The sequence below is a fragment of the Centruroides sculpturatus genome, unplaced genomic scaffold, assembly GCF_000671375.1.
Source record: "Centruroides sculpturatus isolate CEXI.00-Female unplaced genomic scaffold, Cexi_2.0 scaffold1660, whole genome shotgun sequence".
Taxonomy (NCBI): Eukaryota; Metazoa; Arthropoda; class Arachnida; order Scorpiones; family Buthidae; genus Centruroides; species Centruroides sculpturatus.
In genome coordinates, this window is record NW_019385752.1 from 1 (window position 1) to 72,089 (window position 72,089).

General features: G+C 30.6%; 1 protein-coding gene across 4 annotated transcripts; it reads right to left on the reverse strand.

Annotated features, from left to right (window-relative positions):
* Window positions 1-5,447: 5,447 nt before the first annotated feature.
* Window positions 5,448-43,836, reverse strand: LOC111641787 (nucleolar protein 11-like). Of its 4 annotated transcripts, none has more exons than XM_023388007.1 (15): window positions 43,654-43,836; window positions 38,189-38,302; window positions 36,827-36,883; window positions 31,904-32,113; window positions 29,680-29,830; window positions 29,404-29,559; window positions 27,179-27,261; window positions 25,296-25,517; window positions 14,662-14,756; window positions 14,471-14,590; window positions 12,333-12,428; window positions 9,996-10,074; window positions 9,581-9,661; window positions 7,771-7,884; window positions 5,448-6,928 (listed from the first exon to the last, which is right to left on the reverse strand). In XM_023388007.1, exons 1-15 carry the CDS (start codon window positions 43,786-43,788, stop codon window positions 6,803-6,805), a joined length of 1,839 nt encoding a protein of 612 aa, XP_023243775.1. In that variant the 5' UTR covers window positions 43,789-43,836; the 3' UTR covers window positions 5,448-6,802. The 4 variants fall into 4 exon arrangements, with proteins under 4 accessions (XP_023243775.1, XP_023243778.1, XP_023243777.1 ...); XM_023388010.1 differs by lacking the exon at window positions 43,654-43,836 and adding an exon at window positions 43,253-43,304; XM_023388009.1 differs by lacking the exon at window positions 43,654-43,836 and adding an exon at window positions 42,490-42,531.
* Between the last annotated feature and the right edge of the window lie 28,253 nt (window positions 43,837-72,089).

Consider the following 72,089-nt stretch of genomic DNA (forward strand, 5'->3'; position numbering starts at 1 on the left):
TTTTGGTTTGCAGTAGATTTCGGGCCGCAATCTTTTAATAAACTCATTTTTATTTACAATGTTTAATCGGTATCTGTAAGTTACACAAAATTATAACTTCTGTACAGGATAGTAGCCTAAAGTTGATTTAAAATCGGGCATAATTTTACAGCGCTTATAGAAACCGTTTAATTTACAAACGTTTACGGTATGCCTCCAGTTTTATTAAACTACGAACATCCGAAATTCCTATAGTTTGTAGTATCAAACCCGAGGCAGCTACGACCAACAATTCCGCGGCACGACGGTAACCCACAGAATGCTTTCAATATACTGTTAGTGCGATCGTTACAAAAAAGTTTAATTTGCATAAATTTGAGCTTTTTATAACTTATTCTGAAAAACATTTCGAATGAAAATCATTCGTTCGGTTGCAATTTTATTTTAAGAAGCAATAAAAGCAAGAGATCGGACCCCGCCAAGTTTTACCTATCTACCCGCAGTTTTGCGGGTAGATAGTTTTGCCATCACCTCACTGATATCGAGAGTGGCGTAAATTTAAAATTTGAGCTCTCTAGACCCAGTGCTGTTCTTTCTCTAGGAGCATCTGCACCGCCAAATGAATAAGAAAGATACAGCTTTTATGGAGTTCTTTGAACTTTTCAACTGCTTATATTTCGGCAACCCCTTTATAGAAAAACCTGAAATTTTGCACGCTACCTATAAAAACAAGAGTCTTTCGAACGAGATATTCACATTCAGACAAGCGACGATTAAGAAGGAATCAGATCAGCGGCGGGGCAAGACGTAAATTTGATGTGGGCAAGGCAAGGTCTTAGATTTATAAATCAACAAAGAGAACAAAAAGCAACTTAGAACAAAAAGCATTGAAATGAAACAGCTGAAGCACGCAAAACAATTGTAAATAACAATGACTTGGTCCTAACACGAGCTGACAAAAGAAAACACCTAGTCATCATGATAAGCCAAATTACAGTAGAGCGTCGATTATCCGACCCCCGATTAACCGACTGTCCTAGTCGGCAAATTTCAAATGTTCGCTAGTGATGTGGCGCTACAATATTTGGCTATGTCTTGGCTACTTTAATATTATTTTTACGTGTTTTAGCTGGCAACACTCATTCGACCATGAAAGGGAGCCAGTATTTAAACGAGGCTTAATTTTCTAATTTTTAACGATACAATAGCGACGATTATTATTTTAAAAAATTTTTGTTAGGCTTAACATCGATGAAAATTCAACGCAAAGTAGGTTAATAGCTATATACTAATATACTAATTACATGGGATATAATAATATACTACCCTAATAATAGATTTTTTCATACTTTTCGGTTATCCGCCCTTTCAATTATCCGACCAACTCCAGTTTCCAATTAGGTCGGATAATCGAGGCTCTACTGTATAGGTGTTTCAACGAGATGTGTCAGCAGCAGGGGACAACTTGAGTTAGAAGTCGCACTTGTTGCTCTCTTTTTTCTAATACATGGCAAGGGTTAATAAATATATAAATATATCGGTTAGATGCATCAGCCTACCAGTCTGGAATCCGGTCAGGATCAAGACCGAACTTATAAAATGGTCACGAAAATGAAGGAATCAGTGGTTTTTAAAATCGGAACTATAATAGATTTTTTAAAATTAATTTATTTATTACGTCAACTAGTCGGATAAATCCATCTGCAGGAGAAAAAAAAAAGTTCGAAAAAAGCATATTCGAATAGCAGTTCAGTATCTAAGTCACATGCGTACTCGCCGCCAGTTACACGATTATTCGAAAAATGAATGTTAATTATTTTATTTCAATTAAAGTTTCGGAAAGTTTATGAAAAAACTGTATCAAAATCCTGTATGTTTGATTTAATGCGTAAATTCGTATTCTGGATGATTGGGAAAGGAAGATGACTTCGAGTTAACCAAATTTCACTGTAAATCGAAAGGATTATTAAAACAGACAGATGATAAACCGAAATAGTATGATAGGTTATGTGTTACTTTGTGAGTACACATCATAGGTTCCCATCCCTGATCTAGTTGAATAGAAAAAACCGAAACCATTGATGTATACATTTTACTACATTTACATATCTAAAAGGAAGTCTTTCTAAGGGATATTGACTGCTATTTAAGTGTTAGACATATAAAGAAAACCTTCAAACTCCACATTGGTTAGACACGAATCCATGACTAGTGTTCAATGGTTATGAGTTTGTGCCTCACCAACATAGTTTCCAGGTTTTCCATGGGCCTAAATCTGGTTTGGCAGGAAGATTATTAAAAATGTCATATTTAAGTGAATAAAACACACAAAAAACTCAGAAATTCCACATAGCCAGCCTTGAACCCACAACCAGTGTTCAGTAGTGTTATCCTTTCGGGCACTGGTAGGCTCTGGAGCAGCATTTCTCAAAGTGGGCAATAACGCCCTCTTGTGTGATGAGTAAATCTAGGGGGTGCTGGAGGCAGGGTATTGTATGGTAACCAAAGGCAAAATTGGGGTACCTGAAAGCCGTTCCCTTTCCTCTGTTAAACTGATAAGAGGAAACATTGCATTTAATGATTTCCAGATGTTGAGAACAATGTACGGTAAGGGCACAAAGTGTGAGATTCATAGAAAAGTTTTCCTAAGAATATTTCCGATCCTTTCTCTCACAAGAGAAATGGTTAGGGGGCGTTGGGTATAACTTTATGGAACAAAGAGGTCGGTGGATCGAAAAAGTTTGGGAATCACTGCTCTGGATGCATGTGGCTCATGTGCTTATGGAGTAATCCAACAAATGAATTTGTTAGAGACCCACCAGTGGCCAAGCGGTTCTGTTCCCTGAACACTGGAAGTTCGATTGTGGGTTCATGCCTCGCCAGGACAAGATGCCACGTGTTTTCTGAGTTTTCTCTGCATCTATAATGCCTGAATAGGGGCCAGTTACCCTTAAAAGACCTCCGCCTAGAAGGTATTATTCCCTGCGTATAAACAAATATGTATAATTAATAACCACATCATGTCTTTTTTTCTTAATCAGGAAAGACTTTTAATCGTCTCAGAGATGAAATTTCTGGGTATAATGTTCACATCTACTTTGTCGTTCGAAAAGCAATTCAAGAGAGTAAAAACTAAAGCTTCTACTTTGATCAGCAATTTAGTTAAACTATTTGTTAAATTAAAAATTCGTAATATAAAAGTTCAATTCAGATTATTCTCTTCCATTGTTTTAAATTCATGTGGATACGCTGCACCTATTTGGAGTCCTTTGTACTTTAAAAAATTTGAAATTATTCAAAATAAATTTATATGAAAAGTCTTTTCGTTAGACTTTAATATCTCTGGAGCGGTATTGCGTCTTGAATTGAATAGATTCAAATTGGGCCCTTTTTTCATGAGAAGATATGTTAAATTTTTGAGTCGATTGAGAGACAATGGATCGTTACTTTTTTTACTGTTGGAATTGTTATATAATAAATCGCTTAATGATAAGTCTAAACCAAATTGGGTCTATCAAGTGTCTACTGTATTTAATATGTATGGGTTCTCAATAACTCTGTTTATATATAACACAGACTTAAATGAAATATATAATGTTCAACTGATTAAGAGTGCTTTTGAAATATCTTTGTCTCAAGATATACATGACGTTAAAACTCATAATAACTCTATTTGTTATAATATTATTCTGAATTATCCAGACATCAATAATTATACTGGTTCTGATTTATCCTTCAATGTCAAAAAGTTCTTTATTCAATTAAGATTAAATAGAGAAATTATTCTGATTAATAAAACTATCTATCAATTCTCTAAACTTTTTTGTATAAGTTGTAATGTTGCCATGTCTAAACTCCATTTGTTTTGTACTTGTTCTTGTAATAGAACTCAAGAGTTACGGAAAAGATATAATATTGAGACTTTATTTTTAAAACATAGCGAGGATTCTATGTATTTGTTCTTTCATAAAGCTAAAAAGACTACTATATATAATCTATATAATTATGCTCAGAGATTTTTTATTGTTAATCAATTTAATATATTAATTCTGTAATTCTTTTTAATACTATTAATTAATTATGAGAATGTATAGACTGTAATTGTATTGCTTATGAGATTATGTAATGTTATGTATCACATTATCCCAAATTTTGTAACAGGCAAAAGCCTATTATAAATAAAGTTATGATTGATTGATAACCACATCATAACTTACCATAGGACCTCATAGCCTAGTAGCTCTCACCCAACATAAAAAAAGACAAGAAAACTTGTTTAGAATTTGTTTTCTCTACTTTAATTTTATTTGTTCATATTAAACACAAGAATACAGAAGTATAAAATGACAATTTATATTATTATAATTTTCTATTTAAATTATTAAATATTCTCAAAATATATGTTAAAATAATTGCAATGTAATTGTGTAATGTGTAACATTTTATAATAATAATTGTGCAAGTTGTTGATGTTTAAGCTTCCTTGACATTTCATAATCTAACATATTTTACTGTATAAAATGCTACTTAATTTTAATACAGTATTAACCAATTGATATTTTCTAAACAGTAGATTTTGAAATTCCATATATACACATATTCAAACAATACCATATATTAATCTTGATTTATATCGTGTTAAGAATATAATAAATACCACTTATACAGAAAATTTTGGAGTTCTTTTTGACCCTCCACCCTATAGGCATAAGATGGCCTTTTAATACCATTGTGGATAAGCCTGCATTGGGGACAGTCTGGTGGTGAGGAACAAGGCCCAATGTATGGGACAGATTAACCTCCAAAAATAATTTCAAGGTTATTTATTATTGCTATATTTGTTGGGTTTTTGGGATTTAACCTCTCCCCAAAAACACAATAATTGGAAAGAATTATAAAAATACATAAAAATAGTGTTTTGTATATAACTTGCATTTATTTTGTATCCATTCAATTCCTCCTTAGTCAACTGTATTATGTTACTCTATATACTTCTATAATAAAAGTTAGTAAACTCCTAGATATATCTAGGAGTTTATTAGCTTTATCTATATTATACAGGGTGATTCAAAAGGTCAGGCAAACTGTAAAGGTAGGTCAGGAATACAAAAAAAACTATTTTTACCCAGGAACGTGTAGTCACAAATACCACCTGGAGTTGTTAGAAGTACAAGATCAGGCAGAAATATGTTATACAACATGTATAATAGAACACTTTGATGATGTTTGCAGCTATATGTTCCTAGGTAAAAATGGTTTGTTTTTGTATTCCTGTAAGAATCTTTAAATTTTGTCTAACAAATAAGACCATTTGACTCACCCTGTATTTGTGGCAATCTTATGATGATCCTTAATTGTAACATTGCTTGAAAAAGATATAAAAATATCTATATTCGTTAAATATCAAACAAGAATTATAACAAAATATATATATGTGTTAACTTTAATTACAGAAGAGAAAAACATTTCCTTTCTTTAATTAAGTAAACTGTAAAAACATAAATTCAATTTAACTGTAAAACCTGTAATTTTAAACTGTAAAAACATAAATTCAATTTAACATATTTAAATATACATTTTTTAAACTCTGCCCTGTGGGAAGTAATTAGGCCTTGTTTGCAAGTCCATTATGACAGGGGTGGCAAACCTTTTTGAGTCTGCATGTCATGTAGTAAGCATACTTAGCTTTAATCTAAAGATGTTTATGCATGTCAAAGTTTCAGACTTCGAATAATGATATTTAAATAAAATAAATTAATACACTTTAATTAGAATAAATGCAAAAAGCTGATTGAAAAAAGGATGATCATATGATAAACCAAATGGATGATTGAAAAAGAGAGATGATAAATCGAAATCATGATACACTATGTACCAGATGATTTCTCCTTACATGTCGTAGGTTCACTACCACTGCATTGAGTTCAGTCAGGACTACAAGGCAGCCAAGTAGTGAGAGACAGGTTCCGATGAATTGTTTTCCAAAAAATTCATGGGATTTTTTATTCATTTAAATATACTGTAAAACTTACATGTAATTTTTTTAAGTTAGAGAAATATTTGGCATTTTCTACAAGAAATTATTTATAAAATTATTCTTGCTTAACAATAATTTTTTTTCCTTTTACTTCTCTGTTCTGTAAGTATTAAAAGGTCTCCACTTGTTCCTAAATCATGGATTCAGTTAGGCCCACAACACTTAACAGCTAGTGAGATACAAGGACTAACAAATCTGGATTGAATCAATTATAAACATTTCTGAGGACTTGACTTAGAAACAAGTTCTGTGGAACCAGTAGGATCTTTACTGTCATGTATGGCCATTTTAAGATACTAGTTCTATCATTCTAAAGGATATCTGATAACATTACTGTGTAGTGAAAAAGGTTTAAGTAAAATTTTAATAAAAGTTTTATAAATGATATGCCAAAAATGTCCCTAGTAGGTCCCAAAATCCAAGGTAGCAAGGTCTGGAGATCTACAGGGGCCAGTTATGGAATTGGCAAAGAAGTCTTCCAAAACTGAAATGTTCATGAGAAGCAGTAATGTCATCTACCACAGAGTGGAAACAAGGAACATACGACTTACAGTTCTTGTATACATATAACTTTAATGTCATTACAAATTTCTCTTTGAACAGTAACTTTTCAGACACCCTGTATTTATACAGATGTTTACATAACAATTTTACTTCTGAAATATGGAAACTTGGATATTTTTACCAGAAAAATCAGAATTTACTTAAACCAGAACCAAACTAAACAAGAATTTTTTTTAAAAATTAAATATTTTATTAACATTTATCAACTAACACACATTTCTGTTATATATACAGAATTTCTATACAATATTTACAGCTCGTATTCATTTCTTCACTATATTCTTCTTCTGGAGTACATGCCATTTTCAATAATAATTCCAAGTTATCCATATCCTTAAAATCATCAATCTGATAAGAATAAAAATAATTATAAAACTTATTAATCAATTATTTATATTTATGTAAACAATTTAAATTTATTTAATTAATTTGTTTAGTAAATTTAAAATCACATATAAAAAATATCCTTATTACTTTTCTAAAAGTATTAAAATTAGAATATAAAGCAAAATTTGTAAGTAATGGAATCTTTTAAAATATAATATCTGATAAAACCTGCAAATGCCATAAACTTTCCAGTTCAAGCAGATTTTTCTCTTAGGCATGCAGAAACAAGAAAATGGTGTACTATTTCAAAATCTGGACATACTTTTTTACCAAGTTACAATTACAACATAGTATTTGCTATACTTATTGAATTGAACCTGAAATATAAGGAACAGAGCAGAAAATAAAATATATATCCATGTATATATTCTCAACCCAAAAAGAAAAAGACTGGATGGCCAAGTTGGTTAAGTCATCAGACTACTGGTTTTAGGGGATCCAGAAACGAATCCGGGTAGGTTAAAAACCATGGAATCTGGGGATATTCTGTCCTGGATATGTTGGGACTCATTCCAGCAAGGTGAAATGCATTTGGAGCTAGCATATCTCCAAATGCATTTCACCTTGGTTATTCTGTCAAGACTCTTCCGTATAGTCTGACACCGCAAAATACTTTAGACTCCAAATCACCATTTAAAAATTCAAGTTGCACGAAGACTTGTTATAAATGAGTCTTAATGATCAAGATCACATAAAAAGAGGGATAGCTGTGTTATTAATAAAAAAACATAACCAATCTCTTGACAGATAAAATAGATTACATTAAATTCTTTTTATAATTAGAAATAGAAAAAAATACTTACAGCAACTTTAATCATGTCCGAAATATCTGAAAGAACTTTATAGGTTTGAGGATCCTTGCATAATATAAAATTTGTGAAGTGAGTATCAATTAATAGAGATAACCATTGAAGAATCTATAAAATAATTAAATTAATTAAACTTTTGTAAAATTATGAAAAATATATTTATGTAGGATATTAAATAAGTCAAATAATACTGAATTTTTTTCCCTATAGTTTTTAAATTTTTCAATAGTTTACTAATGTTATTCAAAAATGTTATTGAAAAATCATAGAATTATAGTCCAAGAAATATGCCATTATTCAGATTGTTTAGATATGATTGAAGTATTGATCAGTGCATGAAGGTTGGAGCATTGCAGATTCACAAGAGTGACAATAATTATGGACAGTATTGACCCATAATAGAATTGGTCAGCAATGAGTAAGAATTAAGGAATGATGCCCTAGCAACACTAATTATGATAAATTTTGAGAACATGGATCAAGTTCAAATCCAGATCAATAAAGTAGTAGACTGATACTTTATCACTTAATCAACTTATGTTTAGTTATATAACAAGTTCTCAAATATAAACATCTTCTAAAACCCAATTCATTACTAAAAAGTCTACCAACTGCCATATAATATTGCCTTCCTCTAGGGACAAATTAATCAGTAATTCAAATTATTATCACCAGAATATAGCCCAATATTATATGGCAGTTGGTGTGGCTTTATGGCAAGTTCTCATTTAACATTGTTGAGAGGTTCTTGGAAATGTGATGTTAAGTGAAAATGACATGACAAAACCAATTCTACCATAGACTAATAGACTAATTGATCTAAATAAGATACAAGGTCTGACAATTAAGTTTGCAAAGTCATCACAATCACAGTAAAGGTGCTCCATACTTCATTGTTGAAGTTTATTGTAGTTGCCTTCAAAGTAACCAGTGCTAGCATCTCTTCAATGCTTTGAAGAAATTTTTGAACTGGTTTTGTGGAATGACCTTCAGTTCTGAGTCTTTACAGACAAAAACAGAAAAAACTTTTTACTGTTTCAAAGATAAAGAAAATATTGAAAGGAAGGCATTTTGATGACATTATGACATCAAAGGTAATACGACAGTAGCACTGAAGGCCATTCCGCAAAACTAGTTCCACATTGCTTCAAAGAATAAATGATATGCTATCTGGCACTGATGCATAGCTTTCCAAGGGAACTACTTTGATGGCAACCACAGTAAAATTCAACAATGAGGTTACTGCAGAAGATTCTGTAAAATATAAGGATCTCTTTATATATTTGTAGTGTAGTGCTTTTTACTGTGATGACTTCACAAAATTGTCAAACCTCTTATAATTCAGTTAATATTATTCTCCTTGAATCATGTTTGCAACTTCCAATCTTTACTTCCCACCTCATAGAACAGATTTTACTGTTTATAAAGAAAATTTGACAGTGATAATTGTAAATGATTACAAATATACTTGAATCTTTCTTAAACAAGGATATAAGAAAACAATGTTAATAAAAACTTACTGTACTTTTGTCTATTGTGTATTTATAGTAACCATAAAATAATGATAATTAAAGCTCATATTTCACGTAACAGACATTATACAATTTTACGTGCACTTTATTTATGTATACCAGAAATTTTTCAAATAAAATCATTTTTAATTTTATTAATATTTTATTAAATTTAATACTTTTAAACAATAGGATTGAGAAAATTCATTATTTTAGCAATTAGACTGAATTAGTTCTACAATTTTTTTTATAAGAATGTATTTATAACTTAATAGTAATAATAATTTAATTACCACATCAAATGAAGGATGCTCTGATGTTGTTTCAGACCTATGCTCTAATTTTAACAAATAGAGAAGATACTGCAAAAGATTCTGTAAAATATAAAGATCTCTTTATAAATTTATGTATTTTCTTACTTGCATGTGTATGCATGCAAGCATTGTATATGCATGTACACACAAGCACATATGAGATGATGATAAAAACTTTAAATACCAGTCACATTAAATTATTAAAAATTTTATTTATTTTTAATCAAGTTTCTATATGAAATTTAACCAAATTTAAATTATATAATATTTTTTTATTCATGTTTTGCCAATTCAACTAAATGTTAGTAAATGAAATGCAGTGAATACTTGATTAATATTCAATTTATCATCATATCTTGATAAATCTTAATTCAAAACATATATATAAACTTACCAAAATATCTTGAAACTGCACAGAAAGTAGATATGATTGTAAAAATTTATTACTGATTGGTATATTCAATAATTTATTTCTAAATGTCAAGGCAAAAAATAAAGGATTTAATAAATGTTCAAAATATAATTATATTACAAATAATGAATTATTGGGCCATAATTTTCAATTGCAGACCCATTCCCACCATTGTCCATCTGTCCTTTTTTAATCTCGAGAATGGAGTTAGATATACGAAAATAAAAACCAGATATGGAAACCTTAGGAGCCAGAGACCCTGATTAACTATATAAGAACTTCTGATCTGGACTAGAAGTCGTGATTTTTTTAAATTAAAAGATGATTAAAAATTGCAGCCTGGAATTGAGGATGTCACAATGAATAACTGCTCATTAATAATAAATTTAGTAGATTAATAAATACAAGTTGACTGCTTTATAATTGTATCGAACATAGAGATGTTTTATCAACACTTTAGGAACAAAAAATGTGAATAAAAAGCATTACATATTTTAATTTATGTAAAAACATTCTTTAAATTCTTGAAAACAACAAAATAAATATTTGAAATGAAATCTATCTTTGAACTGTTTGTCATAAGATTATTCGTTTTGACAAGTAATCTTAAGAAGAGAACTGGTTTTGTGAATGTTTCATCTTATTGTTTATTGAAAATTTTTGGTTTTGTTCATAATATCAAAAAGTAAAATTTAAAAATTTGCTATAATATTTCCCTGAAAAAGAATGGAGTTAACATGTTGGATCTCGAATGTACTGTATATTACATCCTTTGCTGCAAGCTAAGCAACAGAGCTTACAAAGTATGGGATTATAACTATATTTGTAATAATTCAGAAAGAAAATTTGATTATTGGGATAATTTAGGCTTGGTTATATACTTGTATAACTATAAAAAATTTACTTTAACTATTATTTTATTTAGCAGAACAGTAGCCAAATGTAAGATGATACTTGCTTTTGTGTAACATGGATGGTTATCCTTAGAAATAAATGGTCAAATATTGCTAATTCTTATTTTCAAATAACTATTTCTTGTATTCACATTAATTTTCAAGTAAAATACATTAAAATAATTCTTACTTCTCACGATTGAATTGGTCATGAATGCAGCTATATTCATGACCAAGGATAAGAAATTAGTTAGTTCTTATTGGTTAATTTCAATTCTAACTCTTGATCCTTGTTGTGAATACAAATACTAAAGTCACCTTTCTCATTAACGTTCAAGTAAAATTCATTTTTATATTAATAAAAATTTTTTGATTACCATACTTAAAATTTAGATTGGCAGTTTTGAGATTTAAAATGAGATGAGATAGAATGTTAAAAATCAGAATAAGAGAGCATATAAGGGCTATGAAGTATAATTACAACAACTCAGCGATTGCTACACACTGCAATCATGCCAGTTGAAGATCTCACTTGACAGCATCAAAATTCTTAAAAAAATTTTTTTTGAACATATTGATATTATTAAAATAAACGAAATTAATACAATGAATTTAAACAATGACATCAGTGAGATCTGGCAACTGTTACTACCAAAGTAAGAAGAGATTATTTTAAAATATTCTCCCTCTCCCTTTTTAATCCACTGTATCATATGAAGTATCAGACCTCCTGATAAACATACAGTGAAAGCCTTTACACCTTGTTTTTAATGGTTTTTAGAGGTTTTATATTTTTACTACCTTTATTAGTCAATTTTTTAAACATTTTAACTAAAATATTTTTATTTTTACAGGTATACCCTCTTTTTACTTTTTAACACCATTTTATTATATTTATTTATTTACTTATTTTTAAAAATTTATTTCAGTTTTAATTAATAATTAGTTATTCCAGTTGTCACTATAATTATTTTTAAGTAATTATTTTTTTTTAATTTTTGTGAGTTACACATATGTTAAATATAAATAATTATTACATACATTCTGTAATTTATTATATAGTTTTACTGATGTACATAATATAATAAAAACTGAAGAGGAGAATCAAGCCTGAAATACATATCTGTTGTAAATTATAGAAAATAAAAATCTACTTTTCCCATGAAGAGAAGTGTTCCAGTATGATTTGTTCTCAATAGCAACTTTATGCTAAGTTCCAATAAACATACAATCAAGTATTAATTTGAAATGCATTTTAAAAGGTAAAAATCCCTTAAAATAAATAAGCAGAATTACTTTTTAGTCCTCAAAATTCCTGTTTATATGTATAAAAACATAAATTTTAAAATAAACTACAAATGTATTATTAAAACTATGTAAAATAAAATAATGAAAAAAAATATATATATAACATTGTAAAGGATACAAGAACATTGCTCTTTCTGGACAATACGGACAAAGATCAGTATCTGTTTGATTAACATCCGACTTAAAATTATTCTTAAAGTAATCATCATTTACACTGAAAAAAGTAATTCATTAGAAAATATTTAAAATGTTAAATACAGTAGAGCATCGATTATCCGACCCCCAATTAACCGTCGCATCGGTTAACTGACCGTTCTAATAGGCAAATTTCAAATGTCCGCTAGTGATGTGGCACTATAATATTTGGCTATGTCTTGGCTACTTTAATATTATTTTTGTTAAATTTTTGTGTGTTTTAGCTGGCAACACGGCTTGACCATTGAAGGGAGGCCAGTATTTAAACCAGACTTAATTTTCTAATTATGAGTGGTTGTTTGTTTTGTGAGCAATAAAATGATTTAAAAATTTTTAACGATACAATAGCCACGATTATTATTAAAAAAAAAAAAAAAATTTGTTAGGCTTAACATCAATGAAAATTCAACGCAAAGTTGGTTAATAGCGATATATTAATATACTAATTACATGGGATATACTAATATACTATAGTAATAATGCATTTTTTTCGTTCTTTTCGGTTATCCGACCAACCTGAGTCCCCAATTGAGTCGGATAATCGATGCTCTACTGTACATTTTTAAAATAAAATAAATTCATTCATATATCAAATCATATATGTGAAAAGATTTAAATATAACACAATGCTTTTGATATTAGACATGACAGAATTATTATATCGTGATGTAACATTAATAAATCAGATTATTCTAAACTTTAAATGTGTATTAACTTCTACATATTTAAAAAACTTGTATTGAGTGAAATTAACTTCTTCATGTAACTGGATAGACAACTAAAACCTTGATAACTCCAGTAAATAATCCAATGTAAATGTGACAAATGTTTTCAATCTTACACAAGATCTACTTTGGGTCAACAATGTTCTAAATTGGAATGCATTGAACAAAAGTTGTTCTGTGTGATCTGTCTGGATCATCCAGAGCCTGCCTACAGTGTATTCATGCCCTGATATATCCAATCTCCCAACACCTCCTCACATCTATATAAGACAATGTGATGAAGACACTTCTGGATAATACATTAAAGTCAAATGATTGCATGATTATATCAGGCTATATTACTAATACTATTGTTAATTACATGCTAAGTAATTTGCCACTAGAAGCAAATGTTAGATACCATCTGTTGCTAACTTTAATATTATTATTATTTTAATGAATAATTTAGAAGATTCTGGAAAAAAAGAATCGACCCAAAGCGAGATTCAAACCCACAACTCCTGCTTACCATGCGGTTGTGTTGCCAGTTATGTTACCTGAACCTTCATCCAATCCTCGCTTCCAGAACTTATTAATTTTCAATATAATCATACTTGGTTACTTAATGCACTGGCTGGAGACAACTCAGTGCCTACAGTCTATAACTCTCACTATACCACTCAGCTGGCTATTAAATCCACCCTGGCATGGTATATATGTATAAATATAAACATCTTAAACCCCCAAACTACTATTAAACTTAGCAAGAGATGGCATCTAATGCCTGCTTCTAGTGCCAAATTACTTAGCATCTAATTAAGAACAGTAGTAGTAATATAGCCCGATATAATTTGGCAATCACTTAGCTTTAATATCTATCAGGTTTAAGATGTTTATATTTCTGGAAAATCCTATATGTGTGTGTCTAAGCATTGGCACGATAGAAAATAGCTGTTTGTGGCCCAGATGATAGGCCAGTTTGGCAAAAAAGCCTTCTTGCTTTCTTCAACTCAAGAACATTTCTGTTGGTAATTCATATATCCCAGAATGCTAATAGATGGATCACATTTTTATACAAAATACCCTGTAAGTAATATCTGAGACTTTAAACTAGACTTGAATAAGGATCCTCAGAGCAAAGGATTGACACCTTTACTGCCTCAGATAGATATAAACATCCATATACAATAAAGTCAATATTTCCAAAAAAGTAATTAAATTAAAAAACAGTATTCAATAAATTTTAACTCAAGTAAATTTATTTGATTATTTTTAACTTACAATAAAACTTTAACGAGGAGTTCTTAAGGTTTGTTTGTAATGTTATTCCTGAAATTAAAACGATTTTAAACCTCACCTAAGACAAAATTGCAGTAATTTTTTCATTTCTCCTTCGGGAATTTGTTTCCAATAATTCATACAATCAGTCAGCATTTTGATATTGGATTTAGGTTCTAGTAGAATCTCCTCACAAATTCTGAAATTTTTAAATATGATTTAGTAAGATATAATTGACATATTAAAGTACCTATTAAGAATTATACTTACTTAGAAAATTTATCATCAGTTAATTTTAACTGTGATATACAAGTATTTTTATCATTCTTACTTTCTTCTTTATTGTACGTATCTAAATCCATCAGCTAAAAATTTTTAATAATTTATAATAATTAATATCTGACATGAATAATTTTACAAATTTTAGTGAAATACTTTTAATAATGTAAGAAAAATCATTTTCTTATTTGTAAAATGCTGTTTATTTAACTGTATTATAACAGAAATGAGTAAAAATTATGTGATATCATCACAATGCCAAGCTGCAATTTTTAATCATATTTTTAATTAATTTAATTTAAAATATATGCCCTTCATCGCAAATTAGTAATATCTTGCTGCTATACATCATACTTTTCCTGATAACAACAGAGTTGTGCCAGTCATCTATGTAACTCCCATTCTGGGAAAATTTTTGAATTGAAATCACATGACTTCTGGGTTGAGACCAAAGTTCGTATATAATTAATTGGGGACTCCTGCACCTAAACTTTCCATATCTGGTCTCGACTTTCACCTATCTAACACCATTCTTAAGTTGATGATATGAAACCGTGCTTTGCTATTTGTTTATGCTTCTAACACAATAAAGTGCTATAAATTAAGACACTTGGCGGATTTTCTCATCTTTATTTAGTTGATATGTGTGGAAAAAATTACACGTTTCGGGCTCTTAAGCCCCTCTTCAGCCAACTAAAACACTTAAAAAGGATATAACATACACATAAAAAAGAATACAAAACTTGTGTATTCTTTTTTATGTGTATGTTATATCCTTTTTAAATGTTTTAGTTGGCTGAAGAGGGGCTTAAGAGCCCAAAACGTGTAATTTTTTCCAAACGTATCAACTAAATAAAGATGAAAAAATCCGCCAAGTGTCCTAATTTATAGCACTTTATTGTGTTAGAAGCATAAACCATTCTTAAGATTAAGGAAGGACAGACAGAAGGACAACAATGGGAATTTATAGGTCTACAATTTTTTTCAAATTGCAGCCCAATGAATATTTGGCTTTAAAAAAATTAAATAAATAATTATTTTTTAAGCATAATACTTAAAGTTTGAAATAAATATTAAAATATAATACCATACTTACACATTTATTTTTTTACTTGAATAATCTGAATAATATTGAACTTTTTCCAAAAAATTATGACAAAAAGTTGGAATGTGCAGTTTATTCAAAATAAATTTGGTGATTCCAGTTATTAAGTGATAAATTTTGCTTATCAACTAGATGACTACACTAAATATAATGATTGTTTATAATCTATAGTTACAAACATTATTATTAAATGTTTTTGTGTGATTAATTTAATGACAATGAAGATAAATAAACTAAGTTAAATGTACAACTGAGGCAGATAATTTATGTATAAAGATTATTTACTAACTCTGGGGGGCGTGTTCTTCCGTCGAGGCTACTGGCGTTTTTTTCAGAGCACTCGGTCTTCTACACCAAGAATAAGAATTTAATCGTTTTTTTTAAACGTTAACTATCACTAATAAGTTTAAAATTGTTATTATTTATTATAACTTATATTGGCAATAATAAAAATAATTACTATGCAACGTTCACCACTCAAACGAGGAAGACCTCCATTAAATCGTACCCAACCAGGAACAAAGAAGAACCAGTCATCTTCATCAAATTCTAAAACGATAATGGACTTTAATTTTTGCCCCGAAGAAAACCTTCAGGAAGAATGCATCGAAGAAGTGAATTATAATCGAAAATCATCGCAAACTAGTGCAAATGATACTCCAGGTGAGTCAACTATTTCTGAACAAATTTTGACTAATAAACCGGACATTTCTTTAGACACCATTACTTCCGTGCTTTGGGACAAAATTTCGGATTTGATAAATACAACTAACGACAAACTCTTTAATCAAATGGTAATTATCAAACAGGAACTTGATATTATTCACGAAAACATTCGTGAAACGAAAGAAACTCAGAAAAAAATGGAAGCGGAGATTAATAGTTTGAAGCAAGAAATAGACAAATTACAAACGGATAAAGATCTTTTACAATTTAAAATGGACTCGTTAACAAATGAATATCGTTACAACAATATAATTATGTATAATTACCCAAATCATAAAACCATTTCAAAAGCAGAAATACTCAACTTTATTACTAATACATTAAATTTACAAGAAATAACTCAAAAGGATATACTTGAGATAATTCAATTATCAAAAACTTCAAACCTAATAATAAGAATCACTTTTAATAATAACCAAACGAGAGATCTCATCTTTTCTTCATTTATACGTAGAAAACAACAAAATCTTCTTGGTGATTGGCAAAATGTACAGATCTCCCCGGATATAACTATTAACTCAAGAATTAGACGTAAAAATCTACTACCAAATTTTTACGAACTACGAAAACAAAATCCCCAGGTAAAATTACGAAACGATATTTTAACAATTGAGCGAGAAAAGATAACTTACAGTTTAAGAACGGGAAAATTGGTATATGTTGATACGTTTCTCCCATCATCAGGAATAACGACTTTATCTAAATGACAAATCAACAATAGAGAGAAANATATGGTTACTCTCTTTTGATGAATTCTGCTATCGCTCAATCAATCAATAAAGATCAACTTTCCTTAAACCAAAGTAATTATCATCCCTGGTACACCAACATCTTAAATATCCCTTCGTTCCAACCTTATATATGGCTACCAATAGACCTGAATGTAAAACGATTAATAATTCAACTACGCCTAAATAAATACTCGCTTTTTATTAATAATACTTATATAAATCTTTCAAATACACACTGCCTGCTATGTCAACAAGAGGATTTTTCGGTGCTTCACCTCCTACAAAACTGTCAACCCTTGAATAATATACGTGAAAAATACAATATCAAAAATATATGCTGCTTAAATTCACCTATTGACTTCAGAAATAAATTAAATAATATTAATAAAAAAGATGCTTACAAAATTTTTAATTTTTTTGTAAAATTTACTGAGAAAATTCTCAGTAATATTTAACCATTGGCTTATCATCACAATTTTAAATCCTAGAAAATGAATTACTAAGACAATTTGTATTTTTTGAGTTGTTTAAAACATCAACTAATGTTATATTGTTAAGTCATGTTGATTTACTGATTTATTTTTCTTTTACTATGTTTCTTATTATATAATTATGTAAAATAAAATGTAAAATTATATTACTATATGTATACCCCCCAAAATAGGGGAAATTCCCTTGGAAATAAATTATTATTATTATTATTTACTAACTCTTAATCAAAGCTATTAGTCGGTTAACAGTTTTCTATCTTCGATGTGAATTAAATAATGTGAAGTAGTCTCACATCTATTTAATTAAAAGTTAACTCATTATAAAATACTTTACGTTACCACAAGTTTCATATAACTTATCTTTACTAGATGTACAAATAAATTTTTTTAATACTGTGAGATTGTTACTATGTTACAATCTCACGTAAATTAGTAAAATCTGTTAAATATGTAATAAATTAAATTGGAAAAGCTTTTCCTTTTTTTTAAACCAGTATCTTAAAAAGTGGGATGTGCAGATTACTTGAGGGTGTGGATTATTCAATATAATATTTACTTTAAAATATTAAATTAAAATTAGTACAAAAACTATCAGTGGACATCCATCAATTACATGTACATTTTTTAAGCTAGTTTTGACACCTTCCCTTCTCTGTTATATACAATGATGAACTTTCATGACTCTCTTCCTTCCTTATACAGTATTTATGAATGATTTCTTATAAATAAAATCCAGAAATGAGTTGCTTATCTTTCTCAGCATCATTTAAAACTGTATGGTGCCATCTGTTATGATATTTTATTAAAAAATGTCTTTATATTTTTAATTATTATAAAATGGCAAAGAACTTAATTCTGAAGGTAGGTCAAATTTTATAAAAACTTGTAAATGCTATTAAACAATAAAATCATCATTAAGTCTGACCTACTTGAGATATGACACATGACCCTTCCCTCTACCTTTAACCACCAAAATTTAATAGCATCAATGACCCTAATACACAAACCTCCCTGCAAAATTTCAGAAATTTTTGACAAAAAGCATGAGAGTTATTAATCTTCAGAGTGAGCAAAATTGTGCCCCTCCCACACAAACCCATACACACAGAAAAAAACCCCAAATGTTTCTGCATTTCTTGATGTTTCAAGGTCTCAGAATCCAAAAATTTAAACGTCTTGAAGGGGGATCATGTTTTGACTGATTGCAATACTTTCCCTCTGTTATATATAACAGAGCTGGGAAAATAATAATACAAATAGGTTATTTTTTATTTAAAATTAAAAAGAATTTAAAATTCATTCCCAATTCTACGTAAGAATAAAGCAAAAATAAATAAATAAATAAATAATAATGCTATAAATATCAAATAAAAAGTTTTATTTTAAGCAGAATCATTTTTAATCCAATTTGCATAGAAGAGTAAACATGTGAATTTTATTAGACTTTGGCAGAAGTCTGACAGTTTAGTTATTACGCAAGCTACTCTTGGCACTAGAGTAGCAGAGCAATTTGATAACATTTAAAATAGAAACGTGCAGAGAGTATTTTCAGATTATTCTGTTAAATTTTTATATTGAAAAATAAATATTTACAATTTAAAATTAAAAACAATATTTTATTTTTCTTCTCAGTTTTTTTAAACTTAATTATAACATTTGTATTAAATATTCTATTGTTTAACAAAGAATCTATGTCTTTGCTCTGTTGTTAATTATTTATAGATATTAAACTGCTTTGGTTGATGATGATAAATCATCATCAACCAAATGAAAATTTTTAAGTAATGATGAAGCACAAATATATTCAGCAATTTATGTAAATGAAAAAATATGAATGCTACAAATAGATTTGAGACGCTATAAATAATCAAACAGAAGTGGAGGAGTTGACCATAAATAACAAATTTCTCTTCACCTATTTATCAAAAAAGCACAGGAATTACTAATTATTTGTATCTACAATCAATAATTATAAGTTTGTAATTTAATATTTTAATAAATTTATTGTAGATAAGATTTTTTAAAATCAAATAACTGTTTTTAATTTTCATAATTAAACAATCTAATAGAAAGCTATTTAACATCAGGGTATTTTTTATTTTCATGCTCTATAATACCTGTTCTCTACTTGGTTTCTAATGTTACTGAGGAGGCCAATCAATTTATCTGAGGGTTAATAAACAGATATTGTTTGGAAGTCAGTGAATAAATTTATTTTTGTTATATTTAAAAATTTTACATATATAATAACTATATATAGGTATTATATATGTAAAATTTATTNTAATAAATTATTAATTCTTATTTTTAATTTAGTCTTTTGCATCAATCATGGGTGTGGCACAGAAAGGCATTTCACATAACAAAGTTCTTTTGCCATCCCATTCCAGTTTAAAAGTAAATGGAGTAAAAAAAAAAAACGTCTAAAGCCATTGACCACTGGAAGAAACAAAAACAGGCACATCAGACTCAAATACTACACAACATGAACAATCACTAGATAAAGAATAAAGTTTAAGACTTTTTCTTGGTCAGCCTTTTTTTTTTTAATTGAGAATTGTCATAAATATCACTGGTTTGCCTATAGCTTTCACATGACAAGCAAGGAGCTGTCATATTAGTATGGCAGCTCCTTGAACAATAAAGTGTTGCTAGTGATTGTAAATTGTTGTTTTTTAGCAATTTATCTATCTATGCTAAGCCATCTATGTCTGTCTAAGCCATCAGCTATACAGTAGACCCCCTATAACTTGGGTTCCTATAATTAAGATTCCTATAAGACGGCGAAAAAATTGCAACGGTATCTGTACAAACCTGGTAGAAAAACTCCTATAATTCAGTAAAACATCATCGAGCAGCCGCCCAGCGCCACGCTACGGAGAATTTAGGCGGGTAAATTGAGTTTACTATTGTCTGTACAGTATGTAAATTAGGAACCGTAAGTCTAATACAGTACTGTAATTTTATACATTTCTTGTGAAAGAAACATTTCTTATTCAATGGCCATAAAAATTATTTATATTAATGATGTCTCCAAAGTTCAACGAAGTTTTCGCAGAAAAATAACTTATCAGAAATCACCCACCGTTTGGTGCGCTGCTCCGCGACAAAAACAAGCTTGAGCAATGGTGACGTCGAACGGTGCACACTCAGTAAGTAATCCTACAATTTTTGTTTATAGCATAGTTTATACGGATTATTCCCAAAAAAATTATACATATTTTGGAAATGTTGAGTCGAATTAGTCTAGAATTGATTAATTTTATGGAAGAAAATCTTTCAAACAGCCATAGTCTGTAAACTTCACATGTGTCGGGCTGTGATTGACAAGGACTCGTACAAAATTGATTCTTAAAGAACGGAACGTATCTACTGTGTTATAGGGGGGTCGACTGTACAGGTAACCTATAATCAGAAATTTGGTCAATACAGAAAGGGATCAGTCTAAATATGAAAAGGAACCAACAAGCAAAATGTTTGGGAATCCCTGTTTTAGAAGATTCATTTATTATTAAAAGTATATTTGACCATGCAATTAAATCATAATTTTTTAAAAACATCAATTCTATCTAGCTATTTTACTTATTATTACAAAAATATAAAAGCATAAATAGTAAATTAATGCTGTATAATGAAAATATTGTATCAATATATAAATTTTAGAACAAATTAAATAAAGTATGTGAAGCAATAATGAAAATGAAGTAATTTAGTAATCTGTTGAGGAATTAAAAAGACAGTAGATAAAACAGATAAAACAAACAAAAAAGTGATATTAAATAAAAATTGCCAGACAAATATGATATTTGTAGAAAATTATATTTCCTTTTGACTATACATACATAGATGAGTCTTAGTCCATTTTTTGTCCCTCCACACACTATACAAGGCATAACAATTCCCTCTGTGAAGTCGACCTTTCTTTGTAGGCTACCATTCGCCAAAAAAGTAAGTTACAAAAGTCTTCTAGCGATAGCAGAGAAAAATTAAGATAAATAATAATTATATTAAATAAAAACTGCCAGGACAAATATGACATTTGTAGAAAATTATATTTCCTATATGTATAGTCAAAACTTTTGTAACTATTTTACATTTTTTGGCAAATGATAGCCTACAAAGAAAGGTTGACTTCGCTGAGGGAATTGTTATGCCTTGTATAGTGTGTGAAGGGACAAAAAATGGACTAAGACTTATCTATGTATGTATAGTCAAAAGGAAATATTCTAATTAGAACATATTAACGTTAATGTTAAACTTTATATCAACATTCTAAAATTTGTTTCGCCTGAAGAAGACATTCTATACATGTTGGAAGTGCTTGTGAGATATTTTGTGTTTATTTTTGTGCTTTACTCGTCAAAACTTTAGTGTATAATAGATTGCTATTAAAACTTTATTAACACTGAGAGACAGTGATCTTAAACTTTTACCTGTACTTCTCTATTACTGGAAATATATTAATATCTAGTCACAGAATCACTTCAGCATTCAGAAAAACATGAAAGATGAAACACATCACAAACATATTCAGAATACACCTAATTCCACCATCAGGTTGAAATAGTTCGTTTCTAATTGGAATGAATTGAATAAAATATTTGTGTAGCATTCAAATTTGAACAGGTCAGTTAAAGATATGCGCTGATCTATCTAGGTCATAATGATGTTACATACCACACTTTCCATGTTTTTGACAATTGTATTAGTGTTTATGCAATTAGAGCCAAGGTTGAATTTAAATATTTCAATGGACTCTAAAAGCATGATGAGGTTCCAATTTGTAGAGGATCTGATGAGCTGATCCTGATTTAATTTTGACTCTATATTGTTTTCTGAGGCAAACTGTGTTTCATCTTTCATGTTTTACTGGATGTTGAAGTGGTTCTGTGATTAGAAATTATAATGTTATTGTTACAGAAATACTAATGTTAAATATTCACATGTATATGGATTATCAGAAAATGAGAAATATCACTAAATTATAAATGTTTCTAAGAAAAACTAATAATTTACCTTTAATTTTTGAAATTTAATTATTTTACTGTAGATATCATGGCATTTAAACCCTAATTATTTCAATATTTTTATAAAGTTACTTCATAAATCTTAATTATAGGTTTGCTGTATTCTTAAAAGTTTTACTAAATTATCCTATATTTATAGGTGTAGTATTTCATTCGGCAAGTAAAGGGGTTGAGAGTTTACATCAACCCAAAATGCATATTTAGAATAGAGAATGGAATAAAGTGTGTTTTAAACTTCAGATATTTTACTTGCTGAAAGAAATACTACACCTATAAATATAGAATTATTTAGTTAAAACTCATTATTTTATAAACTTAAAATGATAGATACCATATAATAAAAAAGAAGAGTATAAAAGTAAGTATATTAATACATCAGAAATATTTTTAAACTTTGTAGTATAATATCAGCTGTTTTACAGAAAAAGAAATGGGAAAACTTAATCAAAATAAAATTCATATAACATTAATTTCGATTTTTGTCTAGGAGATAACAAAAAAATTAAATATTTATAATGTCATAATGTTCATCTGGAACAAAAATCATAACTATATTATACAATAAATTTTGTTTTTTCACATTAAGAAAAATTTAATAACTTTAAAAAACTCTGCACACACAACTAGAAAGAAGAAACTACAAGAAAGCAAACATTTTCATCCATGTTTAATGGGCATCATCAGGCTAACTGACTTTTGAAGTTGTTAAAACAAAAATAAAAGCTACTAGGAATAGGTGATTGCCATCCACATATTAAAAGAGGGGTGACATGAGAGAGGGGGGTTGTAAGATTTAATTCTCTCCCTTCCTCTCTTATGTCACTTCTGTAAATACATGGACAGTATTCACCTATTTCTAGTGACTTTTCTGTTTGTTTTAACAACTGTAAAAGTTGGTTAGCCTGATGATACCCATTAAAGTGTTTGCTTTCTTGTATGCAGTTTCTTCTTGCTGGATATTTGTTATATGTAAAGAGTTTATTAACATATACCCAGTTATAAATAGTTGAATTTAATTTAATAACTTTACTTTTTAATTAATTTACTAACTTTTAAAAGTTACTAAATTTTAAAGTGACATAAAAAAACAGAGTTTATTTTATCATATAACTATTTGATGTTGCATACCAAAGAATCATTCATTAACTATATTAACAATGATTTGCTTTAACTGATATTCTGATTAGATTATATTTTATCAGGTCATCCCATAAGTAATGTCATTTTTTTGAATATCCATACAATCAATGCCATATGATGAGCAAATTATGAACTATATCAAAGTTATAATACTAGCATTTGATTGAACAGTTCATTGTGTACATGTGCACAGAATGTGATCAGCCCACAGAAATTTGTGTGTCAGTTGGCAATGTCTGAAGAATACATAGGGCATGTTATTCTTTATAAGTTCCATCAGAGACATTCAGCAACCTTAGTGATACAAAACATTAATGCTGTATATGGGCACAAAACCTTTGGTGTTTGCAAAAAATTTCAGATGGGAAACACCAACCTTACTGATATGTCATGAGAAAGAAGTCCTGTTGAGCTTGACAATGATCTTCTGCAGGTAACTGTTGAAGAAAATCAATTGCAAATTGTTGAAGAATTAGCCACAGCACTCCATTTGACCCCTACAACCTTTAACATTTGCAGAACCTTGGTTATGTGTCAAAACTTGGAAAATGGATACCTCATGTGTTGATACTCGAGCAGAGGCAGTAGCATATTAATCTCTACATCTCTATTGATCTGTCACAGAAGAGAGCAATTTTTGGACAAAATGGTGACAGAAGACAAAACACGGATCTTAAACCACAATATTAATCACAGATTCCAGTGGATATCTAAAAGTGGTGTGGTGGGCACAATGAAAAAAACAAGAACTCCACCCACAGAAAGTGATGTGTGTTTGGTGGGATATGCATGGTATCAATCATTTTGAATTGTTGCCACCAAAACAGACAATCACAGTGGATATCTACTTTCAGCAGTTGGAATGGCTACAGACTGCATAGCTGGAGAAACATCCTGCACTGGTCAATCATAAAGAGAAAATGCCCACCCACACATGACAAGAATGACCTGCATGATATTACAGGAATTTCAATGGGAGAAAATACCCCATCCTCCCTATTCACCAATCTTGCACCAATGGATTTCCATCTGTTTTGCAGTCTCCTAAACCATCTTGAAGGAAAACTACTACAAAATGTGGAAGATGTATGGCAAATAGCGTCTGAGATTTTTACAACAAAATCCAAAGCTTTCTACCAGACAGGGATTCAAAAATTGGTTGACAGATGGCAGAGAGTTATGGCATCAGATGGTGAATATTATGACTGAGGATTGTGTTCCGGGTGTATTTGCATTCTTTCTTTCATAGTGATAAAAAAATGACATTACTTATGGAATGACTGATATTTATACACTATGCTATGCATATTTAAAGAAATAAATTTAAATAAATATATCCATATAAATATTTAAAGTAACACAAAAGGCAAGTTATAATAAAATTATTATTCAAAAACAGACTTACTTCCTCTTCATTGGCATTCCAATTAACAACAATTTTCTCATCATTCTTATTGGTCAGAGTTTTATCATCATTCCAATTAACCACAGTCTTATCTTCATTCATTTTAATTGAATGTGATGATATCGCAAGAAGAGAAGTTAATACATTTGATTTAATATCACATTCCATAGAATATAAATTTTTTCCATCAAAAATAAATAAATGTTTATGTAAATAAGCCATCTGAAAAATATAGATTACAGGTATCATTAGTATTATGGATACAAAATTATAATCTTAAATTTATAAATTACATGCTAAATAATTAGGTATTTGCTAATTATATTTTGTATAAATTTTGTTTCTAGAATGTTTTTATTCTGTTTATTCTCTTAAATATGAATGTTTATTCTTCAAAATACTCTCCAGCTAGATTTATATAAGTTACTAGCTTACCCGTCGCGCATTGCTGCGATCTCAGAAGAAACGAAATTCAAGCAAACTCGTTATGATAAAATTAAATTTTCATTTTATCATTTTTATTGAAACTTATTATTATTATTCACTTTCATCGGGAAAACATTTCAAAGTGTTGTTTCAATTCTATTTATTTATTGGAGTGCTCGTTGATACACAATATTTTTTGTTTTTTCGTCTGGTGCGTACACGAATAAATCAAAAGGTTTTCCGACGCGAGCCGGCCACATACAGTTGTCCATGCGAGAAGCACGGATTCTCCAAATTTAGCCCACACACTCGCAGCGATTGTCAGAAGCGCGATATTCCCCATTTATATATATATTTTTAAATCCTTTATAATTTTAATTATTTAATTGCTCCTTCCTCTCTTCCTTGGCATGTTGTGAAATTTCTGATAGTTGGATAATAAACAGTTTTATTGTAATTTGTCTTTTTAAATTATTTTGAGTCGATATTAAAATTTGAAAAAGGGGGCTACTTACACACCGCTTCTTTGTAAAGTGTTGGTTTCAGTTTTGGCGGGAATGGAACATTTTGCTTTTAATATTTATATACAGATATATATAAATTAAATGCTTCATAAAGAGATGTATTTCCATACTTATGTTAGTTGATGAAATAAATAAAACTGTGTTCAGAATTTGTTTATTAATGATGTAATTTCTAAATTGATATTTAACTGTTTAAACTGATAAGAACAATTGAGTCTCTCACATTATTTATAAAATTTTATAACTGTATTTAATGCCAGTGAATCAGATCTTTCAGTATAGTTACATCCTTTTATAATGATAACATAATTAAACCTTAAAAGAATTATTGAAGACAAATCATCTGAGTAGTAAGCAGCAGATTTATGTATGACTAGAACTTAATATATAGAATATCATTGTTTTATTTATCATTATTTTTCTCAATTTATAAGAAACAAAGATTTAATTCTGAACTAGCTTTCACTATTTGTGAGTTTGATAGAAAACGTTAATTTCCTCTCTTGTGTTTTAATAGAAAATGCCTTTTTAAAATTTCACAAAGTAAATATTTAATATTAAAAATAACTTACAATAAAACATTGATGCAGTATCCTTCTGAACTGCATCATTCTCTTATAGCACCAATGAATAGTTGTGCATGGATCTTTCCCCCAAAGTATTAAAAATAAAAATCTTTTTTACTATCTAAATTATTACATGTATGATTTTATACATTCCAATCAATATTATCATATTTAAATCCTTGTTTTCAAACTCTTAATCTTGTTTATTTTCCATATTATTATATATATATTTTCATATTGTACTTAATTTAATGACAATTTTTGAGGCAAACAAATGGTGACACTAAATTGAGATTTGATTGTAGTAAAGTATAATTTTGATATGATTTAATAATAAATTATATTTGCAAATATATTTAAAAATCACCTGAATGTCTTCTTTTAAAATGTGTACAACTTTCTTTTCTTTTGCAATTGAAAATTTAAAATCCCATATTTCAACAAAAGGATCTGAAATAAATTATAAAGCACGATTAAAAAGTTGTTGTTGTTATTATTATTATTATTATTATTATTTATGAAAAAGATTCTTATGAAAATATTACAGAAAGTTTTATTACAAAGATAATTTTAATTATATTCTGAAATTACACTAGATTTTATCTGTGGTTCCAATTAAAAATAACTTAATTGTAAAGTCTATAACACTATTGGAGTATGAATAATTACTTTTATTTCAAGATTTTAAGTAATGTGAAATAATGTATTAAAGCCATTACACACCAGGCAATTTCTTGCTCCAGAGATATCTCTGAGCAGCAAAAATCTACTGACATTTGGCAATGTTTGAGCACACAAAAAGACAAGTTGCCCAAATCATACGATTGATATTTCTTACCTGGTAATTGTAAATATTTGCTAACAGTGCAAAAGCCTGTATTGCTGACTACTTTGTCGTCATATTCTTTAATAGTGTGCTTATAAACTGGTTCATATAATTGAATTGATGAAATCAATTGTCATGTTCTGTCCACAATCCACGAGTGAGTATCCTCCATTTTTATTTTTGTGCTGTAAACAAGAGCTGTAATCAAATGATAAATCTAAGCATGCTCATTTGTTACAGCGTGCAACAAGGAGACTTTTTGTCTCCCAAAATAAAAGTGATCTGACTCCCTAACTGCCCAGGAGACACATTTTTCTGTCTCCCAGAAAAATTGCCTAGTGTGTCATGGCCTTTAGATAAAATCACAGCCACTTCAAATTAAATGTAGTATAAGTGATATCAAATGTAGATAACAATAAAATGATGCTGATGTGTAAATAACAGAAAAAGAACAGAGAAGGACCGCGAAGTGAAAATGTGAAAATAAATATGAAATTGAGTTGTAACATAATTGAACAAGTCGAGGAAGCTTATTGTGCAAAATTCATGGCCGTCAACGCCAAATAATTGTTCTCATAGATTTCAGAAAGCTTAATGCTTGTAATGGAATTCACTTAGTGTGCACAGGCGAAGGCCTGAGGCTGTTCAGGCTACCAAGCTGTCTGGAACTTCAGTTATGATAAATAATTTTCTACAATGAAACAAAAAAGTTAATTTAATTTTCAAGTTTATAATAAGGGATGATTTCATAAAAATGCTTTACAGATTATTAATTATTATTATTTTCACATTTTATGACCTAAGTTTCAATCTAATGTGCCCATGCAGTAAAAATTTTCATACAAATTTTTTACCCCTTTTCACTCCTTTAGGGTTGAATTTCGTAAAATTGTTTCTTAGCATGCCTAAACTTTACAAAAGGAACACACCCTCAAATTTTTAAGTTTCTAGCACCAGTAGTTTTGGCTCTGCGTTAATTATCCTATCAGGACTTGTTCTTTTATATACAAGTATATAGATGACTAAACTACATAATAAGTAGGTAGTTTCAATTGATTTGTTACCTTTTTTTGATCTCTTAAAAAATAACTTAGTTATATTACTTTTCCTTTGATCTTTTACATAAATAAGCAAAAAATTGCACTTTCTCAAACTTGAAATGTATGTTCAGCATTAATAAAAGTTACCAAAATGATTAATTTACTGTGTTTTTGTTATTTCTTACTCCTTTTCTAGGTATTCAGTATTCGGCCGAAAACTGAATACCTAGAAATAGATTACCTATTCGTTGCATCATTAATAATTATAAAAATTATACAAAAACTATTATTTATTTAATTTTACAACAACTATTTCTCCAGCACTGAATACTATTACAATCTGAAATCACAGTTCCTATCTTACTTATACTAAAAATTCTATTAATGGTCATTCAAAACAAGTAGACACTTCACAGAACTAACAACATTAACATAAATGTACTTCTCTTTCCTAAAATTCATTATTTAAATAAATGAATAGAATATTTTTTATGTATGATAGACAACAGTTACCATATCAGTAACACACAATTTTTTTAGTGTAATTATTATTTATTATATGAAAAATGGCACAAATTCTTTAGTAAATATGTATCGAAATATTTTTATTGAAAAGTTTGTTATAAATTTTAAATATCATTCTATAAATGTCTGCAAAACGATTTCATAATTCAAATAAATAAGAACAGCATTTACAGAAAATATAAAAAATATATATCTAATTACCTTCAAATTCTTGTGTCTTTGATGCAGAAAGTAAAGCAATATGATTTGTATTCAATGGACACAAAATAATTGATAAATTTTCAACCAAGTTAAAACTATGCAACTTTTTTGAATCATTACTTCCATATTCATAAGAGTGTAATTCTCCATCAGACCCTATTATTAAAAATAATTAAAAAAAAGCAGTGTTACAATAATTATATATATATTTTTTAAATAAATTTAACATCTACAAAAGTGATAGTATACAATAATACTTTATAATATAATACATACACAATAATAAAAACCTTAATTGTTTTTTATCTTGATGCAAACACCAAGTAAGTGGCTGAAAATTTTCCTTCTTCAATATCACAGACTGTTGTATTAAAGAGGCATTTTTAGTCTTTGGCATCACCATCCAATGAAGTGTTCTTGTGGTATGCTTTGAAATAAAAAAGGAACAAATAAATGACTATATAAATAATATTAACAATATTTAAAATAACATAACAGCATATTCAAACATATTATTTTATATAATTCATAATTTTTAAATTAGTAAATAAATAAGCTAAATTTGATTTGTTACTGAACATTTAGAAAATAAGAAAAAATAATTATAATCAACTGAAAATGAATTTTTAATGCATCACTTTTAAAATGCAAGTAATTGATTTTGATTTTAAATAGCTACATTAAAACAATGTCATTTATACATTTCTATAGGAAGAAATCAATTGGCATATCAGATAAGCACCTGATATTATGCCATTTGATTTCTTCCTACTGGAATCAGAGGCCACAGAATTAGTCCACTACAATCAACCAAACATCCAGGAAAATGTATGTCAAGAAATTCAGACAATAAGAATCCAAACTGGTAGTGCAAAGACCATATTTGGCTGACAACCTTTCAACTGGGATAACAAATACTCCTGCAACATTGTCTAGATAGGTTACCAATGTCACAATTTTTTCTACAAAGAGAAAGAGCCCCAAAACTTACAAACATGACAAAAAATTTATCTTTGAATTGTCTCTTTCAATTTCTCAAATAATGTGAGGGTTTCTTATCTCTGTATTCTATATCAGAACAATTTACGCTCTCTAATATGTAAAATATTGCTTTATCATTTAATTTCCATCTTCAAAAGTAATTTTCATCAGCTTAGACCAGGGGTCGGCAACCTGCGGCTCTTTGGATGTGAAGCTGCGGCTCTTTAGTTCCATACGCAAATATTATTTATTTTATAAAAAAAAACATTTAAAAATCGTTCTGAATCGATTAACGAGGATTCGGCACCGATTCTATCTCTCAGCCACTTGTACTCGCTTTTCATCGCACCCCTCCCCCGTGACACACGTCGTCACTGTCGTCAGTCTGTCGGAAGCTCTCGAATGACGCCGTCGTCGGATGTTTCTATGAGGTTTAATTCGCTTTCGACGCAAGACAATTCTGAATAAATAGATTAGTTTTTTTTTTATCAAAAACTTTATTTATGCGAGTACTATTTATTGTTGGCAAGAAAAAATTTTGTGGCTCTTTAAAAACTTTGAAATTTTGTAAATTGTAATTTTTGGCTCTTCCGACTCAAAAGGTTGCCAACCCCTGGCTTAGACTTTTGAAAAAATTGGAACAGCAAGTTTATTTGGCTAGAAAGCCTGCACAATCTGCAGTTTGTAAGCACAAAGACAAAGAGGTATTTATGAGTAACCCTACAAATAGTGATATGTGGTATATTTTACTGAAAAGATACTCTTCCTGTTCTCTTTTGATGTGGAATGCTACTAATATCTTGAAATTGCTTTAATCAATGTCAGATAGCATTATCTTAAAATGGATTTTTTCCATACTGAGTTCTGTAATAGTGCATTGTGGTAATGAATTTTGTTTTGAAAAACCAAACTAAATACATTACTTTCTCTTAAATAGTCTCCATTTTGAAGTATGATATCATATCTCTCAGTGTTACCAAATAAAACTTTTTTTTTACTCATTTTGAAGTATGATATCATATCTCTCAGTGTTACCAAATAAAACTTTTTGTTTACCAAATAAAACTTTAAACGTAAATTACACGAAGACGAAATGCATTTGGGGAGCTTGTTAGTAATGTAAATAAAAAGTATTTTTTTCTGCAAACTGATTTCCCAATTTTATACCTTTTTTTTAGCTTTAATTTTTTAATCATTATTGGTTTAATGTTTTAAAAATTTATTGAAGTTATATAATATCCAAAAGTCAGAAGTGAAAGAAAAATATATTTTTTTGTGTAATTTACATTTATGTAAGAAGAATAGAAAAAAGTCTGACTCCATCATTTATTACAATTATTTTGGTAAACTTTTTCAGTTAAACTTTCATATTCTGTAAGCAGTTTTATGTTTTTGTTTCTGTTTGAAAAATTACAGGAATGGACATGGAAATCTCAACAATAATCTAAAATCACTCTGTAGTTTCAATTTTTAATTTGAGAACTTTAAACAGAAAAATAAATTAAATTTTAGTACTTACATCTTTATTTATTGAGAGCAACACAATGTAAACTTTTGCTTTTTCAGAAATGCCATCAACCCAATAAATGTCATCATCTTGAATATAATTAACTTTATCATCTTTCTTACTACTTATCGCATGTTGAAGAAATTGGCATTCACCTTTGTTGAATACAACTATAGGTTCAGTATCATCTAATTCAATTAGGCTATAAATTATTTCTTTAAACTGTATAGGAAAAAAAGCATGTTACAAATTAAAAATTTATATTAAAATTAAATGTTATTTTTCAAAGTAAACAATGAAAAAAATATATAGTTTTTGTTTTATAGTATAAAGATTAAATTTTATGTATATTTTTAAACAGGATCAACAGTTGTTAACAACAGTCCACTGTTTACTCAAAGGCAAGGATTTACTAGTATAGAGTGATCTAAGTCTTGATTTAGACTAGATACTATTCCTGAAATCAGTACTATAAATTACTTTTTTAAACTGTAGACTATAGAGCAGGGGTGGCCAACACGTGGCGCATGCCCAAACTTGGCGCATTGGACGATTACAAGTGGCGCTTTAGTCGTTTCTGAGCAACAATTCACTGCATACACGGTTCGGTGCAATCGACCTGTTGACCCTTTTTTTTTTCTTTTTCTTTTTTTTGCTTGCACGTTACACTATGCATTCGTTACACCTCTGATGTCATATAGAACTACTTTATACGGGTAGTGTAGCTACCCCCGTGTAAGATAGTTCTCTTATAAATTATAGATTATAAATAGTTTCTTCTTATAAATTGAAATACCTAGTTAACGGGTGGCCGAAACTTTTCTCCGCCCCGGGCTGCTAACACTCACGGTACGCCTCTGCGCATCTGAACTCATCTATCACAAAAATTGGCGCATGGTATGCAAAAGGTTGGCCACCCCTGCTATAGAGTCAGTATTAAATCCAGTTGAGACAAATTTAGCTAACAGTTGAACTTAGTAAATAAAATTTGGTCTCATTATAAAAAGTTGTCTTTATTTCATTTTATTAAAAAAAGTTATGTTATTATATTAAATGCTTTTAGAAATAATGCATTAAAATATCAGAAATTTAATACAAACAAAATAAAACATTTAATATAAAGTCAAATATTTTTAAATTTTTAACAGCAAAAAATCCAACAAAACTGGTTTAAATTAGAAATACCATATTTATTCGCATATAAGATTCGTTTTTCACTGTTTCAAAAACCTAGGTCATACTATCACAAACAATCCTTCACTTGCATATATAGTAAAGGATTCTTTGCATTTTTGCAATCATTTTTGTGAACTGTGTACTCGCATTTTTTACCAGATGCTCAACCTTTTGTGTTTAAAAACAAAAGCATTTTATCTGGGTCGTTTGAATCATTCTTGTGTACTGTCAGGAATAAAAATGAATAGCAATAGGAAAAGCAAAGCTTTTGAATTGAATTCCAAATTGAAATTCCAAATCACACAGGAGCCCAATATAAGTTTTAATCCATTCCCATGTGAAAACAGATGATTATTCGGAAATCAGAATTCAGAGAATCTCATAAGTGTAATCAACTTTTAAGAATTGGCAAAAAAGGTCCCTGATTGTCCAGCTTTACATGAACAAATTATGTTGACGATTTTACAAGATTTTTCCTTAAAGTTTAAATATAACTTTTGTGGGACAATGAGTGTATTTACATGCATTTGATATTTTATTTGTGATTAAACAAAATAAAATTAGAATTGTATAGGGACATTGAATAAGTTCTCGCTGTTTTTTAACAGATGACGTTACCAGAACCACACGTGTTTATTTTTAGATGGTGACGCATCTGTAAGGAAGTACAATAAGCGACCTTGAAATTCAGTATATGTCATTTCACCGAAGTGTAAACAACTTATTTTTTCATTGTGTTAAACACGTCAAGTTTCGTGCCAAAAAAAGAGTATTTGTGGGGAATTTTATTGCACTATTTTATTCAAAAAAAATCTGCAGCTGAAGCATACAGAATTCTTGTTGAGACTTACAGCGACCATGCTTTGTCGAAAACAACATGCAGAGATTGGTTTAGATGCTTCAAAAATAATGATTTTGATGTTGAAGATAAAGAACGATCTGGCGCACCAAAAAGTTTGAAGACGAGGAATTAGAGGCATTACTTCATGAAGACTCATGTCAGACACTAGCTGAACTTGCAGAATCATTAGAAGTTGATCACACAACAGTTACGAAACATTTAAAAGGATTAGGAATGATTCAAAAGCAAGGACATTGGGTGCCGTACAAGTTGAAGCCAAGAGACGTCGAACGGCATCTTTTCACGTGAACAGCTGCTTCAATGGCAGAAAAGGAAAGGTTTTCTGCATTGTATTGTGACAGGTGACAAAAAATGGATACACTACGATAACCCTAAATGTAGAAAATCGTGGGGTAAGCCCGGCCATGCATCAACATCGTCAGCAAGGCCAAATATCCATGGTTTGAAGCTTCTGCTCTGCTTTTGGTGGGATCAGGTAGGTGTAGTTTATTACGAGCTGCTCAAACCAAATGAAACCATCACGGGAGATCACTATTAACTACAATTGATGCATTTGAGCCAAGTATTGAAGGAAAAACGGCCTCTATATGAGCAGAGACATGACAAAGTGATTTTGCAACATGACAATGCTCGGCCACATGTTGCACAACCGGTGAAAACGTACTTGGAAACGCTTAAATGGGAAGTCCTACCCCACCCGCTGTATTCATCAGACATCACCTCTTCCGATTATCACTTGTTTCAGTCAATGGCACATGGCCTGGCTGAGCAGCACTTCCATTCTTATGAAGATGCCAAAAAATGGGTTGATTCTTGGATAGCCTCAAAAGACGTGTCGTTTTTCCAACATGGAATTCAAATGCTGCCAGAACGATGGGAGAAAGTAGTGGCTAGTGATGGACAATACTTTCAGTGACGTGTTTATTACGACTTTTTTTAAATAAAGTGTTAATTTTCACAAAAAAACAGCAAGAACTTATTCAAGGTCCTTATATTAATAGATCTAATTTACTTTATTTTGATCTTTAAAATCACTTCTTGTCCTATATGCAAGATCATCTTATACGTGAGTAAATACAGTATATTGGACTATCGAGTGTTTAAGTGGAAAAACTTAACAGCTATCAGTTAAATTCAAAAATGCTCTTCTTCTGGTTACCTTATTCATTTTCTGATTCCAAATAACATTAACAGGTTCCTTTCTGATTTATATAAATTTATGTATAAGAAACACAAAATAACAGTTTATCCTAAAAACTAATGTATACTTTTTAAAACCAATATTTTTACCCATTTGCACAAAAACTAAAACAAAACAAAACAAACTGTTAGAGTGAGTTTTGACACTTGTTCTAAAAAGAGCTCTCCAAAATCTGATTCTATCAAATTTGTTTTTAATTTGAATTCTGTTCTGTTAAAAAGCCATAGGAAAGATAAACTCTGTTCTATGGAATAAAAATATTATTAGTGAAAAAATAATTTATTATATAATACATTAGTGAAAAGTGTAATGTTATACAGAACAGAAACTTTCGTAATAAACAAATAAGTTTCTAGCAGCAGAGATAGATTTTTGGTGAAGGTCGACAGGAAAATCAAGGAAATAGAAAGTTAAAAATAAGAAAATTAGACAAATTATGAAAGTAGAAATAACATTATTAATAATATAGAGAAAAATACTGGAATAGCATAAAATCTGAGAAAACAAAATCAGAAAGAATACCAAAATTGTCAATGAAATGAACCTCATAGAAGGAGGAGGAAATCACAGATGAACAAGGCTAGAATGGAAAAAAAAAACAAAAGATAAACAAAGAAAGAAAGGACTAACAGAAGGAGGCTGAGAAGAGAGGGCAATGTAGAGAAAAAGAGTAAAAGAATTATTGAAAAATTAAGTCAAAGGTAAACCATTAGAAAAGTAAAAAAATCCAAAGAAGAAGAATATCATTCAAATGTAGTCACAAGAATATATTATAGAAAACAACTTTTCATGGTACACTCAAAAAAATATTTTACAAATTCAAATCATTCAATTCTGCTGAATCCTAATACTGATCAAATATTGTACAGTTTGGAGACAAAATTGTGTTTAAGCTTAAACCATAGGTCAGAGAGAAAATGTGAAAAAGAAGAGTTTTTGAAATCTTTAATTACTTAACAAGGAGCATAGAGCTAGACAACATTTTAATGAGAGCAAGCATTTGGGAAGTGCATTGGTTTATGAAAGATTAAATATCAATTTTCATTTATGTACTGATAAGTCAATGTTAACTTTAATAACTGATGAACTCTCCTTCTGTTTATTTTTTATATTTTTTTAGTCAAAAAGTACATTTATATTCTTAAATACAATCAAACATTAAGCATGTCTTCAAAACACTATTTCTTCAATTTTTGAGTACACCAAAAGTGGACTACAGAAAATCACATAGAGAAGAATGCTAATGCCAGTATCTCAATTACTAAATAACAATGATGTGACAAATTATATACTATGACCATCAACCACAGTCTTGATTGATAGCCAATCTGAGTTTTTTTTTTAACTCTTACCACCCTGTGGACACTAAAAGGACCTTTTTTTTTAGTAAGCCCATTATGAGTTCAGTCAAGCCCACAATGGGGTGGCTGCATGTGAAATGAGAGAAGGAGCCAGACACATCTAGACGGACCACCCCTGAAAAGTTTTCTGGGGTTTTTCAACCAACTCAAATTTGATCCTGAGGGACTAGTGACTAGAGTGGTAAGCTGGTAGTCACCTTAACGACTCAGGAAACCAACCTGGGTTAGAAAATTAAGTTTCTACAAAAGAAGCTCATTAACTGTTTTATAATTAATAGTACAAAAATATAGCTTACATGTTTTTTATATATGAATTAATAATCAAAAATACATACTTTTATTTTTGAAACATTTTCAAAGTTGTCTTCATCAAATGTCCACTTCCTTAAAATCTAAAGATAAACAAAATCAACAAAATTCATCACTTTATTTTTATAAATGTTTACATTGAAAAATTAGTCTAAAATCATCTAATTTAAACTATTAATAAATTAAGTATTTCTAGTCCTAAATTATTTCAAACATTAGTTTCTATTTTAACATAAAATTATCAAAACTTGAACTCACACTTGATGCCAAATTAGATAAACAACACACTAAATAAACTGTCTTTTAGTATTAAAATTCTTTAATAAACATAAATTATATGAGCAAATACTTTCAACAGTATATTATCACTTTTCTCAGGCAAAAGATTTTGTCAAAGTGGATATAAAGCATAAAATTACTACAATCTTTGATTTTAAGGCATATTTTTTCATATTTTAATCTCTAAAATTAGGATGCATTATACAGTTATTAATGTCTTATATTCAATGAAAAAGAATCTTGCCAGTTTGATTACTTCATAAAAACATGTGGCATAGTTGTCATTGCCTACACACAGACAAATTTTTCATCACACCCATTTGTTCTGCTGTTATTTCAGTTATGTCATATTCAACTAAAATTTTGCACTCTGCCAATTAAAATATCTTTAAAAAAGTATGATGCAATATTTAAACAGAAAAATGCAACACATATTCAACAGAATACAGAAGTAATACTGGGAAGAATAAATATAATGTGTTTTGTAAGGAAAGAAACTTGAAATTGGTTAAAAGAGTCAGAATATTTAATGGGATTAAAAATCCCAAAATATTCTGACTCTTTTAATTGATTTTGAGTTTCATTCCTACATTTAAATCCATGAAGTCGTCTTTTCCAGACTGAATTTTAATATACTGTGTTCTTTATTTTAACATTTCAATAAAATCTATAGGTAAATTTACAATTTATTCTATTGTAGATTAATTAATAAAAAAAAATTTGTACATTGTCTACATTAAATTGAGAGTGCTTCTATCTCCAAGATTGCACTTAATGCCTCCTCCTAGTGCCATATTCATTCGTAATTTATAATTAATATCTCCAAAATTATAGCCTGATTATTTACAGCAGTTGTGGGAGTCTATTTACTATGCATTGGGTTTCAGGTGGTGTTTATATATGGATGCTTCTAACAATTAGTGAATCTTAGAATCAAAGAAATATAGTAGTTTATGAAAAATCTGGCAGTTTATGAATCAATTAACACTATTAAAAGTCTTTATTCTACAATAACAAATTTCATAATTTTTTATTTCATTATTTTCTTTTTTGTTGTTTATATATATATATAACATATAGTGTTTAAAATAATTTCTGTTTTTACTTACAGTTCCATTCTGAACAACAGAATATTCATTTTCCACAGGATTAAAAACAGTTGGACAAGTGAACTGAAAAGACTGTTTTGATGACCAACTCTTTATTTGTTTTTTATCAGATATCTGCAAAAGACATTAATAAACAACATAATTTATAGTTTAAGAAATTCTAATAAACTTAAATAAAATCATAAATTATCATTAGTTCTTTAATTTATTATGATAATAATTGTATTTATCATATTCTATATTACATACATGTATTATTTACAAGTAATCATAAGAACTTTTCCATTTATTACATCAATATTCATTAATAAACAAAAATTAGCATAATTATTAAAATTGAAAATTTTGAAAATAGATTTAGAATATATGTATTTACGAGATTGTATTTATTCAGCATATATCTTCTTAAAATTATTTCAATAATACAGATTAAATATAAGAAAAGAAACTCAAAAGCGATTAAAGGAGTAAAGGTATTTATTCAGATTGAGTGCTTTTCTGGATTCTTAATCCCATTTTTAGATCAATAACATTCAATATTCTGACAGAATTAATGCGCTTTCTCACCACACCAGGTTGTATATACTCCAACTATCTACAATTAACCAGTAACCGGTGTGAAAATTCTTTAAAATCGGCGAACGTTTTTGATTCCCCTCCTGGGATCTTCTTCAGGCTTACTTTATTTTAGCTTTCGTTGTAACTGGATTCTTTAATTCGAATGTTTTTGAAAAATATGGAACGTGCCATTTTTCGAAAAAATTTCGAAAAACGCCACGTTCCAAAAATGGCTTTTTTCAAAAACATTCGAATTAAAGAATCCGGTTACAACGAAAGCTAAAATAAAGTAAGCCTGAAGAAGATCCCAGGAGGGGAATCGAAAACGTTTGCCGATTTTAAAGAATTTTCGCACCGGTTACTGGTTAATTGTAGATAGTTGGAGTATATTCTGACAGAAGATGATGAGAATGAGTTGATGACAAAGATGAAATCTCAATAAGTATCTTGACACCACCTTTAACAACTTTTGAGATTCTTTTCTTTCAATTATACCCATGGAATAGACTTTTCCAGTTTTCAGTTACATTACAGATTAAATAATTATGAGATCCAAACTGGAATAGGAATAATACAAGCAGAATATACATCTTACGTGTTTTTCAGCAGTTTGAAATGTTTTTGCAAATGTTTTTGGCTTTCTAGAAAAGTTTTCTTCAGGATTTTGTCTATTTAAGGTAATAAACTTTAAAAATTAAAACATACATGTTCTAGATAGACAACATCCTGAAGAAGACTTCTAAGAAAGCTAGAAACATTTGGAAAAACCATTCAAAACAAGTAAGGTGTATATTCTGTCTGCATTACAAATTAATTATAAAATATAAATTTTATTAAAAGTGATATTGAACACACAGAACTACTCAAAACCAAGTTAATCATTTCAGTTACTGGTCTTATTTATTTATATTTTTTTCTATTGATGTTTCTTAACAGAGGCAACATCACCTCTTGGGACAAAAATAGATTCCTTAAATGTGAAAAATTAGTTCTAAGGTGGAGAGAAATAGTTTTAGTGTGAATATTAGAATACAGTCACATATATAAGTAATGCTATGTGATAGAAGGTAATGGAAATACATGTAACAAATTTAAGTAAATAAATAGTTAATTTTAAATATCATGAACAAATAATAAAGTATATTATTTTTATAAATTTGATTAGAAGGCAATTAGTAAAAATATTACTAAAACAATTCTTTTATGGAATAGTTTTTAAGGAAAGGTTAAGAGACACTTGTCTATGGTAATCTTAAACAGAATAATGTTTTAATCACATTGAAATAAAAATGTTCTGTAATTCTTTTTTCTTTCTTTGTACTCAATAAAAGTATCTTGTTCAAATTATCTTGGGTAATTAATGCTATACTGCTATACACCATTCATTTAAAAAGTAAAATTAATATTTAACTTTCAATATTAATATGCATTTTGGAATAACTTTAACTAAATAGCACTTACATGCTTGTAATTTTTCTATAGTTATTTTTTATTGCAAAGAAATTTTAAACTTTTTCTTTTTTATAATGGATTATTTAAAGTACCAAAGAAGTAGGAAGGGAACAATTAATAAAGAAGTTTCCTTTTACATCCTTTTGAAATGTCGAACAGGATCTATAGTTGAACATGACCTTTTACTTGAATAGCCTCAATATTATCATTATTAATGTTCAAGTGAAGTTCCTGTTTGGCATTTGAAAAGGATGTCAAAGACAACTTTTTTCTTTGTTAACCTTTAATGTTTTTAATGGTGTTCAACCTAAAGTTTTGGTTTGCTCAACAACAAAACTTCTTTAAATCAAATAAATTAACAATAACAACAATAATAAAAAAAATAATCTAAATATATAAAAAAGTAAGAAATTAGTTTTGAAATTCAAATATAGATTAAAATAATTTCATAAACACTTCTGAATTTCTACCAATCTTATTTTCAGACATAAAATAATATATATATTTTAAAATTATTAATACATTAATTCATAAATACATTAATACAAACAGCCACTTTTGTTCATAGGTAAAAAATTATATGGGACTACCCCATTTAGTGGGGTGCATTTTAGGAAATTCCCATTCTAATTGGGAAATAAATTTAATAGGAAAGCCAAATTACATTTTCTGATACTCTTTGTGCATTAATTTTGCTTTCTTCATTTGGATCATTACTCAGAGTTATACCAGAAATAGACCCTTCAAGAATAAGCACAAATCGATCAAATTTTGCAGCAGAAAAATGTAAAAGGTAGCTTATGAGCAGCTGCACTGACTGCTGGAAACCATTTTGCCAATTGTTCCTAATCTAAATTGGCAATGCACTGCCAATAATATGTAATACAGTAATTTTTTTTCCTGTAAGTTTTTAATCGCTAACTAGATACTTATATGCAAGTGAATTTCTCTGTACTTTTCTTAAAGGACATGCAACAAATATTAAAATGATCTTGATCCATTTATAATTTACTTACTTTTGTCATTGTTTTCTTTGTTAAAATTTATTTTTAAAAGTATAGTTATAAATTCTTTTATACATCATCTGTTATAAGATTTTAACTCTGTGAAGATTATGGTATCAAAGTGAAGTCATGGTTTATCTGTAGATATGATAATAAAAAATTGCTTTAAAATTGGTTGTCAAAAGTTTAAATTAAAAGTAAAAGTTTATCCTTACTTCATGGGCCCTTTTTTTGTAATTTGTTGATTTATATTTTTAATCTTTATATATATAATATATAAGACACGATATGACATGATAAACGAAAAAATAAGTTCAGTAAGTAAAATTTTACATTCTGATTTAAGGCTAGATCTATGTTTAATTAAGTAAAATTAAGAATCTTAAAATAAATGAAAATTGAAGCTACTTACACGAACAATATAGATAAGATTTTTTTCATTTGTTACAATAACAGTATTTTTACAAGTTTTTCCTTTAACAGGTAATGTACTAAAAGGATTAGAAAAATTGGCAAACAACGTGTTTAAAATTGTGGAAGTCGCCATATTTGTTTAGAGTTAACATTCTCATACCGTCGAATGTTAATGTTTAAAAATTTTAAATCATCTTTTATAAATATATTACTTATTTTTTAATGTTAGTTGTTAAATATTTTGTAGAAATTAAGATTATTTACTTTCCTAAAAACGTTATTTAAAATATTTCGACAATAAATTCATTTACGGCTATCTGGCAACCTATAATACTTCCTTCTGAAAATTAGTCTCTAGCACGTTGCCAGATGTTTTACCTTTCGTAATCAAAAATTTTCTTAAAAAGTAGCCCAAATATAGCCAACTCAAAAACAATTCGTTTTTTATAAATAACCAGAGATTTGACAATAAAAAACACACTTTATTCGTCCTTTTCCAGCAATAATTTTAATCACGGAATAAACGTTTTACAGGCCTGAAGCAGGTCTGTAAACTGATCCGAAAATAAGAATCGCAAGTCTCTAATTTTATATGAAAAGTAGATTGTAACGAATTATGCAGAAAATGTTTTTGCCAAGACGGACCTATAAAAATTAATTTTACTATGTACCGTATTTTCCGACTTTTTAACCCAGGAAAAATCTCAAAAGTCGGGGGTCGTCTTATACGCCGGAAAGTACGGTAATAGTCTTAATAGTTATTAATTCGCTACTATTTCAAATACTATATATATATATATCCCTTCATTACTGCTATCGAGCATTAAATAAATATTATATATACATAAATGCTCATCATGGAGCGGAGATTACCGAATGGTAAGAGACGAAAACCAACATATCCGGGTCAACTCTTAAATAATTTTGTATCCGACCCACAAAGATTCGAGATTAGACAGATTAATTTTGCTTATTTCTTGATTATCAGTTATATTTCTGTTTAAAGGTATAAATATAGATTGCATCCACATGTCAAGTAGCTAAGTCATTAGTCATAAGTATAATCTGTACAGCATTTTTTTCATCTTGTTCGGAGTTCGTTTATATTTACAAATATTTAAAAATTTTAAAATTATTAATACATTAATTCATAAATACATTAATACAAACAGCCACTTTTGTTCATAGGTAAAAAATTATATGGGACTACCCCATTTAGTGGGGTGCATTTTAGGAAATTCCCATTCTAATTGGGAAATAAATTTAATAGGAAAGCCAAATTACATTTTCTGATACTCTTTGTGCATTAATTTTGCTTTCTTCATTTGGATCATTACTCAGAGTTATACCAGAAATAGACCCTTCAAGAATAAGCACAAATCGATCAAATTTTGCAGCAGAAAAATGTAAAAGGTAGCTTATGAGCAGCTGCACTGACTGCTGGAAACCATTTTGCCAATTGTTCCTAATCTAAATTGGCAATGCACTGCCAATAATATGTAATACAGTAATTTTTTTTCCTGTAAGTTTTTAATCGCTAACTAGATACTTATATGCAAGTGAATTTCTCTGTACTTTTCTTAAAGGACATGCAACAAATATTAAAATGATCTTGATCCATTTATAATTTACTTACTTTTGTCATTGTTTTCTTTGTTAAAATTTATTTTTAAAAGTATAGTTATAAATTCTTTTATACATCATCTGTTATAAGATTTTAACTCTGTGAAGATTATGGTATCAAAGTGAAGTCATGGTTTATCTGTAGATATGATAATAAAAAATTGCTTTAAAATTGGTTGTCAAAAGTTTAAATTAAAAGTAAAAGTTTATCCTTACTTCATGGGCCCTTTTTTTGTAATTTGTTGATTTATATTTTTAATCTTTATATATATAAATATATATGACACGATATGACATGATAAACGAAAAAATAAGTTCAGTAAGTAAAATTTTACATTCTGATTTAAGGCTAGATCTATGTTTAATTAAGTAAAATTAAGAATCTTAAAATAAATGAAAATTGAAGCTACTTACACGAACAATATAGATAAGATTTTTTTCATTTGTTACAATAACAGTATTTTTACAAGTTTTTCCTTTAACAGGTAATGTACTAAAAGGATTAGAAAAATTGGCAAACAACGTGTTTAAAATTGTGGAAGTCGCCATATTTGTTTAGAGTTAACATTCTCATACCGTCGAATGTTAATGTTTAAAAATTTTAAATCACGNATCTGCCAAGAGGGTGCTTCTGGGAGGACTTTTTATAAGAGACTATCCTTTATTTAGATGTTAAACACGTGAAGAAAATCCGGTAAACACATAACCAGCCCATTGGGAAGGTACGAACCCACAACAATTACCAATGTTTAGTGATTTTGTCCACTCAGCTACTGGTAGACCATGGTGAGGGAGTTCATTCTCTATAGACTATTGCATCATATATGGAATTTATATAACAACATTCTGTGAAATTGTTTTAAAAATTTAAATTTATAAATATATTATTGTACGAGAAATAAGACTGATAAGAGAAATCTTGAAAGAGAAATCTGTGAAGTAATTTTCATAGAAATGATAAATTACGACACCGAAAATACCGGATAGTCCGGTGTAAAATTTGGCATATGGCACAAAATGAATAAATTCAGTGGCGTACCGTGGGTATCAGCCGCCCGGGGCGGAGGAAAATTTCGGCCCCCCTTATTTAGGTATTTCAATTTAAAAGACCAAAATTCAGTTTTGTCACAGAACAAGCAATGAAAAATTCGGTGGTAGTGCAGCGACCTGTTTAAAATAGTTCTATTGGATATTAGTGGTGTATATGAACGCGAATGAATCGTACAAGCAAAAAAAAAAAAAGGTCAACAGGTTTCGCAGGATTCCCTTGCATAAAAAACTTACTAGTTCGCCCTGACGGCAAGCCGATTCCCGGACTGTCCGGACGATAGCACTATCGTAGGCGCGATACAAGTATTCGCGTTTTTCATGAACTATAGAGGGCGCTGCATTTTTACAAAATGGCTACTTTATCTGGATGGCTTGTAACTAATAATGTAAAATTAATCATATATTACTGTCCGATATAATGATATATGCTGCCTGTAGCTGTTTATCGAGAAATTTTATAGAAGGAAAACAATTATTGTTAGCGGGACACGTCATTATGTGGTATCGAAACAAATGAGTGTGATCGTTCTATACATATTTGTGCCCTTTGTGTTAAAAAACATCAAGNTTTTTCATAACAATTTTAATGTAGATTTTATATCTAATTTATTATTATAATCGAGTGGAAAATTATCGAGCATTCGTGCTGGATTCGTGGATGAAAGCGTGGGTTTCACGCAGATTTCTTCACGTGCGTAACATCTGAGGGCTGATGTAGACTAGTATATTTTCCGTAACGTAACAGTGGGCCGAGCCGAGTTACACTTGGTACACCCAAGCGTAACAGAATTCATTCGACGTTCGGTTTGGAGCTGTTCCCTCCAATGGGGGTCTTAATCCGAAACATCAAGCCTATATGATAAAAACCATTTTTGAACCACTGGAACTGGCTCAAACCTATTGGTGGTCACGGGTTTGAGCCAGTTTCCTATAGAAAGTCCCCCGAAATACCTTTGGTAGACAGCCGATGTTTTGCGTTGCCTTATCCCGTCAAAGCAAACTGAAATGTCAAGGAAATGCTCTTGTTGAGGCTTGGCTCACGGTTGCCAGAGTGGATGATACCCCCGTTGCGAGCGGACACACCGTTTCTCCTTCCCTCTTCTATCTCTGGTTCGCCAGTTTTATTCTGGAAGGTTGTTACGACTCGAGGCCAATAGAAGATGTCTTAATCGGGCAGAGCACCGAACTGAATAATAATCTGCTCTGAAAATCCTCTACAAGGCCTTAAATAGAGGCAGAAAGTCCTCCCTTGGTAGATTGCCCTCGTGTTGCGTTGACTTATCCTATCAAATAAACAATCTATTACCGTTTTCAATTGATGTTTCCATAAAGAAATCATAAACAATTTACACATTTTAAAATAAATTTCTTTATTTAACACTTAAAAATTAAATAAAATCAATGGTTTATGTAGAAAATAATAGAAAAATAATAATAAGGCCTATTATTAATAGAGAGATTCAAAGAACGTGAAACAGATGTACTATGAGATTAGAAATGGCTGACTTGTGAGCCACGACCTTGCATTGTAAAGAAACTAATTGCATCATTAAGATTTACTACCGTTACTCTACAAGAAAAATGAAATAAAAATAATTTTATTCTTAGATTTAAAGAAATAGATAATAAATGATAACTTTACAATAGATTTAAAGAGAAAAAAATGCAATTTAAAATAATTATCTCTATTCTAAAGAATGGAAAAGTATTTTAAGTATTATTTTAAGTAAATACATGCCAGGAAAATGGGGGAAAGATATTTTTTTCCTTCGTGTTTTCATTTTATTGAAGGATTATTAATGAATATATTCATTAAATATAATTACAAACAGAGTAAAGAAGATTAAAATTACATTAAAACGTGGGGTTCACTTGTTCGTCGGCAAATTTAGTGGTGCACAAGGCGCAGTTACATCCCCTTCTAAAGGTTTTTCCCGACTAAAGCCGGGTACCACAGCTAGTAAAAAAATGAGTAAGGCATAATGTTTTCTTTCTGCATCTCCTCTAAAGATTTCTGGATTCGTTATTTTGGCGTACGGTTAACGCAACACAAGGATGATCTGCCAAGAGGGTGCTTCTGGGAGGACTTTTTATAAGAGACTATCCTCTATTTAGATGTTAAACACGTGAAGAAAATCCGGTAAACACACAGCCAGCCCATTGGGAAGGTACGAACCCACAACAATTACCAATGTTTAGTGATTTTGTCCACTCAGCTACTGGTAGACCATGGTGAGGGAGTTCATTCTCTATAGACTATTGCATCATATATGGAATTTATATAACAACATTCTGTGAAATTGTTTTAAAAATTTAAATTTATAAATATATTATTGTACGAGAAATAAGACTGATAANTTACATTAAAACATGGAGTTCACTTGTTCGGCTTGATGGGAGCCAAATTTAGTGGTGCACAAGGCGCAGTTACATCCCCTTCTAAAGGTTTTTCCGACTAAAGCCGGGTACCACAGCTAGTAAAAAAATGAGTAAAGCACAATGTTTTCTTTCTGCATCTCCTCTAAAGATTTCTGGATCCGTTATTTTGGCGTACGGTTAACGCAACACAAGGATAATCTGCCAAGAGGGTGCTTCTGGGAGGACTTTTTATAAGAGACTATCCTTTATTTAGATGTTAAACACGTGAAGAAAATCCGGTAAACACATAACCAGCCCATTGGGAAGGTACGAACCCACGACAATTACCAATGTTTAGTGATTTTGTCCACTCAGCTACTGGTAGACCATGGTGAGGGAGTTCATTCTCTGTAGACTATTGCATCGTATATGGAATTTATATAACGACATTCTGTGAAATTGTTTTAAAAATTTAAATTTATAAATATATTATTGTACGAGAAATAAGACTGATAGGAGAAATTTTGAAAGAGAAATCTGTGAAGTAATTTTCATAAAAATGATAAATTACGACACCGAAAATACCGGATAGTCCGGTGAAAAATTTGGCATATGGCACAAAATGAATAAATTTCGTCAATAAGTTATTTATTTAACAAAGTTGAAGGTAAACAAAAGTCACGTTGCGTGATTTAAACATGGTTTGTATTATGTAACAGGAATAATTCACGAGATAAAATTTTATTTATTGTTTTTTAAAATGTTACAATACTGTATACATTGTTTTTTTAATTTCTACCGATGATTGCTTATATTTAGAAATTATTTTACTTAAAATATATTTATATTATCTTTTTAATGTTTTTTATACGTTTTTAAACGTTTTTACAGCTTATTAATTGTGTAGCCATCACTGATAAGTAATAATCAATAATAATAAGAATGGATAAAAACCACTAAACATTGGTAGTCTCTCACGGGTTTGCGCTTCGCCAACTGGCTGGTCACGTGAAGTTTTTTGAGTTTTCTTCACGTCTATAACACCTGAATGGGGACAGTCTTTTATATAAAGTTTTCTCAGGAGGCATCTTCCTTTGCAATGAGGAAACATCAGGGAGTTCACGTGTCGCGGGTTCGAGCATGACCAACGGCCACGTGGAGTTTGTCGGGTCTCTTTCGCATGTCTAACAAAGCCAATTTCCTGTATAAAATCTTCCCGCGAAGAACCACTCTTGATCTATATATTGCGTTGCCTTATTCCATGAATCCTACACTGCTCCAGAAATTGTTCATGTCGAGTCGCTTCCTCATCATCAAGTCATTCCCATTGCGAATCTGACCGAACCCACGATTAGCACAGGGGGGAAAATAGCCTTCGTGGTGCCCATAGGGTGTAAGAAGTTAAACAATGAAAAGAGAGAAAAACAAGAGATTTATATACAGCCGACTTTTGTTAATGTGGCCATTCCTTACACACAGAGAGGTGCCAGATGAGCGTGTGCAGGATTATTGAGAGTACACTCGTCTAAAGCCTGCATAAAGGCAATGAATGACGTTACTCGTCGCTCTTCTTTACCGAGCGAACGGGGGAAACAGGACGTAACTAACGTTTTCATGGAAAAGGAAGCGCAAAAGCGATCACACTGGGAGGTTGTGTGCCGGATAATCGAAAGAGAGAATTATCGAGAGTGCGTCTTTATTATACATTTGAATTATCACATATTAAACTCTATCAAGATGAGTAAAATTAAACAAAACTCAATTCTGCCCCCTTTTTTACTTTTATAGCTGTTATATATTAATATAACAGGGAAAGTATGGCGATAGGACAAGAAATGTCCTCTTTCCAGAATTTTCGGTAAATTTTTGGACTGGGAGTCTATAAAACGTCAAGAAATGTGAAAAATTGGGTTTTTTTTTTTCTGTATATATGGAAGTTGATGTGTGTATGGGNGTGTATTTCAACACGTCCGGATTCAATCCGGGAACACCCTAGAAGATAGGAGCCAATTTAATCGCTCGGCCATCCGTGCCAACGAGTGTTTACGTCTTTTTAATGTTTTTTATACGTTTTTAAACGTTTTTACAGCTTATTAATTGTGTAGCCATCACTGATAAGTAATAATCAATAATAATAAGAATGGATAAAAACCACTAAACATTGGTAGTCTCTCACGGGTTTGCGCTTCGCCAACTGGCTGGTCACGTGAAGTTTTTTGAGTTTTCTTCACGTCTATAACACCTGAATGGGGACAGTCTTTTATATAAAGTTTTCTCAGGAGGCATCTTCCTTTGCAATGAGGAAACATCAGGGAGTTCACGTGTCGCGGGTTCGAGCATGACCAACGGCCACGTGGAGTTTGTCGGGTCTCTTTCGCATGTCTAACAAAGCCAATTTCCTGTATAAAATCTTCCCGCGAAGAACCACTCTTGATCTATATATTGCGTTGCCTTATTCCATGAATCCTACACTGCTCCAGAAATTGTTCATGTCGAGTCGCTTCCTCATCATCAAGTCATTCCCATTGCGAATCTGACCGAACCCACGATTAGCACAGGGGGGAAAATAGCCTTCGTGGTGCCCATAGGGTGTAAGAAGTTAAACAATGAAAAGAGAGAAAAACAAGAGATTTATATACAGCCGACTTTTGTTAATGTGGCCATTCCTTACACACAGAGAGGTGCCAGATGAGCGTGTGCAGGATTATTGAGAGTACACTCGTCTAAAGCCTGCATAAAGGCAATGAATGACGTTACTCGTCGCTCTTCTTTACCGAGCGAACGGGGGAAACAGGACGTAACTAACGTTTTCATGGAAAAGGAAGCGCAAAAGCGATCACACTGGGAGGTTGTGTGCCGGATAATCGAAAGAGAGAATTATCGAGAGTGCGTCTTCATTATACATTTGAATTATCACATATTAAACGCTATCAAGATGAGTAAAAATAAACAAAACTCAATTCTGCCCCCCTTTTTTTTACTTTTCTAGCTGTTATATATTAGTATAACAGGGAAAGTATGGCGATGGGACAAGAAATGTCCTCTTCCCAGAATTTTCGGTAAATTTTTGGACTGGGAGTCTATAAAACGTCAAGAAATGCAAAAAATTGATTTTTTTTCCTCCTGTATATATGAAAGTTGATGTGTGTATGGGGGGCACGATTTTTCCATCCAATTTGAAGCTTAATAACTCCTGTGCCTTTTGTCGAAAATTTCTCAAATTTTGCAGGGAAGTTCGTGTATTTGGTGGATTGAACCTATTAAATTTTGGTGGTTAAAGGTCGAGAGGGTGGGGAGATAGAGGGAGGTCGTGTGTCGTATCTTGAGTGGGGTCGAATTTAATGACGATTTTACTCGTTATTAGTATATGAAACTCGTTTTTACCTTCAAAACTAATCTTTTTGCCATTGTATAAAAATTAATTATACAATTATTTAAAAAATAAATAAAATATCGTAACAGATGGCACCACACACACAGTTTTAAATATTGCTGGGAAAGTTAAGCAACTCGTTATTGGATTTTTTTAAAATGAATTTTTCATTTTCATTTCGTCATTTTAATACTATATAAGATAAATTTAAAAAGATTTTTTTATTTTCTAAAAAAAGAGAAAAATTTTAAGAGAAAAATAACGTTTAATTATATAGGAATACCTTACAGATAAAATAAGAAAATTCAGTAGAAAAATGTAAGATGAGTATCAGGTATACCAGAAAGGTGCTTGTCATTGTTAAAACATTATTTTCACTTTCACCAACTTCATTATTGAGAAAAATACCATAATCGTGTTCCTAATCTTCTGTTAAGAGATAAGGAAACATAACACAAGGGTGATATGCCAAGGGGATGTCTCCCAGGAGGACTTTCTATCGAAAACTGCCCCCTATTTAGGTGTTAGACATACGAAGGTATGAGAAACTGGCTCCTATTTAAGAGTTAGGCGTGATGAAAACCCGAAAACTTCACGCCACCAATCACCCATTGATCAGGTGTGAACCCACAAGTAGATTTAGTAGATAGGCCATTAGTAGATTTTAATTAAGTAGATAAATTAAGATCTAACTCACTTATAGTATATAATAAGAAATTTGAAAACTGAAAGTAGAAAGTACCTTCAATTCTCTGTTAAAACTTTTACTACTATCATCAATTGAAGAAGGAATAATTTAATATGAAGAAAGGAAAAATAATAGATTCTACAATAGAATTAAAACGTTTCGTAGTTTTATTTCTTGATCAAAGTTACTTACAGAAACCTTAATTTGTCCTTTAAATTTATAATATTGCTTATCTATTAGTAATGATGAAGAATTTTATGAGTTCTCTAAACTCTCCTCCCTGTGGACCCTAAGAGGGCCTTCTCTGCAAGCACATTATGGATTCAGGCCCACAATGAGGCGGCCGGGGACCGACGTATCCGGATGGACCATCCTCGAACAACTGGTGTATTTCAACACGTCCGGATTCGATCCGGGAACACCCTAGAAGATAGGAGCCAATTTAATCGCTCGGCCATCCGTGCCAACGAGTGTTTACGTGGTAAGTTTAAACCAATCGTTTTCCTCCAACGATTTTTCAAGATGCGTGCGAAATTATGAGGAACTAAATTTGTTTATACGGTAGCGAAATTTTAAAAAATAAAAATACTAAAAGAAATCTGAAAATTTATAAATTTTACCTAAAGACCCCTTCGTTTATCATTAACTGTCAATTTTTATTAGTAGTTTTATGTGTTCAGTGGATAAAACCACTGAACACGGGTCGTGGGTTCCTCCTCCTCCTCCTCCTCAACGGGCTAGCCATGTGAAGTTTCTTGGGTTTTCTTCACGTTAGTAGCACCTAAATAGAAGCCACTTTCCCTTAAGGTCGTGGATTTCCTCCTTCCCAAAGAGCCAAACACGTGTAGTTTCCAGGGTTTTCTTCGTGTTAGTATCATCTAAATAGTGGCCAGTTTGCCTCCCAAAAAAATAAGTTCTCCCTCGGCAGATCGCCCACGTATCGCTTTGACGTAACTAAATAAACCAGACCGAAATAACTATCAGTTAAAACATGAAAAAATGCCTAATTAATGCTAAAAATATCCAATTCAATTAATAAAAATGACATAAAGAAATTATTTTTCAATAAAATTTTGATCATCTTCATTAAAAATAAATCCAATCTGGCAGGCAACCTTCTCGTAGCATTAATCAAATTGATATTAAATAATTCAATTTAAATATAAATTTAAATTATTATAAATAAAATATTATTTTTCTCCGAATTAAGCAATGTATCATTAAATGAAAATGAAGATAAATTATTTAAGATTTGTAAACGTGCTCCGTGCCATTAATATTAATTAAACGACTGTTTTTTTTTTCGTGATTCAACAAAAAGAAAATAAATATTTTTCCATGAATTTAAATAGTTTATTTTAATAGAATATTTATGTTTAACCTTATTTCGGTAATAAATCTTTACTAGATTTTTAAATTTTACTGATAATTTACATTTATGTATGCATCTAGCATTTAATTAATACAGTCGAACTTCTAATAACGGCCGCATTTTCGTCAGAACGTGTTTCTTATTAAATAACCTCCAAACGACGGCCTAGTTTTCCTAGAACGTGGCTTTTTTTTTTTTTTAATGAAACTATACAAAATAACCTTTTAACAACGACCAGTTTTATGTTCCCGTCCATGTCCGTTGTTCAGAGATATAATAATCATGTATAATAATGAAATGAAATATTTAATGAAAGATTCATTCATAAATATTCCGTTTTGAACAGGTTTTTTACTGTATATAAATATATTTTAAAAATTTAATTGTTCCAAAAATGAGTTTTTATGTACTGTACTGTACGGTAATTAGAAGGGAGAAAAATACTTTGTTTCATTATTCTTGTAGGCTCACCCCAATTTAACTTAAGAACTAATTAAAAATAATTGTTCAAACATTTTAATGGCCAAAAAAAAAAAGCCATAAAATGTTTTATTTTAAGAGGAATAGCCTAAAAAGTAAGAAGGAGAATGATACAAAATGGTCGTTGACACTTATTTTAATTTCTAAATTAATTAATTTTTAACTGATTTATTATAATTAATGTTTAAAAATCATTATTCTATGGGAATAGGGCCAGTAGAAAGGCCCTATTATCATAGAAAGTCCTCTTGGAAGGCATAATCCATGCGACGTCTTGACGTAATCAAATAAACCAAACCAAAACAAACTAATAAACAATTCAATTTATAAAACAAAAAAAAGCTGATTGTGTTAGTTAAAATTCTAAACAAATTTAAATGTATTTCAAATCATTGCAATATTAAAAATTCCTTCATAGTATTGCACCCGTTAAGCGAAATCTTATTTACTTTTAAATTACAAGTAATTTCCCTTTACAATTCTCAATAAAACTTTATGGAAATTCCCTGGCTACAAGAAAAAAGTTATTTACAGTTTAAAGATAAAAAAAATTCATTTAAATTAAGCAAAAAAGAGAGAGAAAAAAGAATATTTTGGAAGCTTAAACCGTGTATAACGCGCACAAAAAAATTGTTAAATATTTAAATTCGCAAGCAATTTTTACATCTTGATTATAAATTAAATAAATATTCTGATTATTTATTAAAATGTGCTTAAGTTAAGAGAAAGTTTATCGAAATATAGACGTGAATAATTAACCTTGGCACTAATAGTTTGAACTCTCCATGATTATTTACAGACATTGACGTCAAATGTTGTTTGTTAGTACCTTGAAAAAATTTCGATTATAAATAATTTAAATGGAATTGGCCTTGTTTATCGATTAATCATACATTTATTAGTATTATTTTACGTGTATTTCACTTTATTTGAGAAATGTATATTTATCACATACCAGCGTGGATTAGACTGAAAAGTCCCGGGATATATAAGGCCTGTCCCTCACCACCAGGCCCACAAAGTAGGCCTGGTGGTGAGGGACAGGACTTACATATCCCGGAATTTTTCATCCGCCAGAGCGGTGGGCCTCATATTTTTTATATAGGTATCGTTATTTGGTGAAGGGGAAGGACCTGTTATATGTTATAGTTCAGTGTGAGTCATGGCTACAAAGATACAAAACTAGTGCTTTACTACAGTCAAGCATTTGAATAATATTTCATTTTTACTTTAAAGAGTCAGCCTGTAAATCATTATGAAATTAACTAGTATATAATATATAATTTATCGCATGCATCTTGCATTACTGCTTCATTTTTGAGAAACAAAAATTAGGTCATCTGCATACAAATGGTTGATAAAGTTAGCATTGTTATAACCTTAAAGTCCTTCAAATTCTAGGATTTTTCTTCATTTTACGGTATTATAAATTATTTTAAATTGAGAAACCATAACCTATACTGTAAGTTATTTTTTTCACATCTGTATCATAAATTACAGGGAGAGAATTAGCATCTCGCTCTATTCGTTGTCAACCCCCCTATAACACTGTTGATTTTTCCGTTTTATATGAATTCCATGTTGTACGAGTCACTTAGATTTTACAAATACGTATGCCGGGCTGTGAATGGCTCACGTATTTGTAAAATCTAAGAGACTCATACAACGTAGAATTCATATGAAATGGAAAAATCAACAGTGTTATACGGGGGTCGACTGGTAGTTTGAAATTGTAATTGTTTCTATTCTTTTAGTTGATCCGTAAGAATCAATAAGCAAAGACTCGATCCTTTAATTAATAATATATGATGAATATATATAAGTAATGTTTACTCTTCGTCTACTACTAAAAGCCCAGAAGAGAAAAACCACTGAACACTAGTAATTAATTAGTCGTGGGTTCGCACCGCGCGTAGTTTACCTGACTTTCTTCACGTGTATAACCTCTAAATAAGTGCTTCTTGGTCCGGATTTTCTTTACATGTTTACTGACGTGATGAAAACCCGGAAAACTCCACGTGATCAGGCCATTAACGCGATGCGAACCCACGACCAACTACTGACAAGGCGACACGTGGGAGATCTTCCGAAGGAAGTGCCTCCCAGGACTTTCTACCGAAAACTCCCGCATTTAGGTGTTACTGGCGTGAAGAAAACACGAGAAACTCCACGTGGCCGGCCCGTTGGGGAGGCGCGAACCCATGACCTTAAGGGAAATTGGCCTCTATTTACGTGCTATTAACGTGAAGAAAACCCAAGAAACTCCAAATTGGAGAGGCGCACCCACGACCAACTAACTACCAGTGTTCGGTGGTTTTCACCCCTTGGCAAATCGCCCATACGTTACATTGCCTTATCCCATCCATGCAATTCAATTTAAAACTAAAAGACATATCATTAACAATTCAGTAAGAGGAGAGAATAAACAGTTGTTTGATATGAACTCATCACAAAATAAACACTACATATCATCATATAATGAACGTTCAACGTGTAATAAATAATTAAAAATGTAATTTTTTTAATGAATTGCACGTCCTTTTACTTGATATAAATGAATGCAATGACGAAAATATCGTTTACTTTACGAATATGTACGCAACGTTTTCAACCTTGCATACATATTTTTCTCGTGTTGTCATTGACATGTGTAATTTTTCTACGTAAACAAAGCTAAAATAATAGAAATGTTTATTATAAATCTCCTGTTAAATTGCTTTTTTAATATTTATTTTGATGCCTCTTTATATTAAAAAATTGTTAATTTTTGTGGAATTATTTAAATGTATTAGACTTAAAAACAGTTTATTCTATGAGAAAAATTGTCTACAGTGTGTTAGCTTCTGTGTCATACGTTGTATAAGTTACGCAGGAAAGCCAGCTTTACAGAGATTTACGTAAAATCGTAGATACCATTGGAATACAGTCGACCCCCCTATAACACTATTGATTTTTCCGTTTTATATGAATTCCATGTTGTACGAGTCACTTAGATTTTACAAATACGTTGTGCCGGGCTGTGAATGGCTCACGTATTTGTAAAATCGAAGTGACTCGTATAACATGGAATCCATATAAAACAAAAAGTTATAGGGGGGTCGACTGTAATTAGGTTTAAAATAGTGTTTTTCAACCTCTCCTTAGAAATTGCCACCTAAATGACTTGGGCTTGCCAATGACCGAGTGAATAAAGACCACTGAACAGTAGTCGTGGATTCGCGCCCGGCTAATGGGCTGGCAACGTGGAGTTTTCCGGGTTTTCTTTACGTCAGTAACACCTAAATAGTGGCCATATCGGGTTGGTGTATACGAATAAAACTGAACTAAATGAATGAATGTAAAATGCCATTTTTGCATGATATTTAATACATCGTCATTTAAAAATCGATCCGTAATTACTGTATAAACTAATGTGTGCCGTTTAAGCGCAATTGCCGTAAAAATTAAGTGAAAAAATCCAGCAACGAGATGCTTAACTTTCCCGGCGACATTTAAAATTTTGGTGACGCCATCTGTTGTGATATTTTATTTTTTAAAAACTTTTTATATTTTTAACTATTATAAAATGGCAAAAAGCTTAATTTTGAGTGTAGTGATGGGTTTTATAAAAAAAATTGTATATGCTAATAATGAGTAAAATTGTCATTAAGTTGAGATAAGACACGCGACCCTCTTTATATCCTCACCCCCTCGACCATTAACCACCAAAATTTAATAGGTTCAATCCAATAAATATACGAATTTCCCTGCAAAATTTCAGAAATTTTCGACAAAAGGCACAGGAGTTATTAAGCTTCAAAGTGGATGGATAAATTCGCGCCCACATAAACACATTAACTTCCATATATACAGGAAAAAAACCCAATTTTTGCATTTATTGACGTTTTAAAGATTCCCAGTCCAAATAGGTACTAAAATCTATTAAAAGCATATATGTAAGCTTGATTAATAGCTTCCACTGGATGCTTTTTGACCCGTGTTTACTAGACATTTTTTACTTACTTCTTTAGTTTATGTATGAAGATTTTCTAACAGGGTTCAGGTACATCTTGTATAACAATATTAAGTAAGTAACACTATAATGAGTGTCTCAGCAATATCGAGAAAAGACTGAATTTATCTTTTTTGAGGCCCCCGACAGGTCCATGCAAAGGCCCTACGAGACTTAGATGCAAGGAAGCTTTTGGCTTAGCCTGATTATAGATCCTAATTATAGTGAATTATAAGCACATAGACCATGAACAATTTACTATAAATTGAGCCAATGTCACTATGATGTTCCAGCAATTACTTCTTTCTATGATATTGATAATTTGAGATTTTCATACTGAGAATAAGCAATTTGAAACAATTTTTAAAATTCTGTAACCACATATATATATTTTTTAATATAAATAAATATATATAATATAAATATACAGTAATAAATAATAATTTTACGAATGTATACGTATTTATATATATAGCCAAAATTTATGAGGTAATACCTATTTAAGAGGGACTATTGAGAGTAGGTCCACTAAATATTAATTTGATGGTCGTTTATTAATAGAAATTACAGATAATAATTCTAAACTAGTGCAATAAGAATGTTTAAATTCTAAAATTATTCAGAAACGAGACGATTTCCTGTGAAACAAGTACCTGTACTGTAGTAATTATAGGGCCTCCCTTGCCCGGATACATGCAGCACAGTTGGGTATGAAAGCAATCATAAAAGCTTTAAGCTATCCTGCATTTATATGAAATTAATTATTTAAATGGCCCACCAGTGATCGAATGGATAAAACCCCCGAACACTAGCCGTGGATTCGCATCTGGTCACGTGGAATTTTTCGGATTTTCTTCACGTGTGTAATACCTAAATATAGAGCAATTTCCCATAGAAAGTCCTTCTGCAGATCGGTCCATACCCTGTACAAAGAAAACAAAGCAAATTATTAGAATCAATAAGAAGATTTTGATGAATTTTTACTCAAGCGTTAAATTTTAAACCATGGAAGATTTGGTAAAAATTCAAATTATAAAGCTGTAGAGAAAAGTCAGCAATGCATAAAACGATTCGATTTCAAACTGATTTTAAATGACCGTTAACAGAACTCGCTATATGCAGGTGCAGTACATCGCACTTCCTGTCTCTTTGCGGCCATGTATGAAAGAAAAGATTACGAACCGAAGGCACAACTGATGCAAAACAGGATTGTAAGATAATTATCATCTTAAACGAGAGATAAATTGAAGATTCCAGGCGCCATTCCGGCTTTGTGTTGGACACAAAAAGTGAATTTCGGATGTCGTTACGTTCGTAAATTTAAATGCAGAATTGTTTTATGCATAACTAACATTATACAACAGTAATTTAAAATGGTTTTTTTTCTATCTTCGACTTAAATAAATCTTTATTTGACTTTCGAAGATTACATAAAGACTTCTATTGATAGTCCACATAAACACACAATTATTGAATTATAATTTCTATATAAATTCTAATTTGTTATAAGAAAAAAATAGATTTTTGCTTGCCAAAATGAAGCAAAATTACTTGCACTTGTCAAAAACTGTTGAATAATTCCGCTGTCGTACCTAATTAATATGTAAAATGCAAAACAAACTTTCTCTATGTTATCATGTTGAGATCTAAATTTTGTTGCGAAGTTAAAGCGCGTTAACTTTCTGAGAAAACTGTCGTGTTCTGTAAATAATTTGACGCGTTAAATGACATATATTTCTTAGTAAAGTGCCCAAATAGATACTAATCGTGTCGTGATTGACTGATGAGGGATGCCACCTATTCATTACGATCCGCATCTCTGATAAGAACATTTTCGACCGATCAAAAAAAGGAAAAAAAGTTATAATTTATAATCTAAACTAATTATTTATAGGATGTTACGACAAGTAAACTTTAGAAAAAGTTGTTGTACTTCTAAGAATTAAGCATTCGTCAAAGAATATATGATGTTCTGATAAATATCATCAACTTCTGATATGATGTTCTGATAAATATCATCAAAAAATATTAATATGCATTCATGCATTCGTCAAAATATATAATCTTGTATATTTTGAAGAGTGTATAAATATCATTTCTTCTCTCTCTCTTCCTCCCCTTCTATTATCCCCCTCTAGCTCTCTTCGCTCACTCTCTCTCTCTCAGCCTCTCTTCTCTATCTTTCTCTATTCTTCTCTCTCCCTTCTCCCCCTTTTCTGTCTCTCATCTCCCTCTTTTCTGTCTCCCTTCCCCCCTTTTCCTATCTCTCTGCTCCATCTTCTCTGTCTCTCTGTCTCAAAAATTTGACACTTTCACCCTTTGAATTGAACTGCACGAAAATTGTTTTAATTAATAAAATACAATATCATTAACTTAATAATTTTAAATAAATATTCTAACTGGTAAAATCAGTATAGAATTACTTAAAAAAAAAAAATATATATATATATATAAGAATGAAAATAAACATCAAAAAGAAAGTACTGTACATCTGTAGGAAATAACAGGCCTATTAGGGGAGATCGGGGCAACTTCGGCATGCGGGGCAAGTTTGTCAAGCGCTTTTTTTAAAAAACAAATTAAAAGGAGACTTTGGTTATAGGTTAGGCAGTTGAGTTTTATTGGTGGCTTGTTGAGTGTAGTGTTTTTATTGTTCTCCAACAAGCGTAGTTGAATTATCAAGCAAATTTTCATTTTCGTTCAATTCCATATAATATTTTTTTTCCATTTATATTGAATTGGCAGGTTTTGTTATAATTCCATGATAACGAAAGTTACTTTTCCTGTTAGAAGGATGTAACTTCAACTTATTCACGTGGCCAGATCGTGGCTTGGCATTCTGTTCTCAGGGTTGTACTTAATGTTTCGAAATCATGACTAGCGGGGTAAGATCGGCAACATAAAGCCACATTAGAAGCAAAGGATAAAAATCAAACAGATGATAAATGAAAACATGTTTGCATTTGTTATTCATGTATATATGTCTTTGAACTTGCATTTCGTTGTAATAATATTAAATGGGTGTTGGATTTGTATTTCTTTGTTTTAATAGTGAATTCCAACTTATACATTGTTAATAACATAATTTTATATACGTGCCTATCTTGCCCCATTACTGTTGCCCCTATACCAGGGGCAACTTTAATAAAAATAATTAAAATAATTACAACTTTACAAAAAGAGAGAAGTTGCCGATCTTGCCCCTATACCCGGGGCAACTTCGTCAATTTCTCTCTTCTTGTAAAGTTGTAATTATTTTAATTATTTTTATTTCCAAACTGATTTTAACCAGTTCTATAGTAAGGTAACATTCCAATAGACAATATGCAAAGCTTTTTTTTCAGTTTACAGCAGTATTTATTACACAAAATTTAAGTAAAGCTTAACATGCCGATCTTGCCCCGATCTCCCCTACTTACAAAAAATAGATGTATGAAGCTAAAGAAAGTTATTTCTTAGAATTTTATAATTTCCATTCAATAAATATATCAATATATTATTTCTTTCATATTAATTTAATTTAAAAATGTAATTAATTAAAAATCAAATAAATAAAAATGGCAAATTATTAAGTATTAAATATTAGTTAAAACCTTTAATTTTCTATTCAAGTATTGTCATCTTTGATATACAAAACTCAAGCTATATATTCAACTTAAAATATATCAGTATAAAAATATAAATACAGTCAAATCACCTCTAAAATGCGGCCATTTTTATCATTCTTTGAAATTCATATAAAATAACGACCATTTTGTACAGTACATTCTATTACATTATTATCAAATATGTGTTGTCACGTTATCATACGTTATAAATGGATTGGATATAAAAAAAAATACCCATTAAAGCCTCTGTTAACGATAATTAAACTCAATTTACTTATATATTTCCTTATATTATTGTATGAATATGAAAAAAAAAAAATTGATTCGAGTTATAAATAATACGATCGTCGTATTACATAAACATTTAAAAGAGGAAAATGTAAAAATAGATCGTGAAAAACAATAGATAAACAAGACGATAATAGCTATTAATTTTTAATCAACCATTTAATATAAGAATAGAATAATATATGAATTTAACATAACAATTTTATTATCAGATTTAAAAGTTTTCCTTCAGTAGCGAAATTATTTTTATGGTAAATTGAAACTGAAAAAAAAAAAAAAAAATTTAAATTATTCCTTGAGAAATTTTTCTAAATTTAATGTATTTTCTTCCATTAATTTTTTTTTTCTCTAGGATAGTTTAAAATAATTTAAGTGCAATGACGTTACTTGCAATATCATTATCCTTGAAGAAAGTATATTTCGGCATGGTCGCTCAACCCTTTAGAAAATAATACGAAAAAAAAAAAAAAACTGACTGGCCTGTGAGGTCTGAAAATTATGATTATAACTTCGTAAGAACTTTCGAGAAAAATTTAGAATTATTTCTTGTTGTGTTATTTTTGTTTTCGCTGTAAGTAGCCATTTTGAATCAAGTCAAATTTCTTGACTGAGAGATTCTTCAATTAGTGATGCAAAACCTCATTAAAATTTTATAAATACACAAAAATAGAATTGTAAATTACTAAATATTTTTTAAAAAAAAGCTGGCAATGTCGTTGCTGGAATTTCCAGCATCTTTATTTTTCATCCCTAATAATTACTACCATTACCTTTTAGTCTTCAGATCGGCTCGGGAGATATTAAAGAATTAAGGCCATATCTCCTGAACTAACGATCCGATTTTCGTGAAAATTTCTAGAAAAATTTCTTCCTAATACACAAACCTCCTTGCAAGATTTCAAAAATTTTTGACAAAGGGCATGGGAGTTATTAAGCTTCAAAGTGGTGAACAAAATCGTGGTCCCAATACACACACGAACTAACATCCATGCGTATAGAAAAAGACTAACATTTACCAGTTTCCCATAGAAGTCCTCCCGGGAAACAACTCCACTTTGACAGATTCTCTATGAATTGCATTGACTTAACCCAGTAGTTTTCAATCGGGGTGCCGCTAAAGGAATAAATGAAATAAGACAACGCAGCGTGTGGTCGATCTTCTAAGAAGGTTCTTTCTAGGACTTTCTATGAGAAACTGGCCTCTATTTAGATGCTAATTGGACACGCGAAGAAATCCCCGAGAACTCCACACGACCAGTTCATTGGTGAAGATGAATTACCAATGATCAATGGTTTTATTTATTCGACCAGTAGTGGGCCGTGGTGCCGAGAGATATTAGTGTTAGTAGCGTAACAATACTGCTTACGTGTATTAATAAAAATGTTAAAAGTTCAATAACTCTACATTTGTAAAGAAGTAGAGGTGCGGCAAGAAAAAATTATCAAGTTGGGATGCCACTATTATAGAGAAAAGGTGAAAAACACTGCCTTAATCCACTAATCTTACAAATTGTAAAGTGCAACGTATAGATCGTCCCTAAATGATAATTTGGGGACATTTATGGACGAAAATCAGTCTGAAAACTGACTTTTTCACTTTTTATTAGGCGAGTGAATATAACCACTGAACATTCCTGCGATTGCAATTTACCAACCGGCTGGCTACGTGGAGTTTTCCAGGTTTTCTTCAAGTAATTAACACTTAAATAGAAGCCAGTTTCCCATAGAAACTTCTACCAGGAAGCAACGCTTACATTGGCAGACCACTCTCCCTTTTCGTCGTCTTATCCCACCAGACCAAACCTAATCACTTTCCATCAAGGAAAAATCATCGACAGAAAGTGAAACAATTTTATCTTATATAAACAGTATATTTTTAAAATAAAAACCTAACTATCTTGTTATACATTGTCCTTTAACAAATACTTTTTTTTTATTTTTAAATTTTAGTCAAACTCAAAAATTGAACTGAATTAAACAATTGAAAAAACAATGGAAATTTATGAAAATCAGAATAATAAACCAGCAACGAGTTGCTCAACTTTCCCGGCAACATTTAAAATTTTGTTGCGCCATCTGTTATCATATTTTACTAAAAAACTTTTTATATTTTTTTAACTATTATAAAACGACAAAAAAGCTTAATTATGATAGTAGGGATGGGCTTTTACAAAATTTGTAAATGCTAATAACGAGTAAAATCGTCATTAAGTTCGACCATACCGGAGATAATACGGCACGTGTTTTCCCTCTATCTTTCCACCCTCTCGATCTTTAACCACCAAAATTTAATATGTTCAATCCACTAAACACACGAACATCTCTGCAAAATTTCAGAAATTTTTGACAAAAAGCACAGGAGTTATTATGCTTCAAAGAGGGTGAATAAAATCGTGTTCCCCCCACTCACACGTAACTAACATTCATACATACAAAAATTACACCCGATTTCTTTGCATTTCTCTGCGTTTCGAATTGTTCTAAGTCCGAAAATACAAAAATCTTGGAGTTATTTTTTTGACCCATCTCCATACTTATATCTAACAGCTGAAAAGTAAAAACACGCGAATCACTTTCTTCAATTACTTTCGTTCCGTGTATAATTCGAGGCCTGAAATTGCGATACTAAAATCATTTCACTGACCTCGTTATGCATAAAAGAAAATTCAAATTATTGCAAAATTCATTCGATTGTGACCTTGAGAAATTGCCATCAGATAGATCTTCGCGTGGGAACAATTGAATTGCATCATAAAGTTATACTGAAAGACAAATCCAAAAGAAATCTGTTAAGCTACTTCTTACCAATTCATGGCATAAAAGAAGCATTTTCAAATAAAAAAAAAAAACACTTTATTTACACTACAATTTCGTATTAAAAACAATGAATTTTACACAAATATGCAAAATATAATCGATGGTTCTTATTAATGGTCACCTAAAAATCTTATTTATTGATAAGAAGTACAAGCATGAACATCAATAAGTGGACGATCTGTCGAAGATGGTGCCTCCCAGAAGGACTTTCTATGGAATACTGGTCCATTTTAGGTGTTACTGGCGAAAAAACCCCGGAAAACTCCACACACGGGCGATCTGCTAAGGGGACCTTTCGGGAGGGCTTTCTATGAGCAACTGGCCCTCAAACCTCTACAAGTATTCGGTGGTTTTATCCACTATAGTAAGTACAGACCCATTACAAAAATTTTAATAATTTACAGTGAATCATATTACTCAACTTACATAATTAGCTACGATTTTTTTTAAATGTATATTTACTTTTAAATGTAACCGTAAACAGCCGGATTTACTAAAAGCTAAACAAACTACCGTTTAGGGCCTCAAGTTGCGAGTGGCCTCATTCTATTCTTCTCAAAGGGAGTTTATACATATTGCCCATTATTGTTTGATAGAGGGGGAAAAAAGCTTTTTATATGTTGTAGAGACAAATTTAGACTTGTAGCCCTGAGCTACAAGTCTAAATTTGTCTCTAACCATGAATCATATCAATATGAGATATTTAATTATTAATTCTATGCTGTAATTTAATGAATAATGCTTTATTTATTGTTTAATTGAGATAAGTTTATAGTTTATGTAACAAATAAGAAATTTGTATTCACATATATTATCTTATGAGCATCAATTGCTTAATGTTCACAAATTAATTCTCTGTTCTAGAGATAACGTATATAATTTATAATGATGATTGACGTTTTCTAGATAAATAGAATTGCNAATATTTTATGGATTATCTATAATTAAACCACTTCCTTCAGAATATTTAAGCCTTTAGAATATTTCAGGTCAAGGCTCCTTCAGACTTGTTAATATATTTATTATTCAGTTTACATTATTTTGATAATCTCACGTTGAAAGTAATATAACATGTTTTTACTTAAGGATCTCCATGAGCAAATAACGTAAATATCGAATATACAAAATGCCTGTTTTGTATATTCCCTTTGACTAATTTACATGAAATTTTTAATAGTTATTCTCTAGGACCCTGCGGAAAATATAAGCTACCATAAAACCTCGATACACTTAGTGATGAGCAAGCATATCATTTGGTAGGTTAAAATAACCAAACTTTGAATATGGTTCTCATTGTAATGTTATTGCATATCTGCTTACAATAAATCCAGTTTTTTTTTTATTACATTATTACAGAATATTGATTAAAAAAATTATTATATACCAGTCTTTATAATATTATTATGCAATTAATACTGTACGTAAGCACGTTGTATTATGCCGTAGGGTGCACTGACTGAAAAAGAAAGTACTCAGATATAATTTTTCTTGTTCTTCTGTTTTACAGGGAAGCAATTTCTAAAACAAAACCATTATTAATTTTGGAAGTAGAAATGTACTGGTTAAGGCAATGCATCACTTGACGATCTGTCAATGGGGAGTGCCTACAGGAAGGACTTTCTATGGAAAACTTTTCTCTATTTACATGTTAGACACCTGAAGAAAACTCGAAAAACTCCACGTAACCAGCTCATTGGCCATGGTTGCATTGCTTTATTTCATCAATCCGATCCAATCCTTCATAATGTATGGATAATTCCTCACATCTTCTCCATGCTGAACTTGAATTCACTATGGATTAGTCATTGTATCTCTTGTATACTGTACTTTAATCTAATATGGATGTTGTACTTTACTCAACATACAGCATGAATCAATTTGAAAATATAGATACAAAACCTAAATTAAATCGAAAAGCTAAAATAATTCCAATAAATTAGAATAAAAAAAAGAAGTAAATAATCGAATTGCAATAGTCATTTGTCATATAAAATAAGTTAATCTAAAGGTTTACTCACTTGAATTAACACAATCTTTGCCTCCATTTGATACTAGTTTACACTTATTCATTATAAAATCGAACTGAACTGATCAGGAACATTCTTTTAATTGAGGTAATGTACATTTTCACACCAATCTGATTAAAGAAATGTGTTGTATAGATAAAGTTATAGGGTAGAGCAGCAGCATTTTACTTCATGTATTGATTATTTTGAGTTTATTAAGTGCGAATGTAAAAGATATTACCGGGCCCCATGATGAGCTCCAGCAAGGTTATTTAGCCCAGCGGCCCATAATAATGCCTGATAACATCTTTAATTCGTTACAAATTATTCATTCGAATTGCAGTTTTTATTTTTGTCAAATTTTATTATCTAAAAAGTAATACAATTGCTTAATATAACAGACCTCAAAAAGACAAGTGGTCCAAGCGCTGTTATATATAACAGAGGGAAAGTATGGCGATGATTCAAAAAATCCCCCCCTTCCAATTTTGGACTCGGAGACCTTAAAACGTCAAGAAATGAAAAAAAAAAAAAAAAAAATTGGACTTGTTTTCTCTGTGTATGGAAATTAATGTGTGTATGGTGGCACGATTTTGTCCATCCACTTTCAAACTTAATAACTCCCGTGTCTTATGTCATAAATTTCTGAAATTTTGCAGAGAGGTTTGTGTATTAATGGGATCGATGCTATTAAATTTTGGCGGTTAAAAGTCAAGGGGATGGGAAGATAAGGAGTCGTGTATATCTCCAGTAGGATCAGACTTAATGACGATTTTACTTGTTATTAGTATTTACAATTTACATATCCCAACACCCAAAAAATTCTGGGGTTTTCGACCAGATTCGATCCGGGACGTCCCAGAGCGGTAAGCTCGACCATCCGGTTATCTTATTCATTCTATTGTTAACGTGCATTGATGTTTTCACACTTAAGTAATTTACACTAAGTTGTAAGTTTATTATTTTACAAATAAAAATTTCAACATAATAACATTTGTAAATTATTGAATCGTAATTGTCTATATCATTTTTCATTCAGTTATTAATATTAATGACTCATGTAAAAATATGTAACCTAATACATTTAATAATTTTTTTTACGATTAGAATTATACCATTTTACAATTTACACGTAAAAATATGCAAAATAGACCGTTACAAATCTCACACAAAAATTTAAATTTATATAATTAAAAAAAAAATGACATTTTTAACACTTCTTTGAAGTGACGGAAGATTTCGCAGCAAATACATGAAATAATTGATGTGTTCGGTTGTAACCGACAAACGTGGTAACCCATAAAAATTCACTTTCCAAGTTATCCTTATTGTTTGTGTTTCTTTGTATAGGGCAATGCGCCACGTTAACGATCTGCCGAGGGGAACTTTCTATAGGAAATTGCCCCTATTTAGGGTTTACACACTTAAAAGAAACTTAAAACACTTAACGTAGACCCAAACCAACGACCAACTATCAGTCTTCAGTGGTATTATCCACTCGACCATTTACTGATCAGTTACTCTAGAATCTAGATTGAGTAACATCGGAAGTACAGTATCAATTTACTCTCATAGAGGAAAGGGAGAGTCAGTTAGTGGTTCTGTAATTTTGACTTCAAAGTACAAATAATAAAGAAAGTTTTATTAGCATTTTTCCGAAACTAAGTTTATGTGGATTACCACATATCCTTTTATCTTCAGTCAGAATTTCTGGAGCTATTAACCTTTATGTAATTCAATTACTTTAAAATAACAATGCACTGTACAGTATATACACAGGAAAGTATTGTATTCGTGTCAAATTTCACCCTCTGAGGTTTTTGCAAATCTCTATTGTTTGAGACCCCTGAACCCCTCAAAAAGGGAGAAATTCTGTGGATATTTGTATGTATATACATATTTCCATACACATATACATACACGCACTCCCCACACACACATACACACATATACAGTAACTATTATCGGGTATAACCCCATAGGTTTCGGACCACCCATACACATACATATACATAGACTGTTCGTCTATTTCATTTAATATTTCAGGATGGGGTAGAGATTAAGAAACGAAATTTGTATATAATGCATTCATTGATGGTATTAAATTTCGGTGGTTGAAAGTCGGGGATTCACGTGCCAAATCTCGAATGGGGTTGGATTTAACGAAAATTTTACTTGTTGTTACTATTTATAATTTTTTAAAGACGCGCCTCTATCCTCAAAACTAAGAATTTTGTATTTTTAGCATAATAATACAGTAGAATATAAATAACTCGAAGTAATTTTCTTTTCCCAATCGTCTAATATAGAGATTTACCCATTAAATCAAACCGGTTAATTCGAATTAGAACGGATTTTTGATACAGTATTTTCATAAACTACCAGGAATTTTAATTTAAATAAATTAAATAACGTTCATCTATGGAATAAACTAATCAGAAACTTTCTATAAAGCGCCAGAACCACGTACCACTAAAAATAAGCGTCGTGTCCTGTGACGGCGGGTGGTAGTGGTGCTTCCAGTTTGTTTAGTTATGACAACGCAACACTTGGGCGATCTACCTAGAGGGAGGCCTTCCGGGAGGTCTTTTTAAGGGAAACTGGCCCCTATTTAAGCGTTACAGACGTGAAGAAAAGCCGGAAAACTCCACGTGGCCAGCCCGTCCGAGCGAGGCGCGAACCCACGACCGAACTCCCAGTGTTCAGGGAACGACGACCGCTTGGTCAGTGGTAGGCCCTGTGGTGCTTCCAGACAGCATCTGTGACGTAACACTTTAACTCCTTTCAGGGGAAAAGTTTTGAATTGAAATAACGTAACTTTCGGTACAAACCGGAAGTTTGTATATAATTATTTAATCAGGGCCTTATGTCCCTTCTATATCTGGTCTTAATTTTCATCTATATAATTCCGTTCTCGAGATTAAAGAAAGACAGACAGTGGGAATTTATAGGTCTACAGTTTTTTCGAATTGCAGCTCAATTATACGGGATTTGTCTGTTTTACATACTTTTATATTAACACAATACCGGAAATTACAGAACTTATTATTTTTATTATAAAAACGCATGACAGGAAGTAACCGTTACATTGCGTACAACATAAAACATGGTAGAAAAAGATAGCGTATTAACTTTCTTATATTTGCTTGTTGGTACTGTACATGGCAACACTACTCGCGAGCGATACCTTCTATTTAGGTGTTAAAAACGTGAAGAAACCCGAATAACTTCATGTCACAGGCCCAAACCCGACCCAAGACTTCCCAGGACTTTATCGTTTAATTCTAGAATACCCTATTACTTACTCTTAGTAATGAAATACTTCAGATAATAATGATTAGTATTAACATTTGCTATACATTTTGCTATTTGCTATTCATATAGATTATATACATTTGCCATATGTTTATCTCTTTGACGATCCCCGCTTTATGACAATCTCTCTTTACAACCCTTGGATTTACAGCTGGTATGGATTCTCTGTAATGAATAATGGCTAAGATTAGGACATCTGGGCAATAAAGATCATATAAATAGTTATAATACATTGTAATATAACTATAATTCTTAGCTTAGGTGTTCTAGATCTAGTAATGACTATTAAATGCAAAAACAAATGTATTTTCAGGTAAATTTAGCTTTATTATGTCTTCATAGACACAAAGTTAACAAAAACTGAAGCAAGCAGAATAACCAAAGAACACAGAGGAAGACACAAGACACAGGAAAACACAGAGGAAAACAAACAAATACAGATGTTAGATCTGTTAGTGATTACTGAATAACGCTGCTTTAAATATACATGCTTTGTTTATTATCGTTATTAATCTCTTAACACTTTAAATGCATTTTTACAGATGTGTACATATAATAATTGAGTAAAATTTTAAGCTAGAGAACTAAAAAAAAAAAAAACTCGTTGTTTTTTATTCTTTTCGCTCTGTGAGCACTAAGAGGACCTTTTTTCAGGCTCATTGTAAATTCGACCAAACCCACAACAACATATCCAGGACAGATCCTCCCGAAAGCCATTCTGTTTCCTATAAATTCATGGCCAGCGTCAGAGTGGATAAAATCCACCGAACACCGATGGTTGGCCACGTGTAGTTTTCCTGGTTTTCTTTACGTTTGCAACACGTAAACAGAAGCCAGTTTTTCTTATGTTCGTGGGTTCGCCTTAAGAGTCCTGGACAACGAGTTGGCCACGTGGAATTTTCCGGATTTCTTCACGTTTGTAATAACTAAATAGAGGCCAATTTACCATAGAAACTCTTTCCGAGAAGCATCTCGTCCATAAATAATCCAATCCTATAAATTCAATGCCATAAATTGAAGTTACGTTTAGTGGAATATTTAGAGATATGGCCCACAATATGAAGGCGGCCTCCAAACTAATACCGAATGATTCTTATTTTATACTTTTAATTGTGTAATAATTGTATTTTTACAAATTTTTAAGTATCGAAAGGGCAAAGGACACTGCTATTGAAAACTTGTAATTAGTAGGCCTACTACCACTTTATTCATGTAAAATGTATTTATAGAGTAACACTACTCAACTGATACGTCTTATTTTGTCTCTATTTTAAGCTCTAATTCCTTCACGAACTATTTCTACGTAAAATTATTTGAATTTTTGTGCCCATAATGGATCTAATGGGAATTCCTATGTTCCTAATCTTGCTTAATCCTGAATTCATGGAGAAATTAGGAGTAATTTTGTTGTTGTCGTCTCATAAACTATTATCAGCAAACTGTTAACCCTCATAGAACTTATTTACTGTACAAGTGGCACGTGTCAATAATTACATTATCACGTACTGATAATGTAATTATAGACACGTGAGTATACTTTCTATGTTAAAATCAATGTTCATTCAATGCGTGTGTCATAGCGTATTACAATTTCGCCTTTCTTAAATTATTCACAGCTGGAGCTGGGGAAGTTCCATTGTTTCTTAATATCCAGATGTATAATATTTGAATATTTTACACGAATGATAATATCTAAATAAAGACATTTACAGCGATTAAATCACTGTACAAAAATCTATTTTAATATACAGGAAAATAGGCGAAAAACTTAATTATTCGTGGCAAAGTATCAATTTTTTCTGGTTAATTATAGTTTACAAAGAGGAAAACTTAAAAAAATTGAGGGGATATCTCTTCACAAATAACCTAAATTCTATATATATATAACACTTTTATTGGTTATGTTTTTTGATAGTGTGAGGTAGAAATGGCACCACCTCCACCGTATATATCATTACAGTACATTTATCATTATGAAATTCTACATTTGGTTATGTTTATTAGGTTTCAGAATAGAAAGAATGGTGCGGATGGGAGACCTTCAGATAGAGAAATGTAGAATTTTAATGGTGTTCTAGAGGGTTTCTCCTAAAATATTATTAAACTTTTACATTTTGGTTATGTTTATGGCGAAAATGTAGAAAAATGTAGAATTTTAATGGTGTTCTAGAGGGTTTCTCCTAAAATATTATTAAACTTTTACATTTTGGTTATGTTTATGGCGAAAATGTAGAAAAATGTAGAATTTTAATGGTGTTCTAGAGGGTTTCTCCTAAAATATTATTAAACTTTTACATTTTGGTTATGTTTATGGCGAAAATGTAGAAAAATGTAGAATTTTAATGGTGTTCTAGAGGGTTTCTCCTAAAATATTATTAAACTTTTACATTTTGGTTATGTTTATGGCGAAAATGTAGAAAAATGTAGAATTTTAATGGTGTTCTAGAGGGTTTCTCCTAAAATATTATTAAACTTTTACATTTTGGTTATGTTTATGGTGTTTCAGGATAGGGTGGAAGATGGTGATTGACCACCTCTAAGCCATCAATAAAATGCATTGTCATCGAGCATCCTCACATTATCTTAATTAGAAGTTTGAGTTACAAGATTTGTATTGTTTACATATTTTTCGATGTAATAAATGAATATAAAATGTAAACGTTTTAAAAATTTGTATAAATATTATTCAGAACTCAGAAAATATGCAAATTTGGGGGTTTTTCTTCTTTATATATGTATGTTAGTGTATATGGGGGGCACGATTTTTTTTACCCACTTTGAAGTTTAATAACTCTCGTGCCTAATTTCTGAAATTTGGCATGGTGATTTGTGTATAAGAGATGTCGTTTCTGTTAAATTTTGGTGGTTAAAGGTCGAGGGGGTAGGGAGAAGGAGGGAATTATGTGTTGTATCTCGAATGGGAACAGACTTAATAAAGATTTTATTCATTATTGGGCTGAAATTTGAACAAATTGTCGACTTATAAATTTCACTATCGTCCGTTTGTCTGTCCTTTCTTAATCTTGAGAACGGTGTTAGATAGATGAAAGTCGAGACCGGATATAAACCTAAACCGAGTTACATAAATGACAGGCGTTATCAGAAGTATGATATACAGGGGCAAGACACTACTAATTTGAGGTGGATGTCATATATTTTAAATTAAATAATTTAAAACTTTAATTAAAAATTGCAGCCCGACATTGTGATCATGTCACAATAAGTAATTGCTTGTTACATTTAGCTTCTTATATCAATACAAGGCTCACCAGTGACTGAGTGGATAAGACCACACTGAACACTATCTTATCTACTTATACCAGGGTTCAGAGTTCAGTCGCGGATTCACGCCCGACCCGTAGAGTTTTCCAGGTTTTCTTCACGTGTCTAACACCTAAACAGGAGCCAATTTACTATCGAAAGTCCTTCCTGGAGTCTCCTTTCTTTGACAGATCGCTTGGGTCGCCTTATCCCACAATCGAATCCATCCCTTTAAAAATGTTA

Excerpts from the sequence above, each read along its gene's own strand:
- LOC111641787 (XM_023388007.1), bottom strand. The coding sequence starts at position 43,788 with ATGGCGACTTCCACAATTTTAAACACGTTGTTTGCCAATTTTTCTAAT. Across the intron at positions 14,591-14,661 it reads ACTGATGATAAATTTTCTAA|AATTTGTGAGGAGATTCTAC; the intron begins GTAAGTATAATT and ends TAAAAATTTCAG. Across the intron at positions 10,075-12,332 it reads CCAGAAAGAGCAATGTTCTT|AAATAAATTATTGAATATAC; the intron begins GTATCCTTTACA and ends CTTGACATTTAG.